This window comes from Dendronephthya gigantea, unplaced genomic scaffold (genome assembly GCF_004324835.1).
Source record: "Dendronephthya gigantea isolate DGI-Jeju-01 unplaced genomic scaffold, DenGig_1.0 000014F, whole genome shotgun sequence".
In the NCBI taxonomy this organism is placed as follows: domain Eukaryota; kingdom Metazoa; phylum Cnidaria; class Anthozoa; order Malacalcyonacea; family Nephtheidae; genus Dendronephthya; species Dendronephthya gigantea.
The window spans coordinates 2493292-2564552 of NW_021163024.1; the positions used below are offsets into that span (position 1 = coordinate 2493292).

At 38.1% G+C, this 71261-nt stretch overlaps 9 protein-coding genes across 9 annotated transcripts; 5 read left to right on the forward strand and 4 right to left on the reverse strand.

The window, feature by feature from the left end:
* Positions 1 to 9679: 9679 nt before the first annotated feature.
* On the reverse strand, positions 9680 to 20706 carry LOC114519806 (glutamic acid-rich protein-like). The gene is made up of 5 exons (XM_028539984.1): positions 20618 to 20706; positions 16003 to 16897; positions 12405 to 14491; positions 11748 to 11879; positions 9680 to 10706 (listed from the first exon to the last, which is right to left on the reverse strand). Exons 2-5 carry the CDS (start codon positions 16874 to 16876, stop codon positions 10560 to 10562), a joined length of 3240 nt encoding a protein of 1079 aa, XP_028395785.1. The 5' UTR covers positions 16877 to 16897; positions 20618 to 20706; the 3' UTR covers positions 9680 to 10559.
* A 5490-nt stretch (positions 20707 to 26196) lies between these two features.
* LOC114519759 lies at positions 26197 to 28036 on the forward strand. The gene is made up of 3 exons (XM_028539930.1): positions 26197 to 26870; positions 26983 to 26986; positions 27092 to 28036. The coding sequence occupies exons 1-3, from the start codon at positions 26197 to 26199 to the stop codon at positions 28034 to 28036; spliced, it is 1623 nt and encodes a 540-aa protein (XP_028395731.1).
* A 59-nt stretch (positions 28037 to 28095) lies between these two features.
* Positions 28096 to 29495, forward strand: LOC114519760. Its single transcript, XM_028539931.1, has 2 exons — positions 28096 to 28466; positions 28532 to 29495. Exons 1-2 carry the CDS (start codon positions 28096 to 28098, stop codon positions 29493 to 29495), a joined length of 1335 nt encoding a protein of 444 aa, XP_028395732.1.
* Positions 29496 to 30552: 1057 nt separating this feature from the next.
* LOC114519761 lies at positions 30553 to 31596 on the reverse strand. The gene is made up of 2 exons (XM_028539932.1): positions 31510 to 31596; positions 30553 to 31380 (listed from the first exon to the last, which is right to left on the reverse strand). Exons 1-2 carry the CDS (start codon positions 31594 to 31596, stop codon positions 30553 to 30555), a joined length of 915 nt encoding a protein of 304 aa, XP_028395733.1.
* Positions 31597 to 32088: 492 nt separating this feature from the next.
* Positions 32089 to 33357, reverse strand: LOC114519762. The gene has a single exon (XM_028539933.1). The coding sequence runs from the start codon at positions 33355 to 33357 to the stop codon at positions 32089 to 32091; it is 1269 nt and encodes a 422-aa protein (XP_028395734.1).
* Positions 33358 to 33415: 58 nt separating this feature from the next.
* On the reverse strand, positions 33416 to 34831 carry LOC114519763. Its single transcript, XM_028539934.1, has 2 exons — positions 34735 to 34831; positions 33416 to 34567 (listed from the first exon to the last, which is right to left on the reverse strand). The coding sequence occupies exon 2, from the start codon at positions 34412 to 34414 to the stop codon at positions 33416 to 33418; it is 999 nt and encodes a 332-aa protein (XP_028395735.1). The 5' UTR covers positions 34415 to 34567; positions 34735 to 34831.
* A 4239-nt stretch (positions 34832 to 39070) lies between these two features.
* LOC114519847 lies at positions 39071 to 42554 on the forward strand. The gene is made up of 3 exons (XM_028540027.1): positions 39071 to 39368; positions 40786 to 40969; positions 41049 to 42554. Exons 1-3 carry the CDS (start codon positions 39180 to 39182, stop codon positions 41168 to 41170), a joined length of 495 nt encoding a protein of 164 aa, XP_028395828.1. The 5' UTR covers positions 39071 to 39179; the 3' UTR covers positions 41171 to 42554.
* A 5362-nt stretch (positions 42555 to 47916) lies between these two features.
* Positions 47917 to 49594, forward strand: LOC114519764. Its single transcript, XM_028539936.1, has 4 exons — positions 47917 to 47973; positions 48214 to 48223; positions 48440 to 48678; positions 49066 to 49594. Exons 1-4 carry the CDS (start codon positions 47917 to 47919, stop codon positions 49444 to 49446), a joined length of 687 nt encoding a protein of 228 aa, XP_028395737.1. The 3' UTR covers positions 49447 to 49594.
* Positions 49595 to 57790: 8196 nt separating this feature from the next.
* On the forward strand, positions 57791 to 62447 carry LOC114519824. The gene is made up of 6 exons (XM_028540004.1): positions 57791 to 57927; positions 58702 to 58812; positions 59816 to 60039; positions 60430 to 60445; positions 61068 to 61306; positions 61698 to 62447. Exons 1-6 carry the CDS (start codon positions 57840 to 57842, stop codon positions 62067 to 62069), a joined length of 1050 nt encoding a protein of 349 aa, XP_028395805.1. The 5' UTR covers positions 57791 to 57839; the 3' UTR covers positions 62070 to 62447.
* The last annotated feature ends 8814 nt before the right edge of the window (positions 62448 to 71261 follow it).

Consider the following 71261-nt stretch of genomic DNA (forward strand, 5'->3'; position numbering starts at 1 on the left):
TACTCAGGCTGTATCGCGAGACATTAAAGGGGAAGAAAACGAAAATGAAAAAGGAGAAGAGCCCTTGGCAAAACTTAGTGAAGGAAGGCTTCAATATTGGTCTTAATCAGTAAAAAAGATTTAGACGATGATGAGAAAAATGAGAAATCAGAAAACTGTAATCGAGATATACCACACGCAGAACAAGAAGTAGATAAACCAGAAGGGAGGATTACTTATAGAACTGAAGGACTGGTTCTCCAAATGGTTGTCAATTTCCTTGAATGGTAGAATGTGCCAGGAAAGTGAGCGGTGGGTAGATATTCCTGCAGATGCAAAAGATATTGAAGTCCAATTTCAAGTTTCTCGACCACATTGGGGACCTATCATGAAGTTCGATCGTTTTAAACAGGAATGGTGGACACCCAACCAACCACACGTCTTCCGGTATGACAATCCTGTAATCCGCACGTTTACTATCAGTGGCCCTCTATGGTGGGAGAGAATTATTAAAGTCAGTGATGAACATCATGAGGAAACAAAGGAAAGGAGCTAAGTTCTTCCCATTATAACGATAGATTGCGGTATAATTATTATATTGTTTACCGGCTGCAAGGTCCGGATGCAAAAAAATGTGTTGCCGTGAGTGGCGAAATATACTTATAGTTGATTTTCCTGTGCACGGTCTTAAAGCAAACCGCTTCGTCTTTTTATCACAGCGCATGCTCCATTTCCTGTCAACATTGGGGCGCAATCTGGCAACATAAAATTGAGTCGCAGCAATTTTCGGCGATAAGGAGCAATTTTAAAAGACAGATTTACCGATCGGACTATCCATGTTTGACTAAGTGTTTCTTGAATTTGCCTAACCAGTAAGAGACGACGTTAGATCTGTTGATTTTAGAATCGCGATAAACGAGCATCACTTTATGCGAAAAAGCCTGTATTCTCAAACAGGTTATTGACTAAAGCTTTCTCAAACAGGTTATTGACTAATGTCACGATTTTACATTTATACTAATATGCTGTTTTGACATTTGAATGTGTGTGGTTTGTCCTGTAAACGTCAATATTTGAATCAATCAGTGAAAACATGTTTTGACAGCTCTACGCAACATACAAACGAGAGCCAAGAAGCCACAAAAGAGGGAGTGCTGGAAAACACTTATCAAACGCACTTTTGGTTATTGGAAATTTAAAATTTATAGAGCAAAGAGCATGCGCTGTGATAAAAAGATGAGCCGGTTTGCTTTAGGACCGCGCACACGGGAAAATCAACTAAGCATTTCGGCACGCGTGGCAAAAATTATCAAACATGCTGGATATTTGTCTTTCCTACAACAAATGACAAAAGTCGCCGCAAAGTTACGCTTACGCCAACAACTAGCTTACGCCATTGACCACGAATGACATTCCGCTGAACACATAGCTCTCGTGTGCGCTGGCCTACTATACCGGATTGCTTTCGGAGTGGATCAAATTTTGTAGGTATTAAAAAGCAGTAAAAAAATATACCGTCAGAGATCAAAATAAATATACCAAATCTATCAAACTTAGACGCATTTGCTACTAACCATTGCTCTTTGAAGGCAAACGAAGATATCTTGACTAGCGAATCCGGTACAGTGTAAACGAGGTCTAAAATAAAATATCACGAAAAATAATTAGTACATAATGATACGAATCATATACGTTTACTATACGTCAATTAGAAATTATAAAAACAAGCATAAACTAAATTACAAAATGAAGTGCCATTGACTGAAGCACGCGTGTGGATGATGCTAACAACTATGTCTATAGTATGTCACACACAAACTGAGAGAATTATATCAAACTCGCGCAGTTAAAATGCACAAAGCTTTTAGGAATTTCCTAGACTAAAAAATATAATTTGTTAATTCAGGCTGCATGGGGTAACCATCTTTGGGTAAACATCTGCATCGTGAGGCATCAGGATTTGAAGAATGTACAACATAATAATTGAGAAACGAGGACTCTGTTTGTCTTGTCAGTGTCCGTCAATTAAAAAGGCACTGCATTGGCTTCCTGTCTACCTCCTCCACAGGTGTTTCATAATACTGCGAGCGGGCGAGAAAATTAGGGAGCGATCGGCGCGGGCAGCACTATAGACGAACCCTAATTTTCTCGCAGTATTACGAAACGCCTGTGGTGGTGGTGGTGGAGGTAGGCTTCCCGTCGTTTAAGAATTTACACTATTTATTTATATTTCTTGCGTATTCCATTACCTTTCCGCACTTTATACAACACTGATGCACGAAAGTATACTTAACTTAAAGTAGCTAGTATAGTTTGTACTAGGTGTACATACTTTCAGAATATAGATGCGATGAACTACAGTATACCCAAAAGTAACCATGTCTTTCACGTGATTGCTATTTTGATGATTATATCAAAAGTTGAGACAATCTCACCATCATTGTTCTGTGTCATTAATTAATTATTATATAACTGTAGTGTAGTGTGAACTATTCTTCAAATCAAAGCTTGATTATAATGCAGGCATCTGATTTCATCTGATTGCGCTGCATGGCGTTCGCTTGTATTCAAAAGCACATTCACACTAGCCTCGTATCCATGCGCTACCCAGGGTTATTGTAAAGAGGTCAGCTGGAAAAAGGCGAGCGCGTTAGTTGCCCCAAGCTGACGTCTATAAAATAACTGAATGCAACGTTATATATTTTACTACTAGAACGCCTCGGTACGAGGCTGCACTCACACTCATTGAGTGTGACATTGAAATTTTGTTATTACTGATCAATGAGAAAGTTCTGTATTAATCAGTTGAAAGATCTAAACAGTTGAAACAGTTCCTATTGAGTGGAAATACCGCCTTGGAAACGGAAACTTTAAGAGAACACTGATTCACTTGAGATCTCCCACTAAAAGAATTTGAGTGTGCCTGTGAGTGAGCTTTTAGAATACCCGTCGCGTTTAGGATTCTATATTTCCTTTTTCGTACTTATCTATAGAACAATGTTATTCAGTTGTACATTGTTAATTTCACGATTATTAAAAATAGAAACAATCACCCTACCATTGTCCTGTGTGATTAATTACTATATAACTGCAATGTGAAGTGTTTTTTAAACCAAAGCTATATTACGTCCCACCCAGTGAACTGTAATAAATAACTGGAACGATACATCCTCATTGTTTTCAGATACGCGTGTCTGGAGGTAAAGTCTCGCAAATTTGGCTTCATTCGCGGGTAACTAGCGAGATCACTGCAGATGCAGAGCGAATTTGAAAGAAATTAGATTTTTTGTTTGTTCATGGTTTTAAATGTTTTTTTATGAAATTATAATGGAATTAATAATATACATAAAAATGTTTCTCGACTGTGATTGGTCGATTTCAGTGCAATTTATCCCGAACAGCAGTGCAAAAATCTGTAACAGCAGTGCAAAAATCTGTAACAACAGTGCAAAAATCTGTAATAACAGTGTAACAAAATTTGTAACAGACCAATCTGATTATCTGTCATAAATATATCAGCCAATCAAATTTGAGCTACGTTTTGGCGGGAAAAATATAATGCTTGCCCCAAACAAAACAAACCAAGATGGCGACGGAAATCAAGCACGGAAATTTGGATTTTCGCGACTTTCTAACGTTAAAACAATGGTTTCACAACAAAATATTTAAAAAATATAACGTCGCTAAAAGAAATATTCAATATAAAGGAAAAAACGATCAACAAAATGTACATGGGGACAAGAAATACAAGAAATACTCTTAAAGTGCCTATATCACTTGTGGGATCTTTACGGATTTGAATAGAGCTTGAAAAATTAGTTTATAAGTTCTACAACCCTTTTTGATATAGTTAAATAGTTTCGGAAATATTTACATGTAAACATGACGATTTGCCTAAATTTCCGTCGTGCTGGGGGCCTGGGACTCAGGAACCGAGTTCTTGTCAAACATAATATAATCAATTGTAATTTTACTTTGATCTTCCAATAACGTAAAATATTTTGGGAAAAACTCGCCCAGTTGCTACAGCCATACACAACGCAACGTTCCCGCATTTTTTTCTTGAAAAGCGCAAACTATATCGCCAGTGAAACTTTTCATGTTTACATTATAACAGACGGCGTGTTTGCAAATCATTCCTGAGTCCCAGTCCCCCAACCGACGTATTTTCGAAACTATTTAATTATATCAAAAAAGGTTGTAGAACTTATAAACTTATTTTTCAAGCTCTATTCAAATCCGTAAAGATCCCACAAGTGATATAGGCACTTTAAGTGTGTTTGTCTGGAACATTTTCATGTATATTGTTACGCAAAGCTTTATTGTGTTTAGAGATATGCATATAAAACTAGCTGTAAAAATAGGAATATCAATAGCATGACAGGGATTAGTGAATGATTTTTGCCACAAGACGCCTGAGTAAGTATATTTTTCGGCCATTAGCAAACATTAATCGCCTTTCCCTTTCATGTATGACATATCGTGGGATTAAATAAGTAATAAGGTGAAAATATTTATAATCCTCTCAGAACTAATACCTGGATAAACAGTCTTAAGTCGTCACTTATCTTAATGGTCGCATTCTTTAAAAAAGTGTGCGTGCTGTAGGCCATTCAAGTTCTTATGTCAATCAATTGTGTTAAAAATGTTGCTCGGTCAAGCATGTAATAGATTACGTCATCAAAAGTTCAATTCGATAAAATAAGAGTGAAAATAGTTTAAGTTGAAAGATATTGTTCACAGACGTATTGTTTGTAAATTTTACTAGTTGTTGATGATAAACATTTTGTCGAAGACCAACTCGACTAGTGCGACAACGCCTTAAACAAACAAGATACGAGAGCTGGAACGAGCTTCTAAGACCAACCCACATTTCTAACTTACAACGCTGATTGGTTGGATAAGGATCAGCCCACTCTGATTGATGACGTCTGCAAGTTTCCCTCAACCGTTACTATAAAAGGGCGTGCACAACACCCCAACCTTTAGTGGACTAGCGGAGTAAAAAGCATGTGAAACGTTAGGAAGCTCAACCTTACAGGACAGACTACCAAGACAAGAACTCAAAAACGACGAAGATCAGAAGATCAAGTGAAAAGTAGAGAATCCAGAAAAGAAACTGAACATTATTGAACTTTAGTAAAACCATTGTAAAGATCTCCTACCTCGCGTCTAATCTTAAATTCAACCAGGTGAACTGTTTTACGAATTACAACTAAAGTTGCCGATCAGATTGGAAACAAATTCTCTTAAACGGAACAAGTTTATAGCGATGTGCAATTTTGACAACAATATTTGTACGAAACGGATATCCTAAAAGCTAAAATTTCATCGCAAAATACACTTGGCAGACATTGTTTAATATTATAAGTTTATGTTGATTTAATTCCAAGTGACTAGAGGGCAAAAAAGTTGTATTAATTGTAGAGTAAAACAAATATTCCTGCATTTTCACGCTAGGCTCTACGCTTTTTCCTAGCAAAGAACCGTCTTACTCCGCATTTCCAATAATAGGTCCATAAAATGCATTCTACTAACATCAAGAATGTCTCAGCCGGCTGTAAGCACTAACAAAATCAGTTATTTAACTCCATAAAGAAATTATTCGGGGACTTTTTATCATATTTACGAAATGGAGGACTTTGTCAAGCCACTTACAAGAAGAACACCGGACAAGATGATTTTACATGTTGGAACAAACGACCTGAGAAGTCATTGCACGCCAAAAGTAATAGCTGACTCTATCGTCAACATTGTAACGCAAGTAAAAGAAGATTCACCAGGTACAGATGTTGGAATATCAGCCATTCTGGTAAGGTCTGATAATCATGACTTAACTGTTAAAGCTACTCAGGTTAATAACATTCTTAAAGGCTATTGTATTCGCAATAAAATTTCCTTCTTAAGTAATTCAAATATGAATGAAAGCCACCTAAACACGAAGGGCCTTCATTTAAATAGACAAGGTAGCTTAGCTTTACAACAAAACTTTTTAGATTTTGCTAAATCTATCTCAGATTGACAATTTCCCAAATCCGTTATTCCTACCTCACGCGGGTTTAAGTTAGCAGCCCTTAATGTGAGAAGCATAGTAAATCACATTGATGAGCTGCGAGTTGGGGGTGACTGAGCTTCAACTTCCTGTCAGAAGGTAGCGTTCCAGTTATATTCATTTCACTGGTCCCACCTACAGGGGAGCACCTGCGGAGAGGGTAGGGAATCTGCATTCCCGCAGCTTTTTCAATTTGGTCAGTTAAACGCAAAGTTGCGTGGTCGGCAATAGCGCACGATTGAGGGTGCTTTTATTTAGTCTCTAAACCATGTATTATCTATTAACTGTGGTCTAATCATTTCAATCAACATGTGTTGAAATAAGATTTTGTTGCAAGTTGCACCAATTTTGTTGCCCGTATTTCTCCACCTTTAAGGTAAGGGGCAACGTAACTCGCAACGTAAATATAATCTCGTCACGCAACTCGCAACGGAAATAGAAACTCCCAACGTAAGTCGCAATGTAACTCGCGACGTAAGTGGAAACTCGCAACCTTTGTCGCAATGCAAATAAAAACGCGCAACGTAAGTGAATGTAAACACCATGTCCCTTCTGAGCCACCGTAGTTCCAGTCGGTCGAAGAGGAAAACATTTTTAACAAACGTTTCCTCCGGAAATTCTTCGATCCGTTTCTACAGATTTATCGCTTCCGTTTCAACTACGAACCCTATAGGAAGTGCCGGCGGTTTCCGAGACTGGTGAGCTCTGTTTTCTGGGCAAATTAAAGGCATGCAACTGCAATGTAGAAAATGCTAATTCAATTTGAATAAAATTATTAAAATTCTTCCCCTAAAATTAATGTTTCAAATGGTTATATATTTATTGATAAACCTAGAATACCAGATATTTCTTAAGTCTTCACTAACGTTGACATAAAAGAGTTAGATTCACCGTCATCGCGTGTTGCCATCTCACCTAAGACGTGTGCAGCGCTGGGTTTCCATACAGCATTTAGCCGGTGTTATATGTAAATGATTCTGTACAGTTTCGTGCAAAAAATCCTTCCAGGATCAAACTTTCCATGCGAGATATAAACACACTTAATAAAACAGGAGAGAAATACGATACAGTCACCACAACGATTAAAACATTGGCAAGTAAATGTCGTCTCCAGTATCTCGACCAGACAGTTTTGATAGCGATGTTATACAACCAAATCTGAATAAAAGTTGAAAGCCAGGCAAATACGAATTCAATGGCTAGGCCAATTAGAACACGAGGGTAAATCATCTTGATTTCTTCACTCAAGGCAACATCAAATGTGCTGAGACGATAAAACATCATATAAACTTGACTCAAAAGGAGAGTTCCAAATTGAGACAACATATCTTGTATTTCAAGATCTGCTTGCAATCTTCTGTTGTGAGGTGAGGAATATGGAACTTGATTCCAACCATCTCTTTTAAATAATCGTAGCGTACGACCCCATAAATTTTCACGAAAATGTCGCGTAAGCTGCAATCACAGTAATCATGACAAATGTAATGATTTTACATAGATTTGATTTTCATAGTGTAACAGCGCATTTAGAATTAGAAAATGAAAAATAGCTTACCTGAGCAAGGATGTTGAATATTCCGTGTAATAAGGAAAAAGCTACAAACAATCTTAATTCGGTTAGTTCAGCCTGCATGAGCCGGTACAAAGTAACTGGAATCAAGTAATTGAAGTAGACCAAAATATACGACAGGCCAGGTGTCACAAAACCAGAACAGTGACACAACACCACGTACTTACTTACTGCAACTGGGATCAGGGCCATGACAGCAATCCCGCCAGCAATCATTGCTTTGTAAATTTCCTTTTTCTCTCGATTAAACCAAGGAGCGATTAAATAACGATAAGAAATTGCCATTAGCAAAGAGAATACAAAAATCTGTCCAATTCTTAACACAATGCTCGTTATTGATTGTCTTGTTGCATACGCAATTTGAATACAACTCAGTATGACGCCGAGTAAGAATATGAAATTTGCAGGATATCTTTTGTACGAATCACTAAAGTTATGGTCTGCGGTGAAAATAAATAAATACATCTTGTATATCACGACTAAAAGTCCCATTATTAAACCAATGTACAGTAAGGATCTGAACTTGATAAGAAATTCTTTTCCACCGAATAATAAAGCGATTGTCGCCGGAAACCAAAAGTTGAGTAGCAATACTTGAAATGATTCGCCAATTAATTTCCACTTCATAACTTGGAATGGAATAGATTTATTGAAATAGTGTTGAATGCCAGTACATTTATCAGTTGTTTCCAGGTCCAGATAAGCAAAAACACCAGCAAAAATGCTGATAGCTATCGCTGATAACATTATACTTGCAACTGTAGGGAGACTTTGACAAATCGATGTCAAGAAGCAACCTCTTTTTGTCTTGTGCGGCACAAACCAATGCATGGGGACTTCGGCCGCAATAGTATTTGTTAAAACATCGCAGTTGTTAGTGCCGTAGAAAGTTGCTGTATTTTCCAAAAGACTTCTTGATTGTTCTTGGTCTGTCTCGGGAAATTCTTGATATTCGAAGTCGACGTCAATGAGCGGTGTTGGTACATTCAATAGGTTTTTATTGCTCTCTTCGTCAGACGAGGATTTCTGCCTTGATGACCAGTGAACTTCGGAAAACAACACTGGTATGCAACAACATAGAAGATCGACCAACTGCTCTAAGAACATCGTTTGTACGTTTACAGATCTCCGGAACTTCCGAATATGTGTTTACGCATGCAGGTAAAACTTTGTGATTGCGTATTCGTATCCAACAACGCAAGCTGTGAAGGTTAGATACGGAAAATCATTGTCAGTTGAGCTGTTTGGTAATCACACGCCTGACTGCAAGATAAACACTGGATGTATCAGGCAAGATATTCTTAGCAATATTAAAAAAATATATAATTTGAACAATTTTGCATAACACAACAGCGGCTGGAGTTATTTTAGGAATACTCCTTTTGTGTCAATTCAAAGAGAGTGCCGCATGTGCACTGCAGAGTGGGATAACGCGTTTTTTCCCATGGGAAATAATAACTTTAATCACGTGCGGCGCACATTTCGCTGTTTACCTTGTTGTTTGGTTTTTCTTTGACAAGTGGTATAATTATAATAAACAAGACGCCTTTTCTGGCGTTAACTCCGGCGTGCCGGGCACGTACCAGTCTTCATGCAATATATCAATATAAAACTTACTCATTTAAGCCGTGTTTACACTAAGGGGCTGACATTTACTCGTATACCTGAGAAGTACCGAACCAAGCTTTACAGGGTGTGTTTACATCAGTTGCCTGGCTAACGGAACTTATACATACACGCAACATAAAGTCCTTAAATAAGAGTATTATAAAATACAACGACATAGCGATTACTGGGTCACATACACTTTTCAAATACTAGTATATTTCGCGCCAAAACACACTTGCGACGACGAAAAATAACAAAACAAAACAAAAACAAAACAAAACCTAGGCGAATTTTCAACTCCATCGCTGACGCCGGAGTAAAAACTTATTTACCGAAACCTCAGAAAACATTATGTTTTGTGCGTTCGCCTCGTAAGAGGTTTTGTACCCGGCAAGCGAATCAACAGTCATCCAAAGCAACAAGCTCCATTTTATACGCTCAGCACTCAATAATGGTGATTAATGTTTATAAGCTGAAATTTTAATCAAAAACATCGTGACATATGATTAAAGCACAATTAACTAGGTATACTATACAAATACGAAGATTCCTTTCATTGCGGAGAGGTACTTGAGTTGCAGCGCATGTATTTACACAAGATTACTTTATAGGCGCAGATTATAGTTAAAATTTCTATACATAATTAAAACGGGGTTTTATCTGTGCGCATGCGTGAGTTTGTTTTGGAAATACAACAAGCGTGCTACTCATATTCATGTTAATTTCGAACCATATAATTTATTCCATATCATGTTATTTGTTATAGGCGTTTCAGGGTCATTGCAGATTTTCACCGCTTCTCGAGATGTGATTACACTACCAGACAAGATCTTTCAAGTGGAGGCACATTTGCCCTGAAATCTGAGTCACCTGTTCTGATAGCTCTACCCTCCTGGTCCGGGCCTCAGAAAGTACAACTACACTACCAAAGTCTAGTTCAAAACAAGGTGGAAGGCTCGCAATGCGAACACAGCTAGACGTCATAAGAAATGAAAATGAAACATTCATTCAAGAGCGACTATAATAATAGACTGAACTTTCAACTAATCAGTCACATCATTGTAAGTCGTCTTCAGTAACTTTATCATGACGAAATTATAGAATTTATCTTCAATAATTATATGGAATATCATTGTCTTGCGACATTGAGCTAATTCTGGCGGAAAAGCAATGGCGTTGCCATTACATCGAGGGTTTTCATAATTTATAGCGGAGAATATGAGTAGCCAAGAAATCCCATTTACAAAACAAACATACTTTAACGTTTCGTGGTGCTTGTTGTCATCAAGACCGAAAATACAGGGTATAACTTATAGGTTGGGGGGAAATGAAAACTCAGTTGCAAATATTCTACGGACTGAATGTAAAAGGAATCTCCTGCTGTCCTTTAGGGTCTAATTTAGAACTACGTTCCCTCGAACCTTTATACTTAGCGACGTATTTCTTCACCAGCGAACGAATACGTTCAGGGTCAATCGTGTGATTGGAGTTGGCGACCTGCAAAATAAAAAATAATCTTTCTGTTTGGTTTCTTGATGGTCAGGGAATGTGTGACGTGTTTCTACACAAAGGGCCTTAAAAATGTCCCCTCAAAACGGTCCTGCTTATTCGATATGAAAACAAAAGTTATGGGTCGTTACTTTCGACATGTTCCCCCAATGCGTTCAAAAGGATGGCCCCTGTTTGCATGCGGTATACTGCATTTGATTAGTAATTTAATTAATTCCCAATGACGGGGTGTTTCAGGGGTGTTCTAACGAAAAAGCGAGAAGGGAAATCACCCAAAACGTTAGAATTAAAATGATCAAGCATTCTGTTGGGACGTATTCGTGTAGGAATGTCAGACAAGAACAAGGAGGAATTTTGTTCCAAACTAACACGCCAACAGGATATTAAAAGTTTAAGAATGATTCATTTTACTCGTTTTCGTTTCCTTAAAGCACACTGCAGCCCATCTGAGGTGATATTTTAAAACCTCTAGCGAACAATGGGTATTTTAGCACGCAGACATGACACTTGTGACAACTATGACCTACACGTATCCTTGTAGTTGGCAGGGCCAAATTAGAATTTAAATTTCCAAGTTTAATATGTTCTGAAACGCGAGACGAATGAATCCAGGGTGCTTTGAACAAATGCGATAAAATACTGCAGAAAAACATTGAAATGATTGAACTAAAATCCAAAAAATGCACATGAAGGACATAGGACAGGAAAATTTGTATAAAGCAATGATCCCACAACTTATTTTCACATGACTGTCCTCATAGCGAGAAAGCAATGACAAAAGAGAGAAACAAATTACTTTTGAACAGAATGCATAATAAATTTTATCCCTCCCTCCCCCTCCCACCCTCTCTCTCTCTCTCTCTCCCTCCTGCAGGCACACACTACGGACAAAGAGGGAAGCCTGGGCTTCCTATGGCCTAATTGCCTCGTCTCGTCCCCAGGTCTTTTTGCATACTGCAGCTGGCTGCAGCACCAGAGTACAGGGGCGGTTCGCAGTGTGTGGTATCATGAAAGTGTCTAAAGCATTACCTGTGGTACACCTTTTCTCAAAATTTTCTTGTATTCATCCTTAGTAATATCCTTACGCTTAAAATACACCTTTAATGCATGCTTCATTTCATCTTCAACACGAGCCTGGCGATGAACACGATTCAATGCGTCCTAAAACAAAGAAAAAAAACAAAACAAAAAATACATTCAAAGAAAGTTGAAGCCGGTCACGCCAATAGTAATGGACATTTTTTTTATATATTTATGAAGCAGAGATGTCCCCTACATTAAATTAACCACGCTCACACAGTTCTACGGGCTCAATTTATTTGTTTACTATAGGAGTAAATTATTATAAAATATTTCCTGATACAGTTGTTGTACAACTTCTTATTATTTTAACACTCATACCCGTGGATAAGGTCAAAATGGAAAACAAAACTATTTGTTGAACAACAAAGCTGAAATATTTCGATGTAAATAGATTAATTTTCAATGGAAGTATATATTTAATGCATTAGGGTGCAGGTTCACTAGCTCGTTCACAAGATGTATGAGAGTATTTAAAACTTTGACTTATCCACTGTTCAAGCTAAACGCCTTTCAAACAACCGACCGCAGTACATTATCATGCACACGCAATCCTAGCACAAACACAACGAAAACATGTACATGGAGTACACAATCATTGCTTACCTCTATCACTTTCTTGTCTTTCGCTAAAGGCTTGTTCTCTTCTTTTCCACTCTTTTTTGACTTATTCTCTTTTGATCGTTTCGACCGCTTCGTCTTTAACGACGTGCCTAAATCCTTGTTAAGTCCATAAGCTTGCACAATAGGATCACTAGCAGCTGTTGTTAAAGGAATCGCGCTACTTGAGCGATGTTTAGGTACTTGCGGTAGACTAGAAGTCTCGGATACATGGTTATCCCTATAAAACCCTGGCTGAATATCTTTGTTGTGTTGTGTCCTCACAAACTCTTTGTGAAGTTGCTCAATGATATCATCATTATTATCGTCAGAGTTTGCTCCTAAGCCGTTTGTGGGGGACGACATCTGTTGAACTCCCTGATCTGGTGGTTGTATGCTGCCTAAGAAGTCTTCAACCTTCTCAGCAGTGGTTACGACACCTACAGTATTTTCAAAGACAGTATCTTTGGTAGAGATGTCAGACAAGTTCATGGTGGAGGATTTTTTAGGACTTCCGAAGTCCGAGACTGTTTCCTCGATGGGCGAATAAGATATCATATCACAGTCCGCGTTCTCTTCAACAGGCGAGTACGGTTCGTTTTCACTTTGAAACGTTTGTTCCATATGATCGTTTTTAAAGTATTCGCCGTCAATAACGCCTTCTTGTTTTTCATCATGAGAGAGAAATGGAATGGTGGAAAAACCAGTCGTAACAGGAGGAAGGTCCAAACCAGGCTGTTCTGTTTCCGGGAGAACCTCAGACTCATTCTTTTCAGATAATCTTTCAGGTTCATAAAGTTCATATGAATCCTCTGTAACAACACCTGACGACAGCACTTTACCTTCCATTACTTCTTCGTTCATTTGGTCTACTTTTTTACCTTTCGCCGGATCTTTCCGCAAAGGGCTTAGACCTCTGCCATCCGGAGGCTCTTTTCTTACTGGGCTGTCTACAGTCTTTAGTTTTTTCCTATCAACATCAACAACAGCAGTGTGTAAGTTATGTTTGGCTGAGAAAACATCGGAAACATTAAAAACATCTTCCTCTTTCGATTCTTTGTTTGTTTTTGTAAATAACAAGTCTTCCAGCTCATCATCGATATTTTTCTCAACGTTTTCAAGAGCTTCACTCTTAGCGAGTGCCTTTTTCTTTCGTTTTTTCTCCTGACCTTTCTTCGACTTTTTTTTCACTTTTAGTTTTTTACCTGTTTCTGCCACATCATTTTCTTTGTGTTTAAGTTCTTTGCTCTTGTAAACTTTTTGTGATTCCGTTTCCTGAGCATTAACCATTTTGTTCTCTGATTGGATACTTAAGCCATCATCCGTGTTATCTCGAGGAGAAATGCTCATGACATCATCATCATAAGGAACGATCCGTGCAGGTGGCGGAGCCTGATTCTTCGGGACTATTTGCACATACGACTTTAATTGAGTTTTGCTGTTTGGCGATTTCTTTGCGTTTAAAGATATCGATTTATCAGATTCTTTAAAATTGCTATCCTTTGCACACGGCTCCTTTTGCCTCTCACCGGATGTAACTCCAGGGGTCTGGGCGGAAGAGGAAGAATTGTTCCCGTCAGCCTTCTTTGTTTGCGAGTCAACAGGAGATCGATTCCCGCAACTTTTCCTGGGGGATTTTTCCTCGCGTGATTTTCTCCTCCGTTTGGGAGATCTATTTATTGGTTGTCTTTCCTCAGGTGCCTCAGGGGTCTTGGATTTACCTCTTTTGTTCAAACGCCTCGGGGAGATTTCCCTGGGTGTAATAAGTTTGGCGGATTTTTCCGGATGTGACATTGATACACGGGGCTTTTGTCGTGGCGGTGATCGCTCAAAAGCCTTTCGTTTTGGCGAAGAACTGATCCTGTCTGGTCCACGTGACCTCGCTCTTTGAATGGGTGATCTGCTGCGAGACTTATGAAAAGAGTCAAACCTTTCGGGTGAATCTCGCCTGTTCGACTGTCTTCGTGGTTTATTCGGGGTATCATCGCGGGATTTGTGAGGGTGCTCACGGCGTTTTTTGGATGAAGAACGGCTTCGGGATCGGTGGCGGCTTCGGCTGCGATTATCTCGTCGATGTTTCTTGTGGCGTTTATCTGCAAATAACATTAAATGCTGAAGAAAAAGCAAAGTAACAAAAACATAAAGCAAAAAAGAAGGCGTTAATAGATCTATCCCCTTTTAAATTCATGATGATATTCCATTTTGCTTCACGTGTTTGGAATAGGTAAAAACAGTAAAAGGAATTTTGAAACTTCAGAGCCGGTTGTATTATAGGTTTGATAGCGGTTGGATAGCGGCGCTCTCCATTGGATAATAATTTTTTTAACAGTGCAAAATCACTTGACAATTATAAAATTGTAGATATTGACCCAAAAATGAATATTAAAATAAAGTATTACTACAAGTGTGTAATATATTAAGTTTGGCCGCAAAATGTCAAGTTTTACGGATAATATAGCCATGCGAAGTAGCGTATTTTGTATACTTTTTTACTACGTCCGGAAGCGTTTAACTAATTATAAACACTTCCAGTCGTAGTAAAAAAGTATACAAAATTGTCAACTTCGCATGGCTATATTTTCCGTACTTTACAATATTTTGCAGCCAAACTTGGCAATTTTACTAAATTTAGTATGCACTTTTCGAAAATTTCATTTTTGTTGCCTAAATCAAAAGTTTGTCTATTATGCAAAAAGTTCATTATATATACATAAACCATTGCACAGCAAGTCAGTACAAAGACGTCAAACATATAACATAACATAACATAACATAACAAGTCTATTTCTAAATTCTAGAGCAAATGATGCGGTGCACGGGTGGCTTTCGATCAAGCTTTCAATCAACCGCTTCCAGAATTTACAGTATTTCATTTGCAAAAAAACGAAAGTTTTGTTAATCCTCCTGCCGAAGTATGAAGAAGGTGACAAAATTATTTATAACGCGGATAGTTCCTAGCCGCAGAATTAAAAGATGAAACTCGTGAATCGGACTGGAAGACTGAAAAAAATTTTAGGATAAAGTTCAGATAACATTTTTATCTGACCCTCGCACAACGTGACTTTCACTTTGAAAAAAAATTATTCGCTGCAGATAGTGACTTATCAGCCTTTAGTACAACTCTAGGACAGTGGGAGTTTTGACAAATGTTGTTCACAAGCATTTCCTTTCAACCGAAGCATTAGGAAGAGAGAATCATTTCGAGAAATATACGCCCAGCAAGCAAGCATGGTAGCCGAAAAAATTGCAGCACTTGCATCTGAATACCAAAAAAATCAAGCATGAAAACAGATTTCCCTCCGCTAATCTCGTTCGTATTGGTTAAGTCACTACAGCAAGGAGATCACAGATTTGTAAATTTGTTCAATCAGCAAATTCGGTCATATTTTCAGTAACCCACCGTATGTCCATAAGTATAACGACTACTTTCGGTGAAAAGGTACATTATTCACCGTTTCACATAAAAATTTGGCATTGTGTTTAGTTTCAAAACAGAACCCCCTTGTTGGTCACCATTAAATTCGTGGTAAATTTACACCACTGTTTTTAAGATATCACAAATTAATAACAGTAAATAACAAAACACAGATGATCAAAAACTTACCAGGATTTTCATCTTCAGATTTATCCCTTTCTTTCCGTCGTTTTTTCTTCTTTTCACCTTTATCATGTTTCTCAGATTTTCCGTGTTTCTCAGATTTCTTGCGTTTTTTATGTCGTTTGTCTTTCTCGTCATGTTTCGCTTCAGTCATGTCATTATTCTGTTTCGTCAGGACATCATCAAGCACATCATCAGAATCTTTCAAAGTACTAGAATCAATGTCCGCATTTATCTCCAAGATATCCTCCTCTCGATGGTATCCCTGGTCTCCTTCATTAATCTTACCTGACTCGATGGATTCCACATTTGTTTCATCAGCTTCCAATTGTGCCGAATCATTAGCTTCATTCATCTCTAATTTCTCAGAAGTCTCACCAGATTCCTTATCAGCTGTATCAACTTCAACTGACTCCTCAGATTTGACGAGTGTCGAATCAGCTGGTTCATTTTCAGCTGCCTGGTCATTTTCAGCTGTCTGGTCACTTTCCTCTTTGGAAACAACAGTAGATTTTTCGTCGTCTGTCACAGCGGGTTCTTCCACAGGCTCAACTTCATCAGGCTCAGCGGTCATTATTGCGAATGGATCGGCAACTTTATACTTGAACGGGTCACCGAAATCTTTTGTAAATCCACCAGGAGACTTTTTACTTGTGTCCGTGGTCTTTCTTCCAAAAGTACCAGGGGTTTCACTCTGGTCCACTTTAACAGGTATTTTTGCATTCTCGTCGGCTTTTGATGCACTTAGCTTTCTAATTGGTTTCTTTTTCTTTGTAAAAGTGACATCCTCAAAAATAGGCGCATCTTTTATAGTTGGTTTAGTCGAGAGGCGGAAAGGCGCGATCTTTGGTTTTGTACCATTCTTCCTTGCTTCGCTCATCGCTTTTTACGTTTTGAAATGCTATAACGAATTAAGGTTACTTCTGGTAAATATCAAGGTCAATAATAGAAATAGATTCACCTTTGAGTATGGCTTGCAGGAAAAGACTACCAAATATCTGTTGCTATAAATTTTTAACCGCTTTCTGTTTTCCAGAGCAAAAATAATGAAAATGAAAAGATTTTGTTTCTCTTGCATGCATAGGCCTCTTTAGGCAAAGGAACGGTTCATTGTTGAAAGTGAATGAAAATAAAATTTCTTCCTTTCATATACAGGAATTATAACAGAAGTTTTGGAGTTGACCAACTTAAAAAACGAACAAACACGCGTGTTTCAACTAAGGTGATGTCAGATGTCTCGCAAAATAGATACCGTCATTCGTGAGTTTCTGGAGAGTACATTGCCCGGTGAGACTGCTGTTTTTCATGCAAGGGCGAAGATTTTAAATGAAAATGTTATTGCATTGTTAATCTAGAGGGTTTTTAAATTCATGTGGAATTAGTTCTAACCCCAACTGCCATTGAAGTAATAGCTATTAAAGAATGGGTATACTGTGATAGTCTTCTACAAACGTAGAAGAAATTTATTCGATAGATTTATTCGATAGATTTATTCGATTCATTAGAAATAATTCGATACGAAACTCATGTCTTGGCTGTCTTTAAAGCTATTAAATATCACTGAACACACTTAACACCAAGAATATTTTATTCTGCAAATTTCTATTTTATCTTAAATATTTTGTTCCGAAGGTGTTGTCGTTTTGAGAAGGTTAACGTTCTACAAAGACCCCTCTTTATCACGATCAGGGCCGGTTGTAGGAGAGCTGAATAGCGTTAAAACAATGACCAGCCGGCAATAGAAGTAGAGTATAAACCAAAAGCCAAAAGGCAAGACAACGTAATAGTCAAAAGAGTCGATATATGGATCAAACAACACAAAAGTTGAGACTGTAAATTTTCCACTTTATTTCAAAAGTCGTCTTCGGACAGAATTGACTCGGAATTTTTTACTTTACTGAACAGCGGTATCCACAAATTAAGATAGTGGTTATCTTAATTTTATCTAGTAGTGATCGTGCAATCACTCTAAAATTATCCACATATTAATAAGATAATAGTGGTTGGTTTTTCGTGCAATCACTCTAAAATTACCCATTGTTCGCGACTGAGTGACTACGTATAGTCATGAACTGATAGAAAGTTATATATAGCTATATAGAAACTTAGCCTCGGGAGACACAAGAGAAACCAATCAGCGAGGTAATGAGTGTGTTATTTGCCAATTTATTGTTATTATTTCATCATTGTTGTTTCCTGTATGTGCAAATTAGAAAACTGATTTCGAGCCTGCGGGAACCTTGAAACTTGTGAAGGAATGCACGGTATTCACGGAGGCGAATTCTTGACAATTTTTAATAATTGTTAGCTGGAAAGTTGTAATTTCATAACTTTTCCAACATTCTACAATTTAACGGTTAACTAAACCAATATCCAGTTATAGCGTTACTGAGACTTCGTACAAGTACATGTATTTGTACTGTAGATGTACTGTACAAAACTGTTCTCAAAAATATGTACAGAATTATTAGTTAAGAAGTCATAGAGCTGAAAAAATTGTGTTAAATGATATTTGCAAACATAATTTCATAACATGAATGACATGGATAAGTCAGAGCAAAGAAAATTGAGGACTTGGTATAAATAACCTAAATGTTGTTGTTTATCACTCTAGGAAATGTATTTATTTACAAAAAATGTGTACCTAAATAGACATGAGAGATATCCCATTTGTTTAAAGTAATATTGTAGACCACAATCTGAATTTGTTTCATTCAAGGTGAGACTTTACTGCATAATTGCCACGGTTTTAAAAAATCGTACATTGTGTTTTTCCAAACTGACAAATCCTGGTTGCTGGCATTGTGTTTAGACTCAAGTGTGCTCATTATTTGCCATATTTGGATCTTTTGATCCAATTTTGCATTCCAAAAGAAATTTGAGCTTGTTTATTTTTATATAATAAATTTGTCAACAACAATGGAGCCCCAATTCTGGAACATTAATCAATTTTAACTGCCTAATATTTTGAAGTTAAAGGCTTCAAGGTGAAGTTTTATAACACATTAGAATTATGACAACAAGCCAATGGAATTTTGATAATTTTGTCTTGCTTGTTAAATCATATGAGAAAACATAGCATAAAATTGCAGTGAATATTGTCATATTGATAGTTCATATATATCTATTACTGGCCAGATTGAAAACAAGAATACAAGACTGATCTTGTATTAATGTGTACTAGTTATAACAGTGTACCAATATACTATAACAATGTACAAAATGATAATGACATGATAATGACAAAATTAAATTTACTAGTATAGAGTAAAAGAATTAGGTTTTCTGACATGGGTGAAGTGGTTGATGACTGATGAGGAATATAAAAACAATATGAAATGAGTAGGTATGTACAAGTTGTTTTTGATTTTTTATAATCTACTATTCTTAGCAATAGATTAGGAATGTGAAAGTAAAACAGTATCTTTATATCCTGTGCATATGACTTTTGCAAAACCTTGCGAAAGTGCCGAACATACAAATGTGATTAAATTCATTTAAAAAACAGATCCAAAAGTTTATAACAACTGCTGCAAGCCCCAACAGTTACTGACACCTGGCTTTATGTAAAAACAAACCACTATGGAGCCTTATTTTGAAACTAACTATCGTTATTCAAATCAATAAATTGTTAATAAGGATTGTTTAATTTTGATAATTAACCTTATATGAGTGGTCTACCAACAATAAACAAATATTCTATGGAAATTCCAAACCAATGAATTAGCAACAAGCTGACAATTAAATTCAATCTTGACTGTCTATAATTCCAATTCGATTCTTTAGACAGATTTTGATGAATTGTTGTGAGTTTATATGTAGGTATGTCAGTACAATTTGTAAAGTATGGAAAGGTACAACAGGTTTAATGTATACAGCAACTGCAGAGATGGCTGTATTGGTCCAGATAATATGTAGCTGTAATGGACCAAAAAATTCCCTGCTTGCACCAGAAATATGTATAATTTAGTATGATTTGCTTGCAATATAACGAAAGTCACAGCATCCACATTGATAGACACTATTCACATCACCAACTCAAATGCACTGTAATTCTCACCAATATTATGGTTAGTCGTGACTGACAGTTTATTATACAGTTGTACTAGATACTGAAACATCTACAATGTGTGACATTGTGTATTAATCCTCTTAATATTACAAACTAGCTGTGATCCAAAAATCTAGGAAATTAATCTATGGCTGTCTGCCTTGTTTCAACTTGGAGAAATGCAATATAAAACACAAAAATTCTTAGGAAAGATGTTGAAAATCTTGCGAGAGAATAATTGTAGTACGCCAATTAAAAAACCTCTTGTGAACGTAAAAGTGTAATTATTTTATCGCAAAGTCGAATCTTAAGACGATCTAACAGTCCAAATAGGTAAATAAAAACGATTATACTAATAATCTATGAAAGGTAATGTAAATGTAACGGTACAACAGACAGAAGACATGATAAATTGCTACTATGCTGCATCGCAAATTTCCACGCTGTGCACTCCAGCAGTAGTTCAATTCGATATTTTTGATGTAAAAATGTAAGCGTGCATTTTCTTGGCACATAATCCGTTTAAAATGTGCGAAAGCTACATCCCTATGTGGAATGATCGTTACTTACTTGAGTCGACGGCGAATGGAGTTCCATTTAATGTTGAAATTTTCTTCGCGTTTCAATCACCTTTCTAAACATCCTTGTGTGAAGGTGGCCATATTGACTCTCCGTGGAATATGGGGATCTTTAGGGGTATCTAGGTATTGAGAATCTATTTAAGGTGACTTCCTGCCGTAAGAGTTTTTATTAAAAATCGGCCCTTTGGCTTTGAGCTTTATATAATTTTTATTATATACCAACTACCAAGTGATAATAGAAACACGAAAGGCATCACACGGATTCACAGCACAATGGGAAGACAATGTATCTCAACTTCCACCGACCACGAGAATTCGGTCCAAATATTTCTCGTGGGTGCACGAATAGTGAAGTACAAAGCTGGATAAGAGTAACCTAGGCTCACTTGCTGCGGCAGATAACTGAATTTTGCGTGATTGCGCGATTTATATGAACTGTATACTATTAGCCAATCAAATTGCTTTTACCAACTACAATGTATATTAATGTCTTTTACTCTTCGGTGTTACGTACATTGGTTAATTACGTCATACTGGTATTGTGTAATTATGTCATATCAGTGGTTCGCGCCAAAAATACACTTCTTTCATATTCGTTTTCAAACAGATCGAACAGTCGACCAGAAAGCGTTTTAAAAGATATCTGCCCGGCTACATATATAGCGGGTGAACAATCTTCAACCGGACAATGTAAACAGAGTTACATTCCTGACATTTGTTTAAAACTTAATTCTTTATTATTTGAACACAAGTACTGAATCATTTATTTGTTAGCTTAACCACTGATAACCAATTGCGTCTGGTAAATGCCCTTTGCATTCTGTTCTAAATTGTGCATCTAACCATTCGCTTCAATAAATATGTATTTGTCATCGCGATCAGTTTCGTTTAATATGTATACAAATGGAGCAGGGCCCGGAGGAGGGGCAGCTGCCCCCCTTGCCTTTTGCCAAGAGGGCCTGTGGCAAGAGGGGCAAATGTGTCATTTCATTTCAAAAGCTTGCTTCTATATCTTAAGTAGAAGTGCCACAAACGTGCATCAAGGATAACACAATTATTTGGTGAAAAAAATGCAAGATTATCTTGGAAAGAGCCGGAAAACACGACGATACACTGAAAGTTCAACTGACGATGTTTTGCAAACATTCTTTCATGCGCCGCTACAGGAGTGCCATCCACCAAAATCTGTCCCCCTTTGCCCTCGCATTGTTCCGGCGTCCCTGCACAAATCGAGTAAAATGAACGTGCAAAATACATCGTGCTTAAACAAGCGTGTTAAACACGTCACCACAAATTACGTCATGCAAATTCCAAACGCATTCCCTTCATGTTAATTACTTCGAACGTTTAACATTCATCTCTGAGCAACCAATTTTATATTACAATTGTACTTTGTTAGCTCAACAATCATAATCTAGCAGGAACGGCCTTTTTTTTAAAATGAATCAAATATGAATGTACACTCCATAGCTATTTACTTGCATCGAACACCTGCGCCGACAGAAGACCTCCAACAGGAGCGACAAATAATTCCCCATCCAGGATGTCTGCACGAAGAAAGAAATGGCTCATCACCTCTGCAATCAACATGAGTAGGCCAAAAATTTTTACTGCTCCTAAGATTCCTTAAAACGTATACCACATCTTGAAAACCAAGCTGTCTGCAGACAACACGAGCATCGTTCATGTCCCAACTATGATCACAAACTGCTCCCCATCTGCCATTATGATAAACCTCCACTAGTCCTGCATTGTATGAACCATCAACAATTCGAATATCTAGAAGCAAAAATCCTCAACATTATTAGCCAGTGCTGGTTTCTACTATGAGCGGCAAACTTTGCAAAAAGGAGCTGGCCTGGGAATAATAAAGAACAAGACGTCTGCTCAGGCGTTTACTCCGCCTGCAGCGAAATATAATGTAGTTAGGGCGATTAAAAAACTGATGCGAGTTAACCCAGGGTTAAGCTAACCGGCTTTTGAACAACCGGTGGTAAGGACACATGCCAGGGTGACAAAACTGCGAGACGCAAGGAGATTTCCTTTTAATTTAATTCTAAAATCATAAATTTACAAAGATATAGCATGCACATTCCAATCATATTTTACAATAACAAAGATAATGTAATAATTAAATGTTCGTTAAAATCGACTATAAAGCTAACTAAATTCACAAAATAATACTAAAACTGTTCACGGAACTATAAGACTATAAAATAGTACCTGAAGGGTGGATCTCCTAACGCTCGAACTTCTAAAACGATCGCTTCACTTGCTTGCCTTAGGTGCGACTTTACTTCGCCTGTTCGCTCAACTAATATTCAAATTCAAAATATTCATACCCTCCGGGGGCACCAATCACGAATGTGATCTCACTTGTCTTCCAACAGTATGCAGCACTTCTGGATCGATCTCTTCAGTTCTCCACTCTGTGTCTTGAGACGAAGGTTCCTTACTACGCCGTCTTTTCCGGGAAATACTTCTAGGACTCGACCTAGGTTCCATTTTCCTCTCGGTACGTTGTTCTCCACGATAAGAACAATGTCATTCTTCTTGACTTGATATTTCTTTTCCTGCCATTTCGATCTTCCTGTCGCTATCAGCTTGGGGATGTATTCCGCGATAAATCTCCTCCAGAAATTGTTCACAATCGTCTGAACGTACTGGAAGCGCTTGTGGGTGTTCCTGGTGTCTTCGTAGGGGCCATGTGGAATGTCCGTCGATGCTCGACCCAACAACAGGTGATTGGGGGTAAGGGGACGTAAATCATTTGGATCATCCGACATATAGGTCAGGGGTCGGCTGTTAACAATCGATTTCACTTCGGCAAAAATTGTAGCCATCTCGTTCCAGGTGAGGATCTGTTCGCCTGTACTTATGCGTAAAGCTCTCTTCGTAACTTTGATCAGGCTTTCGTACATTCCTCCTTGGTGAGGGCTGAGGGGGGTGATGAATTTCCAGCGGATCTTATGTAGCACCGCGAAATCTGCTAGACATTTCTTGCCTTCGATAAATAGCTTTCGCAGCTCGATTTCTGCTCCAACGAACGAACCTCCGTTGTCAGAGATGATCGTCTCTGGCCATCCGTGGTGGGCTGCAAATCGCCGTAATGCTTGTAGGAAGGCACCCGCTGACGCAGATTCCACAATCTCCAAATGAACGGCTCTAGATGTTGCACACGTGAAGATAGCTCCCCATGCCTTGGTCGACTTATTCCTGCCGTACTTCAAGAAAAAGGGACCGAAAAGATCAACGCCAACGACTGTGAACGGGGGGGGCTTGTATCTTTAATCGATCTTCTGGTAGGTTTCCCATTCGCGTTGAATGTGGTGGTTGGTGCGCTTTCCTACAAGTTACACAATTTCTTGTCAAGTCCTTGGCGAGCTGTCTGCCACCAAGGATCCAATACTTCGCTCTCGATTCGCACAACGTTCTTTCTCGACCAGCATGTCGCACTTTTTCATGAGCGTTCCGCATGATGAGGGACGAGATAACATGGCGCTTTGGGAGAAGGGCTGGGTTAACTTGCTCGTATGGTAAGGCGGACTCATTTAATCGACTACCGACTCGTATTAATCCATCTTCAATGAAAGGGGACAAGTTTGGATAATCTGCAGCTTTCAATTCGTGTTGAGCTTCTCGGATCCAATAAAATTCGGCTTCTTTGATTTCTTCTGGCTGTAGGACTCCCTTTGTGATCTTTGACGGGTCTTGTATCGTATTCTTCAGGTTTTTAACAAAACGTTGACAATGAGCTGTTACTCTTACTAATCTATCCCAATCTGAGAAACGATCTGGACTCAACAGAGGTTGGAGGCTTGTGTCGGGACTGAGCGACAACGGGGCGCACGAAATAATAGGTGATGACACGCACTGCACAGAAATGGGAAGCAATATGGGTAAAATAAGGGATCTGCACAAAATTGAGTCAGTTGGTGATAGAGGGTCATAGTGTGCGAAACGGTCTGTAACTCGAGAGACGCGATATTAATTCGACATAGCTGCAACGTGAATTTTGGGTGAAGATTTAGTATAACTTTTAATTTTATTTGTTAATTCAATATATTTCATAAACCCAATCGAATTTGTGTGAATTGAGACTTGTCGAGGACAAAACGATACTGAACGGAGGCTAATTCTCGACACCTGGCACCTCCGAGACGGGATTGCGAACTCGTTGAACAACGATGGAAGAAGAAAAGGAGAGTACTGCTGGAGAGACAGTTACGGAGATGGCCGTTCAACCAACCGGAGAAAGTATACCAGAATTGACAAAGGCAGACATCGAATTGGAGACGAAATTATCCCAGCTGAAATTGGTTACGAGAAGGTCAGATAAAATCCTGGCAACAGGTAAGCGTGAAACTATAAAACGCCATATCGAAACACTGCAATCTGTAAACACCGCGGCTAACGAGTGCAAGCGCAAAGTTGAGGAACAGAAAATCGCGAGAAAAACAAGCATGAGCGAAATTTCCGATTGGAGCGACAGTGTTGAGGCGACACTCGAAGTAGCTGATTTACAGATTTCAAAGTTGAGCGATTGGTTAGCTGAAGAGAAACGTAACGCTAAGGCTGCAGGACTAGAGCAGCAACGTGAAGCAGAACTAAAGTTGCATGAACAGAAACTACGCATGCAAAGGGAAATGACCCCACCCAAACCGGAAACTCAGGAATGCCCAAGTCGAAACGCAAAGCTACCGAAACTTGTGATTACGAAGTTTAATGGGTCATTTAAAGACTGGCCTAGGTTTTGGGGACAATTTACCGAAGGGATTGATAAGAGTTCCGTGGCCCCCATTACCAAGTTTACGTATTTGTTAGAATTATTGGGTCCAAAGGTCAAAACATGCGTCGAGTCCCTGCCCTTTTCAACCGAAGGTTACAATAGAGCCAAAGCCATTCTCCAAGACAATTACGGCAAGGAATCCGAGATTGTCAAAAGCTATATAAGGGAGATTCTCGATCTACCTCATATTCCGAACAGTAACCCCCGTAGAAATTGCCGAATTTAGTGAGACTTTGACCTATTGCGTGCGAGCCTTGCAGACCTTGAGGAAACTCGATCAGGTTAACGGAAATGTCTCGATGACATTAGATAAATTGTCAGGTATCAGGGGCGATTTAGTTAGAACCGATCCTGAATGGGAAACATGGGATTTCGAGAAGTTAGCTGAGGCATTGCGACAGTGGGTAAAACGCAATCCGGTAAACGAAAGCGACCCTCCGCGCAAAGATGATTACCGTAAGAAGTTGTTTCGCACGAGCGGAAATGAACAAAAACTTTTGGGCTGTGTTTATTGCGGCGATCTTGGCCATAAGGCGGTTTCATGCACAAATGTCGTGAATCCCAGTGACCGAAAGCAAATTTTAGCAAGAAAGGGTTTGTGCTTTAACTGCGCTACGAAATTTCACCGAGCTTCGGACTGTGCCAGCAAGACGTCTAGTGGGCATTGCAACAAGCGTCATCACTCATCCATCTGCGAACAGTACAAGCATGAACGCGACGAAAGGTCTGGTCAAGATCATACAAAAGAAGGGGACCAATCACCCGGGGCTAAGAAAGTGATGACAGATGGGGCAAGCGCGGAAGGGATATTTCCAGTTGTTGTTGTGAAAGTTAATGGTGTAATGACTCGCGCACTTATTGATTCTGGCGCCGGCAGTTCCTATGCGTCCGCGAAACTTGTCAACGCGTTAAACATTAAACCCAGCGAAATAAAGAGCCAGCGAATAGACATGTTGATGACTTCGCAAACAAAGCGAATAGAAGTTTTCGATGTAGAAGTTAGTTCCTTGGACGGTTCGTGCAAAATAAACGTGAGCTTGAACAAAGTTGGAAAGAGCGAGCTTCTGACAACTAGTAACCCCAATTACGACCAACTCGTGAGACGATATAAACATTTGAATTCGGTCAAAATGGACGAACGCGACACAAAGAGTGAGCTACCCATTCACCTCGTGCTGGGAAACGGCGAGTATGCTCGGATAAAAACAAGGACCAAACCCCTGGTAGGAAAGGACGGTGATCCCGTGGCGGAATTTACAAGGTTTGGTTGGATGATCATGAGTCCTGGAATCGAGTTGGACCAGAATACGATGCTACTGACCACAACATCTCAAAACGATTTCGAGCGATTGTGTCGGTTAGACGTCCTCGGTCTTGAAGATCCCACCGAGGAAGGCTCTCAAGCGATTTACGATGATTTTAAAGACGAGCTCACACGCGACAAAGAAGGCTGGTACGAGACTAGCTTACCGTGGAAATCGCATCATCCACACCTTCCGTCGAACGAAAGAGGAAGCATAAGGAGACTTAACAACCTCAATCAATCAATCAAAACTTTATTTAAGCACGGTAAAATCTACAGTATAAAAAGTGGGCTATAATTATATACATTCATTAGATATTTAGGGACAAAATTACTAAATACAACACAATACAATACAATTTAAAATACAGATATATAAACTGATTTACAAGATTGCCGTGCGAGAGTCTCGAGTGAAACGTCTCGAGAAAAGAGGAATTTACAAAGAGTACAACGACATTATTCAAGATCAGCTCGTGAAAGGTATTGTCGAACCAGCACCTGCCACAGCAAAGGGTAAAGAGTTTTACATTCCCCACAAGCCCGTCGTAAAGGAGACCGCAGAGACGACGAAACTTCGGGTCGTTTACGACGCGTCCGCCAAAGAATCGGCATCTGATCCATCCTTGAACGAATGCTTGAACCCTGGCCCACCACTCCAGAACCACCTGTGGGATATTTTAGTTCGTCTACGTTTCCTCCCCATCGTGCTGACCGCTGATCTCGAGAAAGCCTTCCTGCAAGTCCGGATACGCGAAAACCAACGAGATTCCCTACGCTTCCATTGGAAGGCACCAGATAGTGACGACCTCACAGTCTATCGGTTTACTAGGGCGCTGTTTGGGCTGACCTGTTCTCCCTTCCTTCTTGGAGGTGTCCTGAACGAACACCTAAAGAGTTGGGAGAAAAGATATCCGGCTCTGGTGGAAGAGATAAAAGGCGGCCTGTATGTCGATGATGTGATGGAGGGAGGTGATAATGTTGAAGAGGTCAAAGAGAAAAAAGCGAAGACGGTTAGTATTTTTGAGGATGCCACTTTCCACCTGCATAAATGGCACTCAAACGCCTCTGAACTCGAGGATACCGACCAGAGCGCCAATGAAGGCAACGTGGGCAACCCGGAAACTACCTTCGCGAAACAGCAGCTGGGCACAAAGGGGACTGAGACAAAGATGCTCGGTATGGGTTGGAACAAAGCTCAAGACCGTTTAAGTGTTGTAGTAAACAAAGAACGAGACGCAGCATCTACGAAAAGGGAGGCCCTGTGTGTGCAAAGTCCAGACTTGCGAAGAAGAGCCTCACGATTCCCTGTTTAGAGCTTGTCGCTGGTCATATGACCGCAAACTTAGTGACGAACGTCGAGCGAGCGATCGGAATGGAGAAGGTGACCGAGATACACTGTTGGTTGGACTCGACAGTCGCGTTATATTGGATCAATGGACAAGGCGAGTACCGGCAATTCGTATCCAACCGAGTGAAAAAGGTCAAAGAACTCGACCGGATCAGATGGCATCACGTCCCAACGAACGAGAATCCCGCTGACCTAGGGAGCCGCGGAGGAGATGTGGTGGGAAACGAGTTATGGAAGCACGGTCCAACGTGGCTTAACAACCAGGAGACGTGGCCACCGGAAGTTGTGCCTGTGGCGAGTTCGGATTCGAAGCAAGAGGAAAAACCGTCGACGCGAGTTTTGGTCACGATGAATCAAACGGCACACGAGGACGTGTTTGACCAACTACTAGAGCGGTATACGTTGCGAAAACCCTTCGAATTTGTGCTTGGATTAACCGCTTCATTCAACACACCCAAAGGAAAGCGAAGTCCCTGGGACCGATAAAGACGCAGGAGATCGAAGACGCACGGTTGTGGTGGATTAAACGAGTTCAAGATGGAGCTAGGGACGCACCGGAATTCGAGAGTACGAAAATCGAGCTAAACCTCCAACCTAACCAGAACGGAATTCTAGAGTGTCGCGGGCGAATCGAAGGCGAGTATCCGGTATACTTGCCTGCAAATTCGCAGTTATCAAAGAAACTAGTCGAACAAGCGCACATCATCACTCTTCACGGGGGAGTACCGGCGACCATGGCTGAAGTTCGTGAGCGATACTGGATACCTAGACTACGTCGCCTTGTGAAGCAGGTACGAAGCAAATGTCATGGATGTGTGCGATTCCGCGCTCGTGCGTATCACAGACCACCGCCTGGACGACTACCAGTTACGCGAACGCAAGGAGAAACCCCGTTCCAAGTGATAGGAGTCGACTTCGCTGGACCAATCAAATACAAAACAGCAGGAAAAGCGGAAAAGAAAGCGTATCTGGTACTTTACGCGTGCAGCCTCACAAGAGCAGTTCATTTGGAGCTGTTGAAATCATTGGAGGTTGTCCAATTTCTGCCTAGCCTAAAAAGATTGATCGCTCGAAGGGGGAGACCACAAATCATATACTCAGATAATGCCACTACGTTCAAGGCTGCGGCAAACTGGCTGAAAAAGGCAATTGGAAATGAGATCATAAACGGTTTCCTTACGGACAAGGAGATCCATTGGAGGTTTAACCTGAGTCGCGCACCCTGGTGGGGTGGACAGTTCGAGCGGTTGATCGGGCTCTTTAAACGATGTTTTTATAAAAGTATCGGGAACGGTAATCTAACCTTTGAAGAATTATCAGACGTGATCCTAGACATAGAAGTTGTAATGAACAATCGACCGTTAACATACGTTGAAGACGACGTAGAACAAACTGTTCTCACCCCGCAAGAATGTTGCAGATAAATCCAGTTATCTTACCTGAAGTGGAATCTTATCACGTTGAGGACCACAGCCTTCGGAAGAGAGCGAAGTTTCTTCGTAGATGCAAGGATTTGTTGTGGAGACGGTGGTATAGAGAATACGTTCGTGGGCTAAGAGATCGACACCGACAAGATAATGGGAAAAACGCAGATCATCCCAACCGTGGTGATGCTGTTATCATCGAAGGAGAGGAGAAGAACAGAAATTTATGGAAGATGGGCGTAGTCGAAGAGCTGATTCGAGGGCGTGATGACGTAGTACGGGGAGCAAAGATCAGGACGCCAATGGAATCTTGAACGTGCAATACAGCAACTCTACCCGATAGAACTTTCCTGTGACTTACCACCTCCAACCACGTTAAACCCAGACACCCCTCCCTTCCAACCCCGACCGAAACGTGATGCAGCAGCAGCGGCAGCAATCCGCTTACGGGATCAAGCAGAAGAAGATGAACGGTGACACTTATCCATATTAGGACACTAATATTAGATTGCATTTAAGCTTGAATCAGTAGCACTAGCTCAGACCCTTTGTAGACATATATCACAGCACTAAGATATATGGGGGGAGTGTGTCGGGACTGAGCGACAACGGGGCGCACGAAATAATAGGTGATGACACGCACAGCACAGAAATGGGAAGCAATATGGGTAAAATAAGGGATCTGCACAAAATTGAGTCAGTTGGTGATAGAGGGTCATAGTGTGCGAAACGGTCTGTGACTCGAGAAACGCGATATTAATTCGACATAGCTGCAACGTGAATTTTGGGTGAAGATTTAGTATAACTTTTAATTTTATTTGTTAATTCAATATATTTCATAAACCCAATCGAATTTGTGTGAATTGAGACTTGTCGAGGACAAAACGATACTGAACGGAGGCTAATTCTCGACACTTGCAATTGCTGCCAAGGGGTTTGGTCGCCCTTTCTTCTCGGGATCTTCATTTTGAATGTCGGGTTCTGTTGTTCTTTCACATGGCCATTCGGTCTTTGGCTTCGAAAGAAAAGATGGACCTTTGCTCCAACGACCTGAACTTCATTCTTCTACTGTAATACCGCGACTCAAATCATCAGCTGGATTCTCTTCTGATGGGACATGCCGCCATGAACTTGGAGTCCAACTTTCTTGGATCTCGGCCACCCGAACTCCGACGAACGGCTTGAATGATGTCGATTCCGAGCGTAGCCAGCTGAGCACGATGGTAGAATCTGACCAAAATGTGACGCTCGAGGGCTTTAACTTGAATTCCTCGACAATAGTACGAGCGAGTCTAGACGCGATCAGTGCAGCCATCAACTCCAGTCTCGGGATTGTAGTGTGCCTCAGTGGAGCGACTCGTGCTTTCGCAGACACAAGACTAACGTGGAAACCATAAGGGGTAGTCCAAACCAAGTACGCTACGGCGCCATAGGCATCTTTGCTTGCATCCGCGAAGACGTGTAACTCGGAATGACCAGATACTTCTTTCGGTTGAAGGCACCTCGGAAACTCGACTTTCTTGAGACTTTCGATTTCCTTAAACAACTTTCTCCAAGTGTCGCTCATGACTTCAGGGAGAGGGTCATCCCAATCGAATTGTTTTGATTTCCAAATATTCTGCAAGGCTATCCTTGCCTTTATCGTTACTGCAGATGCCAGACCGAGTGGGTCGTACAGCTTCGAGATGTTCGAGAGGACGGATCTTTTTGTCAGTTTTTCGACCTTTATTTCTTTCGATGCAAATCCAATTACATCTCTCTTAGGATTCCATGTTACACCAAGCGTTTTGCTTTCTTCTTCGCCGTCCAAATTCACGATTGATGTAGCACGTCGTGGATTTCTCTCGTCACTGTTCACTTCTCTTGACTGTTCTTCTTCATTTGTCTTCTCGATCGTAGAGGAGCATACCCATTCTTTAATAACGAAGCTTCCGGTTGACAGAACTCTATCCACTTACTCAATGGTCTTTGCAGCTTCTTTCGTACTTGGGCAAGAATGGATTAGGTCGTCTACATATCTATCACGTTCCAGAACGGTAGCCGCTCGAGGGCATTCTTTCTCGTTTTCTTTTGCCATTTTCAGCATGACAAAGCTTGCCATATCGGGAGAGGGCTTGTCTCCGAACGTAACTCGTTGCAGGGCGTATGTCGTTGGCTGTTTTGTCGTATCAAGGTCCCGCCAGAGGAAACGGTGGACATGGGTATCTTCTTCTGGCAATAGGATTTGGAGAAACATCTTAGATATGTCTCCGCTAAAGGCCACTTGTTCTTCACGGAAGCGTAAAAGCACACCGAGCAGGTTGCCAATCAGACCTGGACCCTTGAAAAGGAAGGAATTCAATGACATACCATGGTATGGGCTTGCTGGATCAAAGACAACACGTAACGGAGTACTTTTCTTGCCTGGCCGATAAACACCATGATGTGGTAGGTAATAGACAGGTCTCCTATCGACTTTAAGATCTTCTTCACTGAGAGGTACTGCCCAGTTGTTTTCTACGTACTGCTTTAACGCTTGATTATACATTCCCGCCTTTTCTTCGTTCTTGCTAAGACTCTTTTCCAAGGATCGAAGTCGTGTTTCTGCCAGGGATCAGTTATCAGGCAACAAGTTCTTGTCCTTTTTCCACGGGAGGCCGATTACATAGCGATTGTCGTCGCGCTTACATGACTGCTCCATAAGCTTTATGGCTCGTTTATCGTCGAGTGACAGGATTGACTTAGGGCACGAACAATTGGATGCTTGAATTCCCAGTGTCTCAAACTGATAAAATTTTTCCATGTCTATCTTTCGTACAAAATGAATGGAACAAAGTTCATGGCTTCTTTCCCCCTCATTGGCTCCAATCACGTACCAACCAAGTTTGGTTTTCTTGGCCACTGGTTGGAATTCCTTTCCTCGGCGTATCTCTTCTTCCCAATGAAGGTGGGTGTAATGGACTCCGAGTATAAGGTCGACTGATCCCGATGCGTGACTGAAATCGATGTCTCGGAGATGGGGGAAGGAACGCAACCACTTTCTGTTTAACTCGGGAACGTTGAGAATAGTTTTCTCTATCTCGTGGGCTTCGATCTTGAACTCTTGATTGCCTTCCAGTGCAGAGATCGAAAAGTTCACTCGTCGGCTGTGTGGTTGCTCTAGTTTCTCTCCTCCAACAACTGCTAAGTCAACACGTTCTCTTTTCCCGTTCAATCCAAGTTCTTTTGCAAACTGGCTCCGAATGACTGTCGTTCCGGCACCACTGTCAACCAAAACGTTCCCTTCACGAACTCGGCCGTTGGGGGCTCTGAATCTAGCTCTGATTACAGGCATCATGCTAGCTTTATCTAGAATCGAAGCAACTGGTTCTGAACTGTGGTGTAGAAGAGGATGATGGAAGTAAGGACATGAATCGTCCTCTTTACATTTCTTCTTTGATCGACAATCATTCTTGGAGTGTCCACGATTCAAACATGAGAAACACAGTCTTGCTTTCTTCACTAGTTCTAGTCTTTCAGGGACTGAGGCCTTCGCTAATACTGGACAATCGATGACACGGTGATCTTCTTCACAAACGTAACATTTCATTGGTGATCTGCTTGAATCACGATCGGTAGCGTATAGATTCTTTCTCGGCGCAGGATGGTCACCTCGTGGGGGTCTTGGATCTCTTTGTAGGTCACCAAAATCAGGGTCGAACTCTGCCTTTACTCTCTTTCTCACATATTCACTAATATGGCTGACTGTGGGCGTCTGACCCTTTTCACGGATATCTGTCACGAAGACTTTCCATCTTTCAATTATGTGGTCCGGTAGGCGCATGATAATCTTCCGTAGGTTGTCATTGGCATTAATATCTGCCGTATATCCAATACGTTTCATCGTAGCCATGCAATTGATAAGGTCGATCGAGAACTCACGTAGCTTCTTTCTGTCACTTCTACCGATTTTCTCTCCTTTGGTCAGGTTGTTTACTAACGCGCGAGCAATCACGCTTGGTTGTCCAAACTGTTCTTTGATCATCTTCAGTGCAGTCGCATTGTCCAAACTGTTCTTTGATCATCTTCAGTGCAGTCGCATACATCACTCCTTTCGAACTCAAACCGGAAATTGCTCTTTCCGCATCGCCACTGACGTGCATCTTTAGTTGAATCATTCTCATATCATCGGTGAGGTGGGGTTTGTCATGGATATGTATCTTAAAACGGTCGATGAAATCCGCGTAATCCAATGGATTCCCAGAGAATTTGGTCAAAGTAACATTCGGTATGTCTCGGCTTGCTTCCAACTTCAAAAGCGCATCTGCGATTGACATTTGGCTTCCGTCATCCGTCAACGTTACTTTGGTTTCTTCGAATTCCTTTAGCTCATCTATCCAGGAATCAAAGGTAATTGGTTGAGATGTTGCTTCTGTGTTGCTGCTGTTTGTGTTGCTCGTAGGTGATGGAGCTACGAATTCTTCTTGTTGTAATGAAAAGGTACTAGCTTCCGGTGTTGACACTTGTGTTGACGTTTGACGATCTTCCGGAAGTTGGTTTATTGACGCGTTCTGCGGGGAAGGTGTGTTCTCTGTATTGTTTTCTCCAGATGCTTCGCCATTTAATTTCGATATACCTCGTATATATTCTTCGACTCTCTCTTCGATTCCATACACGTCACTCGTTAAGTCGTCTTCCCACTTATCTAATGCGGCATCATCCACGTCTGGTAAATCGTAGAACTGGCTGTGTAACTCGCGTGCAATATCAAAGTCCTTCCGTAACTGTTCGATTTCCTTCTCAAAACGTCGTAAATTTCGATCTCCATTCGAAACTCCTTCACTTAGACGCTTAATACTGCGAGTAATCTTCCCTCGAACTTGTTTGCGCTTGTTTCTCAACGCGGTTTCGCTTGAACTGTTGTCTACAATCGACGCTTCGCTCGAATCTCCCTCGGGCATCGTGCTTGCCAAATATATGAACACTCGATTATCTGTTTCTTTATTTGCCTACTAAATCGGCACTGAACTGTTTTATTCCTTCAGAAGTTGGTAAGGACACATGCCAGGGTGACAAAACTGCGAGACGCAAGGAGATTTCCTTTTAATTTAATTCTAAAATCATAAATTTACAAAGATATAGCATGCACATTCCAATCATATTTTACAATAACAAAGATAATGTAATAATTAAATGTTCGTTAAAATCGACTATAAAGCTAACTAAATTCACAAAATAATACTAAAACTGTTCACGGAACTATAAGACTATAAAATAGTACCTGAAGGGTGGATCTCCTAACGCTCGAACTTCTAAAACGATCGCTTCACTTGCTTGCCTTAGGTGCGACTTTACTTCGCCTGTTCGCTCAACTAATATTCAAATTACATATCATACGGTGATGACGTAGTCTGTAATTGCTAATTAACGCAACTTATATATATATATATATATATATATTAATATATATATTATATATATAATATTATATATATATATACTAAATAAAGTGTCAGCTATCCAAAACACCGGCCCCAATTGGTGATCGATCCGCTATGTTCGATACTATCTGCAGTCCTTAACATTGAGCTCAAATAAGTCTGGAACGCTCACTCTCTGAGTTTCCCTAATTTATTAATAAATTACAATTATAATATATATATACACTCTCTGACTCCCTGTTACGTTAGCATTGTGGCAAATTCAAAAAACAATGTTGGCAACATGAATACATGGTTATACGTTTCATAACATTGCTTGTATTTTATGCAGGGGGATCGCTGTCTCTCAAAATGACTGATATTTACTGGAAATTAAAATAGAGTTTTATCAAAAAGTTTCCTTTCGGTACAATTTTGCGTACGTACCCGAACCGCAGTATGTTCCGTTTCCATAAAATCCACGTTTACATCTGCATTCATACGAACCAATAGCGTTGATACACGTGGCATTCACGTGACATTCGTATTTCCCAGTGGAACATTCATCAATATCTGAAAAATATGATTTGCTTTATTTTTTTACTAAAGCTCCCGATTACCGTTTACCATTGAAATTATTGAAACAGGTGTCATCATCATTAATAGTTTAATTTATGAAAATTATATCTTATCAAAACGTTTTTTAATCATTAAGCCTAAAACATTTAACTCAGTGCAAGCCCTTGGTGGCGCCCGGTACTATATAATGTCATCTTCTGCCGTATAGACTATATATTCCGCGGTGTGTCTACTATTAAATATTAATTCCATGCTATAGTAGGATAACGACGCCATTTTGAAGGGGTGTTGAAAACATCGATCGAATTGGGCTGGACCAAAAATTGCCTACGAGAGCTGCTCTGCCTCCCCACAGGTAGTGTCGCAGCTCCTCGCAAGAATGATTTTGATTGGCTGAACTTTACAATACATTTCTGTTTCAACCAATAGCATAGCTTCGTTCCTTAGAGAGCAAAGAAAAGCATTATCCAATTGGACGAAAGCTTCCGAGAGCTGCGACATGACCCTCTGCCTCTTCTACAGCAACACCCATTCATTTGGATTGCATTCTTTTCACCCGAGGGCCGAGTTTGTCGTTTTCCATTTCACGAAGTTGTAGTTATATAATTAAAATTCTGACTAACCTTCCTTGACCTACATATAGTAAAAAATAAAAAAAATGTTAGTTTAATTTGACAAAATCAGGACTCAAACTGAACAGAACATATTCGATTGCCAACTAATTTCCTGCAAGAGTTTCAACCGCTTCGGTAGCCTGGGGACATAAATATATTAGCATGCAATATACACATGCATCCTGTTACTGAATTTGTACGTCAAGATAAGCGAACAATTTTAAAAAACATGGTAGTGAAACATGCGTGCATAGCTCTAAATCTGGCAATTTATATATGAATGCATGTCCATTCCTACATAGTCACGCTCTACATCGATATATTGTATAGGCCACTAATATACCTTACCTTAACATCCTCGTAGTAAACCCATGGTCCATATTTAGTCGTTGTTTTGTTCCACTTCTTTGTGCGGTTGCTAAGTTGACAGTTGACAAAATAAACACTGCTTGGTCTCACTCTGTAGTTATAACCATAACAATTTTCTTTCTCAATGCACAGTAAATGACACTCTCCCAATCTGTGGATATTGTGACTTGAAATCAATTCTGATGGACGCAACGCTTCATTTCCTGGATCATTTAGGGTGGAACATTTCATTTATGTGATGTCGATGATGTTATTTTTTAGCTGGTTTGAAGGTTATTTCAAATATAAATCTTTACCTTGTATATCATTCCATCATTCTCATGTAGAAAAATTCCTTTTCATTTATCGCTTACTGCGGATTCAGGTAGACCGTAAAATGTGAATAGGTTGGGCTAGCGCTGACGTTTCTAAAAGGACATTGACACGTTTCTAGGGCGCGGTGTTAATGTTTATGTTCAAAATTCAAACGTTTCTGACTAAAATGGACTAAAATATGACGAAAAAAGAATGCCGAAATTGTAACAACTTCAAAGCCACGCCCTAGAAACGACATATCGGGCAACGGTTAAATTTAACGCGACAACGATTCACATTTACCGGACTACCTGAACCCGCAGTAATTCAACATGCTGCGATGTAAGTCCCATATTTATTCTTCATTTTTTACTAAGTCCTCTTAAAATTCGCGCGTAAAGCTGAGGAAACAAAATGGAATTATCGACTTACCGACACTAGTGCTTTGGAAGTGTCTTCGAGAACATGACTGAGCGTCCAGCATTGGCAAAATCACCAATAAGATTGCAGATAAAGTCTGGAAGTAAGCTTGATGAAACATTTCTGTCCTTTTTGATAAACTACTGTCTGTTAATAATATTCACTCATCTTCCGGCACTTCAAGCCCTATCAAAAAGTAATTTCATCCTAAATGCCATACACTGATATATTGATTGGAAGGCGCTAATGGTGAGGAGTTAATAGCGACCTACTAATTTGTACACGCTTTTAGAATTATAGCCGACTGTTTAGACTTGGAATACTAGTTTTATACATTTTATTGGCATCGGCAAGCTGAAAATAGCAAATGCAAACAAAATTTGAATTAAAGTGCATTTATCATCCAAAGGTGAAGATGTGTGGCAAAATTAAGTTGGACATATCTACTTATTCCTATCCGAGGATCTATTTAAGATCCTCTATTCTGATTGGTTGAACGAGCGGTCTGTAAGAACCCATATCCGGACCGTGGTCCGCATATTTCGTATCTGAACCAGATGTCTCGTGAAGTTCAGAGCTCGTCGCTCGGTCCATACAAAAAAGCCTCGGTCTGATATTTCACAGTACAGACCTCACGTTCGGTTAATAGACCGTAGAGGTGCTTCCGTCACATGCACAGTTTTCAGTTAATGTATGTAAAATGAGGTTATTTTTTCCTACATGTTTCCCACATTGCATTGCAAATTATTGTCTGAGAGTCTCGTGACGTAATCACATCCAAGGTATATAATCAGTTAATATATAGTAGTAATATGTATACAGGTAATCATGCCACGACGGTGAGTTTAATTTGGGATTAATATTACTAGTGATGTTTAAAAATGTTCAAATATCACAAGCTTTATTAAATTCTTAATTGTAAGAGTAACATCGCATGATTATTTGTTTATTGTTCACTCGATCGAAATTTTTGAAGAGGTTTAATTTGTAATACCCTCTCTTTGCCTTTGAGTGGCGATTTCCAATACGAGCTTGATGTGTTACGTTTTTTAACTTCAGCCAGTATTTCCGTTCACTGTTTGGGGCCTCCGTTTTGAACATGCGGGACTGTTTGGTTTTTAATCAAAAATCTTTCCGCCATTTTGATTATCTTGGCTAAATGCCTAAATCATTAATTGACTGTACTCTTCTCGATCAACGTTAGTAATTTTTTCATGCCCCAGTTACACATTGCAATTTTTCTTGCTACTCTACGTCCCGGGATGCAAGTTGCCTGATACCGGCTTTTGGTTTGAACTAGAGTGCATTATTTCATTGGCTTTAACAAAGAGCTTTAAGAAGTTCGTAAATTGTAAAAGCCAATGAAATAATGAATTCGTGATTCAAACCAAAAGCGGGTATCAGGCAACTTGCATCCCGCATAGTCACAGCGAAAAATGCAACAAATTTGTAAAAAAATTGCCGATTTTTCGACACTTCCAGTGTCGTTTACGACAAAAAAATAGCTAGTAGTTTAGTAAAATGCGAAATGTTGTAAAATACGGAAAATATAGTCATATAGGCAAATTTTGTATACTTTTGTATTACGTGGGGAAATATGTAACTAAATTAGTTACAAACTTCGGCCGTAATACAAAAGCGTACAAAATTCGTCAACTTCGCATGGCTATATTTTCTGTAATTTACAACAATTCGCAGCCAAACTTGGCAGTTTTACTAATTTTAGTAAGCTCTTTCAGAAAATTTCTTTTTTGTCGCCGAGGTAAGAAATTAGTCTAAAGCGCAAGTGTCCATTAGTACAGACAGTGGAAGCTGACCGCGGGCGTAAACAATGTGTCGAAGACTGAGTACAAACAGATATCTGGGTGACCTTGGGCGACCTATGTTTCCGGTTGGAATATTTTCATAACACTAAAAAGTTTTTATCAACGCTTATGAATTATGCAATTAGTTTGACCGCGTTGCAATTCGTAGCTATCTGATCTGTTTTGTCGATTTCAGTTTAAAATCGCTATAATTTCCTCATTACAATGGATAAATACCTCACGTTAGAGAACCTTGAATTAGGTCTAAAGTTTTCAGGAATAATTTCTGCAGGCATATTTTCCGGCGGTGCCATCTACCTTGGAGGATCACAACTGCCTGGTATTTTAGCTATGACCGATATGGAACAAGCATTGATGAATTTTAGATACTTTTGGCCTCGAGTGAGACAGATGGTAGGTCATATCCCTGATAAACGCTAAGTTGTGAAACTTTTTAACGTATTTCACAAAATATATGTTAATTGTAAAAAGGAACATATAAAGTGTAACTGTATATTTATATTAATTCTGTCATCTGTTATGAGGCACACGTAAACGGTTATCAACTGTTATTGCAATATCTTTCCTTATTTTCAATATCTTATCCTATAGTTTGTGCATTCTTTGCACTTTTTTACCTTGTCTTTTGGTATATAAAGTGGCATGGAATGTTTATAATTAAGTCTCATGAAATGCGTGCTGTATGTACATTTTCATAAAGCCAATATTTCATCGGAATGACCTTTGTACCTCATAAACATTTTTTCACATATTACAATCAGGACAAACTGTGCTCTTATTTTTATACCGTTTGTATACAATTTATTTCACAATTAACCACACCATGCAACCATGCAGTATGATGATTAGGCCCAAACTTTAATAAAAATCAAGGGTGCCCTGCTTACCTTAATGAAGCCAGTTGTATAAAAAGCCTAGCTGACTTTAAATGTAGTTAAGGACAGAATTGGCCTATCAGAGTTGTGTGTTTTTGAGCTAACTAGGGTTTAAATAATATGTTATAAAATCTAGTTATAAAGATTTTTATACAACTGGCCCTAGATGAATAAAACAGTTTGTGCTCCTAAAATTAATTTATCTTCCAATGATCACCAGACTATACCAATGCTGGATAGGTCAAGAGTCCAGGGTAAAATTTGGTGAGAAATAATATGACAGTGCTACCCTGAGCTACCAAGTAGACAAGCTTTAATATTAGGTTTACCACAATGGGAATCAAACGTACAATCTTTACTTTGCTAGGCAAATACTCCAACTGAGCAACTAGGTCAAGTCAGTTAGAACATGCAATATTTCTAGTTCCATACCTGTATGTCTTAAGTTATAGTGCATATAATGACTGAGGTAATTAATGTGATAGCTACCCTAAAAGTTGGTCCAACTATAGTTGAGAATTGAAAACTATAGTTTAATTGCTAGAGTTGATAGAGGTTCTGCATTTATACTTAAAACACTTGTTTACATTTAACCACTGACTTATCAACTCAATGCTAACTCTTGCCAAATTTTATCAACCCTTATTAACATTATAATTAACCTTCTATTTAGGTTTCTGGATTGACCAATTAAGTGCAATCCTCTGCTTTGTTTACCACCTTAAAATGCCTGGAAAGTTATTTAAAAATTAATATACTTCATCAGCATTATACTGAAAACATGTTTTCGGCCTCCTAAAGCAATTTATCTAAGTTTTTAAAAAAGCAATTCATCTAAGTATTTACTATAAAAGTATCATTGGCCGGTATTCACTCACTGACATTCAGAGTTAATAAATGAACAAGTTAGAAATCACTGTACCTGCTCTATTTAGCCACGTTCTGCTTTAGTTGGTGGACTGTCTGGTGTTGGGGCATTTTTGGTGAAAAGAAAAGTTGAAGATCTTCCATGGTTAATTGGAGGTCTTGGGATGCTGTTCAATGGTGTATTTACTATAAAAGTTGTCTATCCAAACTCTATTGCCCAACTCATGGATCCTGATCTTCTTAAGAATAATGGTGAGTTATTCTCATTATTGATTTGAACGAGTTTTCCTCAACTGACCAGCAATAATTCATTTGCTTTCTTTTCCTTCAGATGAGTCACATGTCATAGGAATGTTCAAAAAGTTTGGAGACTACCACGACATTCGTACATACATTGGGACGGCAGCTTTCGTTGCCTTCACAGTGGCTTTTTTCAAGTCTACTTGTCACTAAAGGGCTGTGAACTGTTCAACTTTATTTAGGCCTAGATATTTAATCAGAATGAGTTAGTCAATAGTCATTGACAGTAGAATGGTGTATGTTGATAATTTTATATTATGATAAGCCAGTTCGGAGTTGCCGTTACTAGCCCAAATAAACGTCAGGATAAAGTTTATTGAATGAATTGACCATTCCGCATGTTATAATCCAGTAAATACAATGATTTAATAATTTCTTTCGTTGTTTCGGGTATGGCGGTAAAATTATAGGCGTAAGTTGCAGGAAGTGTTATTCTTGTAACAACTAACAAATAATTATTAACAAACTTGAAAAACCTAAGAAATTGAGTCGTCGTTGGAGTTGTTTATTTTGTTTATTGAACGTCACTTGAATACGCAAAACGTGCTACAGAAATATAGTTTCCTTACGGTTCCCTGACTGAGCTCATTGGGTCACTGGTAGCCGCGGTAGGTGAAGGTCCCTTCTTCGCCTTACCCTTAATGGCGGTTTTCCACTTGGCGGATTTTTTCCACCGAACGAAATTTTCGTCTGATATTCTTTTCAATGGTGAGAATTCGACCGTAGCGGATTCCTTTCGCCGGTCACAATTGTAGAGAAAATCGAGCGAAAAATTTCGTTCCTTCGAAAAATTTCGCCTAGTGGAAAACCGCCCTTATTTTAAGGCGATTTTCCACTTGGCAGAATTTTTAGATGAAACAATATTTTTCGCATGATTTTTTTTCTTGAGAATTTTACCTAGCTGATTTCCTTACCGGTCATCGGAAAAAAGATCAAGAGAAAAATTTCGTTTAATGAAAGAATTCAGCCTAGTGGAAAACCACCTTTATGTTCAGGATGTTTGGAAGCCGACACCACGGGGCCGGTTGTTCAAAGCTTGGTTAACCCGCTAACCCTAGGTTAATTAAATTTTAATCCGCTGCACCGGCCCTGGTTTTAAAACTTTACATAATATGATTTGTATTGAAGCAGAAAATACCTAAGGTTAAATATTCAACTTTTATAAACAAGCGATGAAAAAAATTGTTAACCGGCTATTCAACCCCGGAATATAACCACAAAACCACTTCGCGCGTTGACTTACGCACGTGTGTACTGCGCACATAAAATGCGATAATTATGCATGTTCTGTAAGTAATATTTGGGTTATTTCAAATTTCCTGACGATTACAGTGTCTTATTTGAGTTCTGTTAATAGCTCTCGTGTGCGACAGGCTTAAATTTCGAGGTGTTTACAAATAAGAATCAACACACTAGTAGAAACACGGAAAATGTTTTCTATTTCTTAAATGTCTCATGATTATTTGGATGAGCGATGGCATCTTCGAACTGGCCTGTTTACTTTTTTCTGTAAGCAATAAAAAATCACTCGAAAGAAGATGAAGTGGTTGTCGTGGTTTCTTGTTTACTTTCCTTGCAGTTGCAGGATTCATGCCCAGTGTCGCGAAACGCTTTTTACTAATTTTTTTTTAAAATTATTTATTAATGATTCACGAACCATCATAGTTGTTGTTGAATGAACACATTTAAGAGTAAATAATCGCAAGATTGAAATGATTGACTCTCCTAATCCATGCATGACGATATTTCTCAAGTGTTTTATCTTGAATCTTTCCCGGCATCGACCAACCTCGTTCCCAGGGAGGGTTGGGGCTGGGGGAGGAGAGAAGAGGAAGGCCCTGGGATCGGCCGTTCAAAATACCCACATTTTATGGGTAAAAATCAAGGTAAAATGCTCTGGGAGCGAGGTTGTTCGAGTCTTGTTTTCTGCCATTTACCGCACCCTTTGAACGCATGCACCCCCTATTTATTTGCTCGGTTCGGAATAATTAAAAAATATTCCGTTAATTACATATAAATTAGGAAAAATCATTTAACCGATCAGAAGTCAAAAGCGGCTGGCCGATCCCAGGGCCTTTTACCCAAACTCATAATCAAGGTAAAACGCCCTGGGGCCGGTTGTTCGAAAGGCGTTTAGCTTAAACGGTGGATAAGTTCAAAATCAAAAGCAATAATATTATCTATTTATTGAACAACCGAGCCGAAATAATAATTTTGGAATAATAAGATTTACTAAACGGGCGTTTTGGAAGTGAGTGAAAAACCCATTATTCCGCGTTCATACAGCCGGCCCAGGTGGCTCAAGAAACAGGTTTGATTAGTCACGGAAATGCCAAATGAGAATTGCTCAAAAATAACAGCAAAACTTGATTTTGGTCGGTGAAAATACTGTACATACAGGTTCGGTCGGTGAGTGTTTTTTGAGGCAGTTTCCAAAATATTTGATCACTCTTTACTCTTGTTAAAAAGGCCAACTGATAAATTTCAGCAAATTATCAGTTCTTCGATCAAAACAAATTTTTTATTTAGCAATTGAAATTCTTTTTAATCATGATCTGTCACGACTCAAAGGGATGCGCTTTCATCAACTTCTCGATCAAAATTTAAAAGAAAATTGAGCGAAATATTTCGCTTAATCTAGGTATTATATATCAGCAGGAAATTGCCGCGGCATACTGGAAAGATTCGGTCAAATTATAATGTATAATGTAAAGCTTGATTTCATGCAGTGCTTTACCTTTTCTGCCATCGGGTAGAAAAAGAACTTTCTTATTGATCAGTAATTATAAAATTACTGATATACATAAAGTCACACGCACAAGCTGATCTGAGTGTAAAAATCAACCAATCAGAGGCCATGATCGTCGACAAAACTGAATTATCACTTCCTCAATTCATTTGACTTTGACAATTGAAAACAATTATCAATCTATCAAATCGAAAACACGTCTGTTTTTCTACTTAAATTATTTAAAATTTTCCCCTTTATGACTTCAGGCGAGCCTGATAACTCGGATTACTCAGTCGAAGAGCCTTATGACGTCCTGATCACAAATCAGCTGGCAATGAGTCAGTCAATGTGAGTGAGTTTTGAGACTACATACATAGAAGTTGACAATTTCTTGAAGAAAATTTTTAAAGCAGAAAACCCCCTTTCTTCAGTCATTGCATGTCATTGACCAATCAGGATGGCTCAAGAAACAAGTTTGATTGGTCAAGGAAATACCTAATACCATAAATAATATAGCAAGAATTGACTTTGGTCAGTGAAAATATACGGTTATAGACAGGTTCGGTGAGTGGTTTCTACAGCCAAATTTCCCCAAGTATTTGATGAACTCTGTAGGCCAACTGATAAATTCGAGCAAATTAGTTTCAACAGGGGAAATAGAAACCGAGACAGCTTCAATCCTTTGTTCTTCTCAGTTCAATATTTGCATGGCCTTTAATCAGCAGAAACAGAACGGCCATGAAACAGACTTAACTGAGCGTTATTCCTGAATTTCATGCAGCCCATCCCGATAGCAGCTGCAAAAATGGACGTCTGTTTGTGGAATCACTTCGTGAATTTAGTTTTGCAGAGCTTTAATTAAAGAGTTTATACATTGATAAACTATAATAAACTTTATTGAGTTATCTATTTATATTATTCTATAGAAAAAAATAATATTTAAATTATGCTATCGTCCATCCTCGCTCTTCAATATACTTGTTAAATGCAGTTTAATTATTTCTGTTCATGCTTGAATAATTGCCGCCTTCGCGGGAAACATCAGGGGTTTTCACCTGCTGGAGTTCTTCGATAAAAACAAGTTTCGATTCAGTAAATTCAGCTTAAATTTCCTTTAATTCATTATCTGTCAGGTGGATCCGCCTTCGACGAATAAGAAAATTTAGCGAAATATTTAACTTATTCTAGAATCTGATTTGGATTGTTTTCGGACAAATTACTCCCATAATGAACCACTATAATGTATTGTTGTGACGTTGTTATGCCGGAAAGAAAATTGTAAATCATGTTGTGACGTTGTTATGCCCGAAAATTGTAAATCACGCAATACTTAATATGCATACGGTGAAAAATATAAAGTTCTCATCCTCAGTATAATTAGTAATAATCATTAGAAAAGATATACTTGCAGTAGAAAATATTATCCAAACTTGTACAATTGAGTTTGTTTGGTATATCGCGAAAGGCAAGTTAATATCAACGCCTATCACAATTATTTTCGTTACCAAGACAATCCAAAAGTTTCACGGATTAATACTTTCTTCTGGTAATTTCGGATTTAACCACAAATTATGCATGACTTAATTTAGCTAACTGCATGTTTTAGGTCGAAATAGGTTTAAGGTCAGAGATTAGATGAGTGTATAAATTCTTAAACTGCATGCAATACACGAAAAATCGAATTTCTAGAAATGCAATTTATCTTACTGTCTGTGACGACTTCCGAAGCGAAACGTAAAAACTTATAAATTGAGAGGCGCCTTCAATTTACATCAGTGTCAAAGAAAATACCACTGAAGGCGTATATCAGTCCCTAGTCATAAAGAGTCGATCTTAACTCAGTATAGTGAATCAAAGAAACGTCCTCCGTAATGATTTTTCTCATCTCATGGATGATTCAGTTTGGATTTCCTAGTTCAACTAGATGTGATTTTTTTGTTATGCAACAATGTAAGTTTTATCGTATTTTTCATATTTACTATATGTTCTTTTTATGCAGTCAATATTTTCAATTCTACGCCATCGCAATATTATACTTAACGAATATATAGCCTGCAACGAAAATGAAAAAGCAATTTATTCAAATAAAAGAATACTTAAATATCTAATTTTAAATTGTGGTTGTGTTTTATTGTACCTTATTTCAATTAACTTTTGACCCCTAGCTCGTTATTTCAAATCAAGTACACAATTTCATGAGCAAGCGCGACCTAAAATTGCAGAAATTATACCAAACTCAAATCATTCTATATTGCATTTTTTGGGGTTTATTATAGCTAATGTTTCCATCTTTCGGTATAAAAATTATCATAAAATGTAAACGTTTGCCGTTCAGTTTTTGCTACATGCATTATGCTATAAGCAGGCAGCTTCATGACCTCTTGCGGTAATTAAATAAAAGTTAAAAATTCAAGCCTCAACTATATCAAAATAGTACAAAATCGTTGAATAAAATCGGTACAAAATCAGTCAAATAAAAGCTTGATTTTGAGTGTTTTATACCTTAAATCTTTTCAAATTAAGAACTTTCTCATTGATCACCAATAACAAAATTTATATACGTTTCAACGAGTGTCGCCAAGCTGCGTGAGCAGAAGTTTTGAGAATACAGGCATTAGTATTGTGTATTTGAATTTAAAGGTAAAATAATTAAACAATTTCTATTAGAGAAATCATATAATTATTTGCCCAATTTTGCTCACATAATTTTGAACGTAAAATTACCCCCAATCGGCCCTTTGAGGCAGCACTATACTTGCGATACTAACTTCTAGTTTTTTGAATAATTTGTTAAACGGATATCATGCATTTTCCTTAATTTCAGTTGGATTGTTAGCGTTAGTACTGTCAACATCAAATGCACAACTACAACAACTACCTTGTTCCGAGGACGGTAAACCTTGTACATGGAGACATTTTAAGAAGACAACTGTTGGTGAGCCTTTTATAGACTTTATCCGTTCTCAGTAATAAATTTTACATTTTATCAAAACGGATTACATGTCAAAATTCCCTTGGCCGTTTAGTTTATTTTTGTTTCGATTTATTAGTTACTACGCAATGAAATTCAGTTCATTTCAACTTTCAATTCTTCTCATTGCTTTTTACATATTTAATTTTACCATTTTACTTTTGTCGATTTTGAGAACAAAAACTTTTGTCCTGATACGCTAAAACTGTGAAAACAGTGAATTTCTAATATAAAGAGATTAATAATGATAATAACCTGTAAAATTTGCATATTGGGGCTAATACGACGGGTTAGCTACGCCACTGCTGCTATATAATATTTGTCAAACTATTTACATCGGATGCAATGTTTGAGAATTCCTTAACAAAGACAAAGCCCCAGAATTTTTTTTCCCTGAAATCAGCGATAAGTGCATGAAAGATAAGAAAAAGCCTTCCCGGAAAGGCAACATCTTCTAAACTAACGGTATGCATGAGTTATAAGAAAAATTCAACAATTTTGCGTTGATATTGCGATTAAATTGTCTGCTGGTAGAGGTTTTTTTGACTGAGTAGTAAGCTTCGGAATTTTTTTGTAGTCAGCCCCAAAACGAATTTATCCCATCTGCTATTTGTATCCAAATTGTTGGAGTGAATATGTCTCGAAACCCAATTAAAAGTGTGCTTCGTTCCTGAACTCAAAACCTAACTAAAAGTGTGCTTGACTCCTGAACTGAAATGAATTATTCCTAGCGTCAATGCAGTGTTGATACAAAAAATAAAAATTACATTAAGCAAAGAGTATGCTATTGCTATTTTTACGCTGTTTTTGCAAGGAAATTGCGACAGAGCTTTTGAGTCAGAGTAGAATAAATTGGTGTACAGAACCAAAACGTCTAATTATGCTATTTTTTACTTACGATTTAGCAGGAGTAGTTAATAGAAAAGCAACGTCAGAAATTATTTCTAAAATTACTATTTTGTTAGTTTATTTGCTTTGAAAGTGAATAATTATAGTATTCTATACCGACTACCGTGTCGTTTTTGAATAGGAAACAAAGCGATACCTCTTTCAAACTTGATCTCCAGTCACAACGTTCATCACTTGGGAGAATGTCATCTTCTCTGCATTGGTCATGATAATTGCTCTGGTTACAATTTCACAGAAAAAAGCAACATTTATAGCAAAAACTGCCAACTAAGCAACAGCACTGTAACAATGTACCAAACAAAGAGTGGAAACGTTGGAAATTGGACATATTACGAAGACGTTTTGGTAAGATATGCTGAAATAAACCTGAAAAAGGACTGCTACTAATATATTCTTCATATATATCTATGTATATATCCGTTTCATTTCATATCACATCTATACCAGATATTTCATACTACATTCCAGCGTTATTATATAATGTACAATACATATAATAGTTATTACTATTTTTTAACGCTAATAAAACCCCATTTACCTAGAGTACATATTTTTCTCATCTCATTATTTATTGCCATACTATAGGTCAGAGAAGGTAAGCAAAATATATAAATGATGGGCGCCAATTTTTAAGGGCGTTATGATCAGTTCGGTAAATTTAGGAAGTTGGTACGGTTAGTAGAATTTCAGTTTATAAACAATACTCGTTCTGCAATATGAGCGATATCCTCACCTTGTGATCAGTTTGGCAAATTTAGGAAGTGAGTTAGTAGATAAATTTCAGTTTATAAATGCAATATTCTTTTTCTAGCTTTTCCACGCTCTAGTTGTCTTGATATTAAAAATAGAAATAAGTGTTTCACAGACGGAAAATATTTGATCGACCCAGATGGAGATGGCCAAGGCAAACCATTCGAAGTGAATTGTGATATGACGTCATTTGGTGGTGGATGGACAATGTGTTATACAACAGACAGTCATGTCAATATAAAGACTGAACTCTCCACAACACCTGAACTCGGATATCGAGCGGACTGTAACAACATTCCGGTAAATATTTCATGATATTCTCGAAAATATCTAATCGCGCAAACTATAAACTACTTACGTATGGTAACTAGAATATAATTTACTCTGGCAAATCCAGAGTTTGGTGAAATAGAGTAATTGCAGTGGAATTTTAGATAACTTACCGGAGGAGTTTATTGATAATGAGATTCCAAAGACTATTTTAGAATTAACTCAAGGTTATTACTCCGGGCATTTTAAAATTCTGATAATTTTTTATATCCAAATACGAGATGTCAGAGATGAAGTAATTTATTTCCATTTTCCACAAAGACTAAATCTGCCCATCTTCTCTTTCTCTGTTTGCCATTTACCCCATTCAGTGGACGATATTTTTCAACCATTTATCAATTAACAACTTTTTTTCAGTTTACTGAGGTGATGTTTGTCGATGAAGTATCTAAACAAAAGGCAGCTTTTACCAAAGATGATGGTTCACCTATCACATTTGCTGGTAATTACAATAAGAATGCAGGATCATATGGCTTATGGACAGCAAATGAAGATGGTGCGGCCACGACGGCATACAAATATCAAATGCTTATCTGTGACACATCCTTCTATAAGGGTCTACATTTCTCAGGACATACCAAAAACATCTACAAACAGTGCAATAAGTGGTTTGATGACACATCTTCTGCATATTTTCGTACATCTGCTGTCTCAAAACAACGTTTCAAAGGTGTCGCTTTCAACGAGAATGGTCATGAGCCAAAATCAAATCGCCTGATAAGTGTAGGAATTCGTTAAGATGTCAATTAACATGGATGACTCATATTTATCTGAATATGGTATTATAAGCAAACTGAACACATCAAGAACTGTAAACTTTGATTTTTACAAATGTTATCAGATGTACCACTGTCTTAATAGTATTTCCACGCCTCTCTGCACAACATACCCTCTAACCTCAAATATTTCTCCAAAAATATATTGATCGTCTGACTTGTATTATTAGTCTTGTATTTACCCGTTTTATCGTCGTACAATTGAACAATTTAAGGAGAAAGCCTTATTCAGTATGCCAATTAAATTAGAAAATTAAACGAGACTTACCTGTAAGGTGAAGTTTGATTGAGATTCTACGAGTTATTGGTTAGGAGCGAAGGAGTCACGTGTGAGATAGCGCGGGAAGGATCGAGCGGCAGTCTTCAAAGAGAGTGCGAATGGTCATTGATATTTATTACCAGCTGAAAGCCCTAGGGCTGGGTAAGACCATAGGGTGGGTCCGTGACTCCTTCGCTCCTAACCAATAACTCGTAGAATCTCAATCAACTTCACCTTACAGGTAAGTCTCGTTTAATTTTCTAATTCTACTTCGTCATTGGTTAGTTCGCTACGGAGTCACGTGTGAGACTTTAAAGTAATGACCATGAGCACTGTAACTTTGGTTTATTATAACAACAATGATCAACATTATGCATGCTTAATCAACTTTAACAATTTTTAAGAGGCTATGCCCAAAATTTTCTTTTTGTTTACTTTCAATTGGTCTGTCATAAAATTTACTGAACGTTTTCATGTTCGACCACCCAGCTGCGTTCATAATGGTACTGATTGCCATGTTTCCAACCTTCGCGGCAGATGTGGATGCTGACCTTGTGCTGTGAGCACCAAATACTGTAATGTCTATGCCTGCTTTAGTTAAAGTCTTTTTGATCCACTTGCCAATGGTTTCTGATGAAACTGGTTTGTGTGGCTTCTGGTGGCTCAGAAGTAATTGAGAGCTATCCTTTCGTATAGGTAGCGTTCTTGCCACATACTCTTTGAGAACAGTTGCTGGGCATATCATTTTGTCTTCTGTAAAAGATTTGATCTCAATCTGTCCAAAGTGCTTCCCAGGTCAAGTGGTTTTTAACAGTTTATTTATATGAAAGGACCATAAGTCATCACTCTTAATCACATGTGCAATATCCAAGCCCTGTAAGGTCTGGCAACGTTGTCCTGTAACAAGGGCAAGCAACATGGTTGTCTTCATAGTCAGATCTTGAAGGGTAAGTTGTGTATTCTCCCCCAAAGATTTTAAGTATTTTATAACCACGGACACATCCCAGATGTGTTTGTAACGTGGTAGTGCTGGTCTATTTACAAACACTCCTTGCATGTATCTTGTCACTAGTGGATGGTTGCCAAATGTGAAATTGTCTATTGGGTGGATAACGCTAGATAGAGCTGAGCGGACTGTGTTCAATGTGCTATAGGATAGTCCATCTTTGTAAAATTTATGTAGAAAATCAATTGCTGTCCCTACATTTGGAGAAATGGGATTAATACCTCGTTCACAACAGTGCTGTTCCCACTTTTGTAAATAGTATCGGTACTGTTTTTGAGTTCCCGGTCTCCATGCTTGTATGATGATTGAAGCAGCTTCCTTTGAAATTCCTTTACTTTCAAGTAATCCCCCGATAAGTGGCACATCAGTAATTGCAACTTCTTTTGTAGTGGGTGTAGTTTCTGAGGGTGAGATGGTAGCCTCAATGTTGTTTGTGTGCTAGGTAACATAAGAAGACACTTGATTAACATATTAGTTAGATATGGCCACCATGCCTGGGTTGGCCAGTGTGGAACTACTATTATGCCTGTAGACTTCTCTTCTGAAACTTTTTGCAAAACTTGGTTGATAATGCAAAAGGTGGGAAACCATAGAAACACATATTTACCCAGGAGATGTGAAAGGCATTTATGGCTTGAGCCTCAGGGTCAGGTCTGAATGCAACATAAGGCTTACATTTATTATTCAGCCGTGAAGCAAACAGATCAATACTGGGTGTTACATCCAGTATTTGGATTGCTTGATCATACACTGTTTGGTCTAGAGCCCATTCAGTGTTATCTGTACACCTCCGAGACTCAAAATCTGCAATGACATTATCTTTCCCTGGGATATGTGCTACAGTAATCCATATGCTATTTGTAATGCAAAAATCCCATATCTCTGTAACCAAAAGATTAATTTCCTTGGAGTGACTAGTTCCCATATGGTTTATACAGCAAACCGCTGTTGTGTTATCGGATAGGATTTTTATATGCTTTTGACAAATATGGTCTACAAATGATTTCAGACTGAGTAATATGGCTTTAACTTCCAGCCAGTTGATGTGTTTCTCAGCTTCCCAAGGGTCCCATGGGCCACCTGTGGATGTGCTACCTATGGAGCAACCCCAACCCATTTTTGAGGCATCTGTGGTCATGGTTGTGTCAGCCTGTCCATGACGCACCACATTGTATGCACTTTCAACTGAATTTACCCACCAACTCAGCTCATGCTGAGCCTCATCTGAAAAAGTCATGTGTGCATTATAATTGCCCTTCCCTAGTTTTAGAGCAAAAGTTTTGTCCATATCTAGGTGCCTATAATGTAGTGGCCCAAACATTACTCCTGGGAAGCTAGCTGTTATCATCCCAATGACTCTAGCCACTTCTCGTATTGTAGGTTGAGAAGATTGTTGAAGTTTTTGACAAGCTTCCTTAATTTTTTGTGTTTTTTTTCAGGGTGTATAACAAGACCCACTTGGTCAAGTAATGTAATAGTGTCTTTCACATTTTTAACACACAGATTAAAGTCGGCCCCTTGTAAATAAGAATCATCTATGAATATTACAGATAGATGACCTTTGCTTCTCAAGTTTGATAAAACCGGTTTTAGGAGCTTTGTAAATTTCCTAGGGCAAATGGCCAATCCATTTGGGAAACATGTATATTGATAAAGCTTCCCTCTCCAATGAAATTTTAGGTATTTTTGATGGTCTTTGTGAATTGGGACAGAATAGTATGCATCCTTTAGGTCAATGGATGCCATAAAACAACCCGGACGCATCATACGTATTGCAGTCCAGATTGTGTCCATTTTAAAATGTTGATACTTGATAGATTGGTTTAAACATTTTAGGTTTAAAATCATGCGATTTGATCCATCCTTCTTAGGGCGAAAGAATATGGGTGAAATGTATTCATTTGGCACATGTGTAGATTCTACAATCGCGCCTTTCCTCAACAGGTTTTGAATTTCAGAATCAATAAACTGTCCTTGTTGGCATGAGTAATTTTGCTGTACAGGTAATTTTATTTGCACAGGGTTTTGGTTAAATTCTATGAGTTGACCAGACACTGTCTCCAGAATTTCTGGATCAGATGTCAATTCTTTCGAAGAAGAATAGAAATTACGAATTTGCCCTGCCTTAAAATTGGCAACTTTGTGTTCAAAATATTTAATAATTGATGGCAGGAGAGACTCGTATTGGCTTACCTGTATATGTGAAAGTTCGTGCATAGGCATAGTTTCTGAGGTCATTTCTTGATTGGGCCGAAACGAGCTCGGTTCTGACCCCGGTGTTGACCCCGCCTGTTGTTGTTCTCCAGTCGTCTGTACGACTGGGTCCCTTGCCATAAAAAAGAAGGCTGTTTGTTACCATAATTGCTTGTGTTTGGTTTGTAAGGCCGGCGTTGACTTGCCGCGTGCTGGGCTGATGATGGGTTTGTCGTATTTCCAATTTTGTTTGTGGCCCGAATGCGGGTCAATTCTGATTGGAGGTCGTCTCCAAACAGTAAGCTTGTCACAGGAACTTCTTGCGAGCATAGCTCGATATAATCCCTGTGGAGGTGAGGTTTGATAATTTCGTGCCTTCTTTGAGCTATTTCATGGCTAGCATGACTGACCAGAGCAACAGCATCTGTGTTCATTCGCACTAGTTCATTAATTTGTAGGCTTTTTGAATCAGATTTTGCTTTTAACAGCATATCTGTCGCTTGCACAACAAGGTTGGTCACTGTGCTAAACTGGTTTTGGACACGAAAGAGCTTGTGATCCTCACAACGAACCGCTCTTGACAATTTTGCCCATATTTCAGGGTTTACTCGTGGGCTTACAACTTTATCGCAGTTCGCGGGTCGCGGGTATTTGTCAGCCTTATCTTTTAGCTGATCGTCAGTTTATGATTCCAACGTTTGTTTGCAATCAATGCTAGTTTTTCAGAGACGGGCTCGCCCGTTCGCTCAGTTTCGTCAAGTGACTGCGCGATTTCATCAAGTAATGGATCGTTTACGTCCGCCATGTTGGCGTGTTGTTCGAATTCGTCCTCGTTCGAGGTGTTCTCATTTCTGTTGCCTTCTATGTCTGCCCGCAACACTTCACTGTCAGATTCATTATTGTCTAATACAGACTCCGACGGTGAACTAATTTTTGCTTTCTTGGCAGATACTGCCGTGTTTGTGATTGATTGCTCAGAGGCAATGCTCTCATGTTTTCGTTTGTTTAGCGATACGCCTAGAGCACAAATATTATCATTCATTTTCGATAGTACTTCCATGAATCGTTCATTCTGTGTCAGATCGTCTTCACTCCGATCGTGTTCGTCTTGTTCTTCAAGTAATTTTTCCATTTCCGAAGTGTCTTCTGCCATTTTATTCGATTTTGTTAAACGGAAAAAATTTTAGTATTGACGTTCGCTCGAAGAATCCTTTGCAACTGCCGCTCGATCCTTCCCGCGCTATCTCACACGTGACTCCGTAGCGAACTAACCAATGACGAAGTAGAATTGCAACATAATGGTGATAGTTACAAGCCAACCCAAGGTGCAGGTAGATTGGCTTTAGAACATACACGAAGACAATTTTTAGTCTAAAACTTTGTAATCTAAAGTATAGATCTTTTGCGTGATTAAAATAACAATCCATGAGTGTTAAATATCAGTAAATTCACATTTCGGCCAGATTGATACCCGTTTTACACTATATATACATTAGCGAGTTTAAGATGCACCAAATCTACGACGCGGACGTTACATAAAAAATGTTATATACTAGTGTGAGGAAAGCAGTAATAATTTGTTTTACATACGGCTCTGACTTTGTTTATCGATAGGAGTCCATAATTTCCATCCCTGATGGGAAACTGTGAAAATGAAAGCAGTATTACTTCACGTCCGCGTCGTAGATTTGGTGAATCTTAAACTCGCTATTATATACAGTATGAACTAAATCTTCAGAAAATAAACTCCAAATTAAGCAATTCATACCAAATGAAGTTAATCCACCAATTATCGAATTATTGAATAATGAAACGAGCATTGTTATATAGGTGCTGTGTATTTTAAATTTGATTGGTTTATTCGTTGTCACATGACTTTAAATAAATGCAATGTTTTCCGCCAGGGAAATTGTCGCCCGCATGTTGTCATAACAAAGCGTTTTTTGAAATGAAATTGTTGTGTAACATGTAGCTATGTTTTTGTTCCTATATAACAAAGCACTGAATGTATACACTCCCTCGAGAAATAGTGAGTTTTGTTTTCCCTCGAGTCCCAATGCTTCAGACTCTTGCGAAAACAAAACTTACTATTTCCCTCGAGAGCATAAATTAAGTTTATACTGTATAAAAATTGTTGCTCAAATATTGTTATAACAAAGTAAAGTGTTTTTTTTAATGAAATTGTTGTAACATGTATGTTTCGATTCTCTTCAACAGTTCAACACTCGAAAAAAATTCCATATTTCCGCGCAACTATATATAATATTTTCTATTTATTTTAAAAGTTTTCCGTCGCATTTTTTCAATGCGTTTCTCATGCTATTAACAACAAAAACATAACTCATTCCTCACGACAGGAATAATTGATTGATTTTAAAAGATCCATTTTTAGTATTATATCGAATTTTCACCTCATATCGTAATGGGTCGATTATTTTGGGCATTTTGAATCTGTCAAAGAGAAATAAAGTCGCCGTTACGGCGTCGCCTTGGGACATGTCGCAGTGCTCGGAAGCTTTCGTTCAATTAGATAATGCTAAGCTATGCTATTGGTTGAAACAGAAATGTATTGTAAACTTCAGCCAATGAAAATCATTTTTGGGAGGAGCTACGAAACTACCCGTCACCTATAAAAAGTTTTGAATAAAGTAACCCATGCTGATGATGGTGTAATGAAATCTGCACTGCCAGATTCCTCTAAAAGCATTTCTAATGCGGACAGTGTAACGTAGCAAGCCTGACGATTCGTCCCGTTTTGCTAATATTTCAGTGTTCATTGATTGCACGTGAAAACAATAAATTTCTTAAAGACGTTAATAATTTATATAAGAACTCGAAATTTACAAAGCGAGACAAAACTGTCTGGCTTGCTACGTTACTGCCCAAAACAGAGCATATCGGCAGCAAACACAGTCGGCGCTAACTTAAGCGATGTTTAGTAATACCAAGCTGTCTTGAACGTTGAAAATAAGTAATGTCACTTGGCATTTTAATTATCCTTAATTCTATAATGTACGTCAATGATGACTGAGCAAAATATAAAGACCTCACGAGGCCGTTAGCCCATGCGGCAAGTTTCTCTTGCATGTGTGCGAATGGTTTTCCAGTTGAGCTAGCTGCCTCGCGAGGTCTTAATTGACTTATATTTAGCTCATGCAGGTGATAGCTCTCGTGTGCGGCGGGCTTAAATTTCGACGTGTTTACAAATAAGAATCAACACACTTGTAGAAACACGGAAAATGTTTTCTATTTCTTAAATGTCTCATGATTATTTGAATGAGCGATGGCATCTTCTATTCTCTCGAAAGAAGCTAAAGTGGTTGTCGTGGTTACTTGTTTATTTTCCTTGCAGTTGCAGGATTCATGCAGGCATAAATATAAGGTGCCGATCGATTGTCGCGAAACGCTTTTTATGAACACATTTCAGAGTAAAACTATTGTAAGATTGAAATGATTGACGTTCGTAATCCATGCATGACGATATTTCCACTCGAATATAATTTCTAGAGCTTCAGTCAGTTCAGTGTTTTATATTGAGTTTTTCCCGGCTTTGATTAAAAGAAATAACTTCCTTATTGATCAATAAAAACAAAAAACAGCATGACATCCACTCACACTCACTGAGTGTGACATAAATTGATGCGAGTGAGCTTCTGAACTACAGGCGGTAAAGTTGCCAGTTCTCGGGGAAGCTTGAAGTTAAACAATCAGGGGACGGTTGTATGAAAGGCGGATAGCACTATCCACCGGGTCTACAGTGATTTTTTCAAACGTTCTAAAAATGCTTGAAAAGGAATAAAATTTCAATTATTATTAGAGAGGATCCTCGATTTAGGAATACTATAAGATTTAATAGACGGGCGATTTTGATGTGATTGAAAAACCCACTATATCCGACTTTCATGCAACCGGCCCAGGTGGCTCAAGAAACAAGTGTGATTGGTCAAGGACAAGCCCAAAAAAAATTGCTCAATAGTAGTAGCAAAAAATAATTGATTTTGGTCAGTGAAGATACTGTACATACAGGTTCGGTCGGTGAGGGTTTTTCTAAGGAATTTTCCAAAATATTTGATGAACTCCGCACTCCGGTAGGCCAACTGAGCAAATTATTAGTTCTTCGATCAAAATAGGTTTTTTATTTAGCAATTCAAATTCTTTTTAATCATGATGTGTCAAGATTCAAGGGGAATAGATCCGCTTTCATCCGACTTCCCGATCTAAATTTAGATCGAAAGATTAAATAAAAATTTTAATATCGCTTAATCTAGGTAATATATATAGGCTATATATAGAGGGATTTCGTCCCGACATACTAGAAAGATTCGATCAGAATTATTGTTGTCACGTTGTTATATGTTGGGAAGAATCATTGTTGAGAAAATTGTAAAGCACGCAATACTTAATATGCTTACCGTGAAAAATATAAAGTTCTCATCCTCAGGATGATGTAATTATCATTAAGAAAAGATATACTTGCAGCAGACAATTTTATCCAACATTGCACAATTGAGTTTGCCGGTATATCGCGATAGGCTATTTAATATCAACACCTATGAAAATTATTTTCGTTGGCAAAACAATCCCGAAAGTAAAGCTTCGACGTTTAGTTTTAGGTCAAAATAGGTTTAAAATATAATCAGAGATTAGTTGAGTGCATTGTTAATTTGCATGCAATACACGAAAATTCAAATTTCTTGAAATTCAATTTATCTTACTGTCTGTGACAACTTCCGAAGCGAAACGTAAAAGTTTATAAATTGGGAAACTTAAGGCGCCTTTAATTTAATTACATCCCCAGTGTCAAAGAAAATACCCCTGAAGGCGTATATCATGCAGTCATCAGTCAAATAGAGTCGATCTTAATTCAGTATAGTGAATCAAAGAAACGTCCTTCGCAATGATCGCGTTAAAAATTCTCATCTTATGGATGATTCAGTTTGGACTTCCTAGTTCAACTGGATTTGAATTTTATGTCATGCGGCAATGTAAGTTTTATTGTATTTTTCGTATTTATCATAATTATGTACTTTTTATGTAGTCAATATTTTCAATTATACACCATCGCAATAACATTTGGCAAATATAGCTTACAACGAAAATGAAAAAGAATTCTACTCAAATAAAAGAATAGGTAAAATTGTAATCTTAAATTATTGTAGTTTTATTTTATTGCACGTCATTTTATTAAACATTGACTCCTAGCTCGGCTATTTCAAATCAAGTACACAATTTCATGAGCAAGCCCGAACTAAACTTACATTAAGAAATTGCTTAAAACTCAAACAGTCTATATTATATTTCGTCGGGTATATTCGGCTAATGTTTCCATCATTCGGTACAGAAATAATCACAAAATGTAAACATTGGCCTTTCCGTTTTTGCTACATGCATTATGCTATAAGCGGGCAGTTTTTTGGACTCTTGGAGTAATTAAGTAATTGTTAAAAATTCAAGCTTCAACTATCAAAACAGTACAAAATCATTAGTAAATTACGCCTGTATTGAAAAGGAGATCTCAAAACACTTCCATGACGACAATTTCAGTCGAATAAAAGCTTGATTTTCAGTGTTTTATACCTTTAATCTTTTCAAATTAAGAACTTTCTCATTGATCACTAATACCAAAATTTATATACGTTTCAACGAGTGTCGGCTTGTGAGCAGAATGAGCTCTTGATAATACAGCCATTAGGCATGTTTACTTGAATAATTTGTTAAGCATTAGTCATATGAATATCATGCATTTTCCTCAATTTCAGTTGGATTGTTAGCGATGGTACTGTCAACATCAAATGCACAAGTACAACAACTACCTTGTTCAGAGAACGGCAAACCTTGTACATGGAGAAATTTTAGGAAGACAACTGTTGGTGAGCCTCAGTAATAAACTTTACATTTTATCAAAACAGATTACATGTCAAAATTCCCTTGGCCGTTTAATTATGATTTATTAGTAACTACGCAGTGACGGAAATTCAGTTTATTTTTTCAATTCTTAATTCTCGTTGCTTTTTAAAGATTTAATTTTACAAGCTTACTTTGGTCAATTTTGAGAAAAAAAACACAATTTTGTTCTGCTATGCTAATATTTTGATGTTCATCGACTGTGGAAAAAGTGAGATTGCGAATTATAATAACCTGTAATTAAATTTGCATATTATAGGACGACAGGCTGATTAATAGGACGGGCTGGCTACCCCACTGCATCATACTTATTTGTCAAACTATATTTACATGGGATGCAATGTTTGAGAATTCCTTAAAAATTAAAAGGCAAAGTCCCAGAATTTTTTTCCCCGAAATCAGCGATAAGTGAAACATAAGCATATCAATCATAAACTCACGGTATGAGTTATAAGAAAATGACAACAATTCTGCGTTGATATTGCGATTAAATTGTCCGCTGGTAGAGGTTATTTCGACTGAGATAATAAGCTGCGGGGGTTTTTTGTGGTCAGCCCCAAAACGAAGGCAATCCCATCTGCGCAATTTTTATCCAAATTGTGGGGAGAATATTCCTCAAAACCCAACTAAAAGTGTGCTTGACTCCTGAACTGAAATGAATTATTCCTGGCGTCAATGCAGTGTTGATACAAAAAATAAAAAATTACATTAAGCAAAAAGTATACGCTATTGCTATTTTTACCCTGTTTTTGCCAGGAAATTGCGACAGAGCTTTTGAGTCAGAGTAGAATAAATTGGTGCCAGAACCAAAACGTCTAATTATGTTATTTTTTACTTAAGATTTAGCAGAAGTAGTTAATAGAAAAGCAACTTCAGAAATTATTTCTAAAAATACTATTTTGTTAGTTCATTTTCTTTGGATGTGAATATAGTGTTCTGTACCGACTATACCGTGTCGTTTTTGAACAGGAAACAAGGCGATACCTCCTTCAAACTTGATCTCCAGTCACAACGTTCATCGCTTGGGAGAATGTCATCTTCTCTGCATTGGTCATGATAATTGCTTTGGTTACAATTTCAGAGCAAAAAGCAAGATTTATAGCAAAAACTGCCAACTAAGCAACAGCACTGTAAAAATACACAAAACAAAGAGTGGAAACGTTGGAAATTGGACATATTACGAAGACGTTTTGGTAAGATATGCTGAAATAAACCTGAAAAAGGACTGTTACTAAAAATATATTCTTCATATATATCTATGTATATATCCGAAGTTTCATTTCATATTACATCTATACCAGATATATATCTCCCTTTGCAATTGTTTATACTTTACATTGAAGGACGTGGCTAAATTAGCTTTTTTAATGCTGAACAGCAAGGGACATCTGCTAGCCTAGCCAGTTAATCGTTTAAAAATGATCAAGCATGGCTTCAGTTAAACATCATACTACTTTCCAGCGTTATTATATAGTGTACAGTACAAATATAGTTATTACTATTTTATAACGCTAACCAAACCACATTTACCTAATAAGGTACATATGTTTCTCATCTCATTATTTATTGCCCATATACTATAGGTCAGAGAATTCGAAGGTAAGCAAAATGTATAAATGATGATTGTGGAATTTTCGTTCACAGGTAAAAATAATCTACTGGTAGTCAGCTTTCTATTGTCTCTATTGTAATATCCATTGTCTTCATTGTGACTTGTTATGATTCCATTGACTTCACTGTGAGTTGTTATCCATTGTCTTCATTGTCTTCATTGCAAGTTGTTATCAATTGTCTTGATTATGAGTTGTTATCCATTGTTTTCATTGGTTGCGAGCAAGCCCTTCAGGAATTATAGTATAGCTCAGTGTTTGTTATCCAGTCTCTTCATTATGAGTTGTCAATTTTAATTTGCCTGTACAGAATGTGCTCGCCACCTTTGAGCAACTTTTTAAGTTTTAAGCAACTGTTCTGGTTTTGAGCAACCTGGAGGTTGGAAGTTGGAACAACTTTTGCTTTCTTAAGCAACCTTTTTTGCTTTACACGTTCCTCGCTGCCAATTCCTCATAAATCAATAAATAAAATCTTGACATAAAAATATTTATTAATTACTGGCACAATCTGCAGAAGCCTAATTTTTAAAGGCCTTATGATCAGATCGGTAAATTTAGGAAGTGAGTTAGTAGAGGAATTTCAGTTTATAAATGCAATATTCTTTTTCTAGCTTTTCCACGCTCTAGTTGTCTTGATATTAAGAATAGAAGTAAGTGTTACACAGACGGAAAATATTTGATTGCCCCAGATCGAGATGGCCAAGACAATCCATTCGCAGTGAAATGTGATATGACGTCATTTGGTGGTGGATGGACAATGTGTTATACAACAGACAGTCATGTCAATTTAAGGACTGAACTCACCACAACAACTGAACTGGGATATCGAGCAGACTGTAACAACATTCCGGTAAATATTTCATGATATTCTCGAAAATATCTCATCGCGCAAACTATAAACTACTTACGTATGGTAACTAGAATATAATTTACTCTGGCAAATCCAGAGTTTGTTGAAATAAAGTAATTCCAGTGGAATTTTAGATAACTTACCAGAGGAACGAGTCTATTGATAAAGAATTTCCCAAGAGTATTTTAAAACTCAAGGTTACGAACTCGAGGCATTTTTAAAGTCTGATAATTTATTATATCCAAATACGAGATGTCGGAGATGATGTAATTTATTTCCACTTTCCACAAAGACTAGATCTGTCTATCTTCTCTTTCTCTTTTCGCCATTTACCCCATTCTGTGGACGACATTTTTCAACCATTTCTCAGCAATTAACAACTTTTATTCAGTTTACTGAAGTGATGTTTGTCGATGAAGAATCTAAACAAAAGGCAGCTTTTACCAAAGATGGCGGTCCACCTATCACATTTGCTGGTAATTATAATAAGAATGCAAGTATCTACGGCTTATGGGCAGCAATTAAAGATGGTGTGGCCACGACGGAATACAAATATCAAATGCTGATCTGTGACGCATACTTCTACAAGGGTCTCCTTGTGTCTGGATATAATAAGCCCTGCTATAAGGTTTGCACACACTGGTGTGGTGACAAATCGTCAACATATTTTCGTACATCTGGTGACTCTTTCAAAGGTGTTGCTTTCAATGAGAGTGGTCATCAGTCGAAGTCAAATCGTCTGATAAGTGTCGGAATTCGTTAATATATCAACTAACATGGGTGACGTCATTTTGATTTTAGCAAATGTTATCAGATGTAGCTACCAATAATTTTTCAAGCATGTGTGTTTTTTGCAAGAATTGCAACATGCTGGATGTCTTAATAGTATTTCTGCACATTTCCCTTCAACATACTCTCTAACTTCAAATATTTTTCCTAAAATATCTTGGTCGTCTGACTCGTCTTATTACACGTTTTATCGTCGTATTAACGGAGGAAGCCTTTTTCAACTAGCAAATTAAATTGGTACATAATGATCATAGTTACAAGCCATTGAAGCCAACCCAAGGTTACACGCTGGTTGGCTTAAGAACATGCAGCAAGACAATAATTATTTACTTGTAAGAATGTGTAATCTCAAGTGGATATTTTGTGTGATTAAAATAACAATCCATTGGTGTTAAATATTTCACATTTCGGCCAGATTGTTACCCGTTTTCATCTCTATTTGTGTCGAAATTTTCCTTCGGGATCAAGAGCTAAAGACCTAATGGAACGCTTAAAAATGTTCCAGCGAAGTCACGCCAACAACATGACACATATGACTTATCTAATAAGCTAACTATCGTCAGTATTTTAGTATGAATTTTGACACAAGAAATTCCGTGCACTACACTGTTATTTTTAAGGTGTTATTTTAATACCCTATGAAAGGGTTTTAAGGGTATTGGGAATAATTGGGAATCAAAAACATCTCGTTGGGATTAAATTAGCACTGTTTGAGAGGTTAAAACTTGCAGTCTGCTATAAATGTTGAGAAAAACTCTCGTTAATTACTTTAATAATTTATCAATTTTATAAACATAGCTCTAAAATAGTAAGTCAAACTATAATTTAGGGGGGGGGCAAATATTCGAAGAGGGGGCCAATTTTCCGAGGAAATATAGCCCGGGGGACGGGCCAAATTTCCTGTAACGCCGGCAGGCAAAATTGGGTAAAATGCTTACGAAACTCGTCAAACCGTTTTATGCGACCAACCAACATTCTGAAAGGTTCACGCTGATGGCATTTTTCGTTAACGTCCATAGTTGCGCCGATTTGGGGTTTTCTATTTTCACTGGATGTATATTTATAGTGAAAGGCGAAGCCATGACATTATGAAATACGAGGCAGTATACACATGCCGTGGTAATTTTTGACTGCTATCGATACGGATGAATCTGGTTTTGTCGCATTACTGCATGGGGGAAACGTCTATCGGGCATTAATAATTAACTGTTGACAAAACGCAATATTTATTGCATTATTTTGCACGCTCGAAAAATATCCTCTGCAGAAGATATTGATTATAATAAACATTACTTAAAAGAACAGTAGCGTAGCCTGCCTTATACGTGTGGGAATAATGTAAAGAAATTTATTTCAAAGTTTCTCTTTGCATTATTCTAGGACTTATTATTAATTCTATGCTATTAAAAACAAAAAATATAATTTATTCCGCACGACAAGCTTAATTTATTTATTTTATAAGATCAATTTTTAGTAATATCGAGTTTTCATTTCATATCATGATAATGGCTCGAATACTTAAGGATAACGGTGTCATCAAAACTGCACTGTCAGATTCCTCTGAAAGCAATTCTAATGCGGATTGTTGACAGCCTGACGATTCTCCCCGCAATGCTAATATCTTAAGCCTCTTAAAGACGAACGGGTTTTCTATGACAAGTTTTTATATGGCAAGTTTTAATTGGCAATTGCACGTGTGCATGTACAGCAAATCTCTATGACAAATTTCTGTTTGACAAGTTTTATTTGCTCGTGTGAACGTGCCAACAAGTTTACTTTGACAGTTTAGTTTGCAGCCAGCGATGTGATCGTACAGCGGAAAACGTGAGCGCGCGATTGCAAAATACTAAAGTCCACTGGTCTACCGCATATAAGAGCTCACACTATGTGAATTTTTTTCTATGACAAGTACACTTGTTCAAAGTCAACATTTCGAACAATCAACGATTTTGAACAAGTTTACTTGTCATTAGAAAATTGTCAAAGTTGCATGGGCGTACAAACGAACAATTAAAACTGGTCACATAAAAATTGTCATAAACTAGCTCGTCTGCATGTAAGAAGCTTTAGCGTTCATTGACGGCATGTGAAAGCAATGAATATCTAAATATAAGGAAAAAAATGACAAAGGGAGACAAAACCGTCTGTCTGGCTGTCTGACTGGCTCGCCACTGCAAAAAACAGGGCATATCGGCAGCAAACACAGTCGGGGTAAACGATGTTACTTAACACCTAGCTGTCTTAAATTAAATTGAAAATAACTAATTTCATTTGGTATTTTTACTATCTTTAATTCCACCAGTTAAAATAACACCGCAAAAGTAGCATTAATAAACAATTATTGGAAGAGGCTGAGCATGATATCAAGAATTATTTATTCAGACCAAACTCAATGTTATCTGCCGAAGCGAATTATACATTTAAAGACATTAGAAAAGTACGTACAAAACGATTGAACAAAGTTTGGACGCCGTACATTAGACGCTGAGCACGTCAGCAGCTGAAATTACCTAATAAATACAGAATATCGAGAATTAACTGATGTTTTCTGACCAATCAGGAACACGACACGAAATGTATATTGATACTTATCAATAATACATTAAAATACAGTGTTGCATGCAACATTATTCGTTAGCTTAGAATTAAGGCGATATTTTTCTAGATGATTTTTTTAACATGTCTAAAAAAGCCACCTAAACGCTGGTCGTGTTTAAATTTTAACTAAATGAATTTTTCTAGAGATGCACGCAAATAAGTAAACCATTTTAAATCATGTTGTCGTTGATGTTTAGTGATTTTTATTCACCAGAAAGAACATTTCCTGTTATACAACGTAAGTCTCGTTTCTATTGTAGCTTTTTGTGTAAATATTTCGCTATCGATGTTGCATTTTCCCATGTGTATAATTATGTTTATAGTTGTTATTGTCTATTGGCTTGGGGAAGATTAATGAATTGGGCGTCTTTCCCGCTGCACTTTTAGCTCAATCAAACTGCAAATAATCGCTCTCACTGATTGCCTTTGATACTGATTGCCTAATAAATGCGGTATATAAATCCAACCTGCGGGTTTGCTCGAAAAAATCGAGCCATTGCGAATATTTCGCAATCAAAATTTCATTGACCAAGGCAAAATATTGAAATAAAGTAAGTAGTAATTTTTGAATTTTCAAATCCTCCTTTTAGATAAACCTTGATAAATCATCCTTACATGAGTACCTTAAAACGGCGACAGTACATGTCGACGTGACACAATAGTTTAAAATGCTGACTGTATGAAGGGCTTGCTATGAATACAATTCCTAATGAAAAACTTCTGTGCATGCGTTTGTATGAACAAGATGCCCGCTCTTGGCGAGGTCTCGCTCGAAAGAGGCGAGATCCCACTTAGCAGGATGAAAATGCTTTCATATAATGGGACAAATTCTTATAATTCAGTTTTATGTTTCTCAGCATTTCCTTTCCTAGTTTTAAACACGACGTGGCTAAAAACTGTGGCAACATACTTCAATAGATGCTGATAGCTACTAATGCATGTGCATGGACAGCATGGTATATACACTGGCGGTCAAAACGAACTGCTCAAATGTTGCTATTGTCGTATGTAACAGGAATCGTAACAATCTATCTTTCATTGTACACTAGCTGTCAAAAAGAACTGTTTAGATACAAATTCATAAAGAAGAAGCGAATATAGGAGAGAGCTTCATAGGCATTTTGGATAATTCTCTTATTCAAAGCAATATTTCAGTAATGTAAAGATAGTCAAACAATGGTTTCATGGGAAGAGGGGGTGACAAAAATGGATTGGCCTGCACAGTCAATATACCTTAACCCTATTAAAAATCAGCGGGACAATGTCAAGGGGATAGTGCAAGAAAGGAGTTAATTTATAAAGCGTCCATGATTTATGGGTTGCTGTAAAGACTGTCCATGGGATGAATTTCTTTTGACCCCTCAAGATTACCACCTTAACAGAAAGTTAGTATGCCACGCCGGTATAAGGCCGTCATCAATTATAAGGCCAAAGGAGGGTCAACAAAAAATTTATATTTCATATAGCTTAGCATGTAATCTAGTCTATATTCACTCGTATATATTGTTAGAGGGACAGTTACGTTCATTTGAGAGTATTTTAACTTGTTTTGAGCAGTTCTTTTTGACCGCCAGTGTATTAACTTTAAGGCACAAAGGCATTAAATGGGTTGTATAATTTTATATAAATGTCACGGCAAGCGGGTTGAAATGCTCCCAATATAAACGCAGGACAAGTTTATCCCGCATAAACAGCCCCTGAGAGACAATTTGGCTCGGATGTATTTTTTTTGCGTTTCTATTTATAACAAGACGCTAACCGGTTAATTTATTCATATATCAGTACATAAACATGTTAATATATTCATATATCAGTACATAAACATGTTAATATATTCATATATCAGTACATAAACATGTTAATTTATTCATATATCAGTACATAAACAGGTTTATTTCATTGCAAATGAGTTGTTCGTTCTCTAAAGTAAACGAAAAGAACGAGATTCTTGTAATCAATGTCGACAAGAACAATACATTATTACATTAAGTGAAAGGAACCGATATATTTATACCGTAGTTATTCACAGGATGTGTCTTTATTGCAGATAGTCATTCTGATCTCTTTGTCTCATTGACTGTATAACTATAGCTGGGACCCCTTTAAAACTGTATTTTTTCACCAGGAACTGGGCTCTAATCTTCTTTTCCATTCGTCAATTTTAGTTGGATTGTTAGTGGCGGTGCTGACAACTACATCAAATGCTCAACCGCCTTCGTCAAAAGGCGGTAAGCCATGCACATGGAGAAAATTTAAAAAGATCACTGATGGTAAGCTTTTATTAATGTAAAATCTAAATCCTTTAGGATTGGGCGCAGTGCTTACCGACATCCTGATCAAGAAAACAGCTTTTGTGAAACGATTTGGGCTATATGTGAACACGAGCGTCGTTTTCGGGTGTTTTCAAAATCGTTTTTGTTTTATTTTTTTTGTTGAGACGCCCGTATACACGATCCAATGAAAAATATGCCCATTCGAAATTCGATTCGAAACCATTTTGGCATGAAAACGAATATGAAAACGCTTGAAAACGTTACGGTGTGCACATAGCCTTGGTGACGACCTGCATGCCATAGCAGTTGATGAGGTGTAATGTGACCAGTTATTCTCTTTAGAAAGTCTCTCTGGCTGTTCGACTGAAAACACGTTAGTCGCATTTTGTCACTGCATAACTTAAACCAGTTTGTTATTCTTCCCGCATTTCAGTGATTTTATTATTTGATAGGGAATAACGCTCTACATCCTTCAATTTTGATCTCCAGTCATAACGTCCATCGCCTGGGCGAATGTCATCTTCTTTGCATTCGTCATGATAATTGCTATGGTTACAACTTCAGAACAATAGAGAGTAATAGTGATACCGAAACCTGTCAACTGAGCAACAATACGATAAAAATGAAAAAAACAAGCATAAAGAATGGAAGTCTGACATTTTACGAAGATGTTTTGGTAATATTATAAACTCTACTACAGTATAATTATATTCGTGCGATTGAAATATTTCATACTTGTTTTTTCATGTTCATGAAACAACCATATATACAGGGTGTATCAAAAAAAATGTCCAAAATGTAAAATTAGCCGTTTTTCAGGATATTTTGCAGAATTTGGCAAACTTTTGTGTTCCTAGAGATAGATAAGACTTATCTGGTATACCTAGGCCAAGTTTGCTTTTTCATTAACAAAATTATGTTACCGGGGGGGTGGTTCCTTTCCACTGATATTGAGAGGGCTTGCGCGCGAAAATGTGAAGCTGAAATTGAGATATTATTTAGCTGTCTAAAAGTAGGAAAGCTTTTTAATAAACTGTCAAAGTTTCAGGAAAAATAATGCATACTGGGAGCAACGCGCGACCCCTAAAGGTGACAAATATTTCATTGCGCGCAGTGGATTAAATGCATGGTTGATTTTAGCGTGACCGATCTCATGTAAGGCTGGGCAAATGAATAAATTAAAGCGAGAAACTGAACACAAAAACAAAGCGATTTATTCCTGATGTTAATCCTCAGCATGTCCACCATTTCATTCTAAGCAAACTGCTGCTTGTCTGAGCATACTAAACACTGAACAGCGAACCATTTGTCTGTCCATTCGCCTAGATTTGCCGGTGGTAGCGTAAGCGATTTGCAAGAAAGAATTTTGAACGAAATGGATAATTTGAGGCAGGACAGACAAATGTGGTTCGCCGTTCAGTGTTTACTATGCTCAGACGAGCCGCAGTTTGCTTAGAAAGAAATGGTGGAAATGTTGAGGATTAACATCAAGAATAAGAATCTTATTATTAAATCGCTTCGTCTTCTTGTTCAGTTTCTCGCTTTAATTTATTCATTTGCCCAGCCTTGCATGAGATCGGTCCACTGCGCGCAATGAAATATTTGTCACTTTTAGGAGTCGCGCGTTGCTCCCAGTTTGCATTATTTTGCCTGAAACTTTGACAGTTTATTAAAAAGCTTTCCTACTTTTAGACAGCTAAATAATATCTCAATTTCAGCTTCACATTTTCGCGCGCAAGCCCTCTCAATATCAGTGGAAATGAACCACCCCCCCGGTAACATAATTTTGTAAATGAAAAACCAAACTTGGCCTAGGTATACCAGATAAGTCTTAACTATCTCTAGGAACCCAAAAATCTGCCAAATTTTGCAAAATATCCTGCAAAACGGAAATTTTACATTTGGGACATTTTTTTTATACACCCTGTATATATACCACTGTAAGACAGGCTTATTAAAGAGATATTTTTCTTGATATTGTCATTGAGAGGCTTGTACTGTGTGACAAAAGGGTCGCCGGATTTTCACCAGCAAGATGTTTTTTTTTGGTACACTAGCAAAAAAAATAGGTATGCTTATGTTGTTATGATTAGAGTTACTGAGGATTAGAATATCTATCGGACTTCCTGATAAATGCATTTTACTAGCTGTATTTACGATAAAAAGTCATTAAAACAATCCACAAAAGAATCTCTCAAGATTTCCTATTTTCAAGTAGTTTACGTAATAAAATATGTAAATTTTGAAGGGTTTAGAACTCTTTAAGCACATATATGTTAATATATACACAGTGGTATTAAGTACCCAAACTAACATAATATATTTTTAAGAAAACACACACACTAGCAAAAGACAATCAAGTGCTTGAGTCTAAAATGCTAGCAATCGTTGTTCATTAATGAGCAATTGATGAAAAATAACAGAAAAGAATGAAAAAGAAAACTGCATTTAGTGCAGGTTTTCTTCTTATTACGTCTTGGTAAGTTGGTGTAAATTTGTTGTTACCAACTTTTCTTTTCTGCAGATCCAGAGTGTCATCTTCTCAGATCCAAAATATGTCAACGTCATCTTCAATGGTAGGCAATTGAGTTTGAAAATCACGGTTACGTTGCAATCTACTTGACAATGATGACCTCATTAAGTATATTGAAATGGTATTCTTCCAGGTGAACGTCGGCTACGAAACGTCAAAACACGAAGATACGTGTTTCCCCTCGGCAGTTCCGTAGTTAAACAGGGATCTGAAGGTGGGCCACTCAGCAAAAACCATGTTGTTGGTAGTGATATCAACTACTATAATGCAGGGTATTGGAAGATAATTTATCAAGGAGAAGGTACATATGTGTTTAAGAGTTCAAGCAATGGAAGATATCTTTTCTCAATGGGAAACGAAGTACAAGTTTATCGTGGGTTTGAAGGAGGGGTAACAGAAGCTCCACTTTGCCTTGCGTCGGATGATACTTATGATAACCGCGCTCTTTGGAGGATTGTCAGCAATGGAGATGGGAAATATATGATCGAGAGTGTTGTTAATTTTAGATACTTGTTATCTACAGGTGACCCACCAAGTGGAATAGAATATGGTTGGTTAGGCTCACCAAGATGTGTTATGTCTGATGCAAACTATGAAAACCGCGCTCTTTGGAACATTTTTTAGACTCAGGTTACTGACCCAAGAACTTGTTTTATTGCCACAAATTAAAGTTACTTTGCGATTACTTTGCATTTTTATGCACGCATGGAGAAACTAGCTGTAGGTTTATCTATATGGGGGTTGCCGAAGAACCTCTTTTAATGCATTTTTAAGCGCACTTTGAGCACTAGTTATATCCTATATAAGGAGGGCATTTATTCAACCTTTAGGTAAACCAAGAAACGTCGTGATGCTACGTCACAGTAGTGTACCTACTTTTTCGCGCATGCTCGACAAGTGCCTAAGACTGAAAGAATCTTAAAAGTAGTTCTGAACAAAATAGATTGTGAAAATCATGAATAACTCTTAATCTTTGGGCAGTATTTTGGTCACTGTAAAGCTTCATGTCAATTTATCGAAAACATTTGAGCAACAAATGTAACCCATTTTGAACATTTCAGATACTGCCGGGCATGCGCAGTTGGTGATCAAATTTCGCTGACGCACACTAAAAAAGCAGGTACAAAAGCGCCATATTTAATTACTATACGCCACCTAGTTCCAGCTCTGTATCCTTTACTTACTTTGTTTCCTAAAGTATGGAGTTTAACAGAGTGAACCTTCTTTATGTATCTATTCTTTGATTTATTAACTGTCATTTCGCAAACTTTTTTGCAAAAGTGCTTTATAAACTTTATACAAAATAAAATGTGAAACGACAGGAAAGAAATGAGCGATAATCATAAAAAAAACTTGGATACAATACAAGACTAAGCAGAGAACGAGGAACGATTCACAATCTGTGAGCTTAAAACGGGTTTGAAAGGGTGGGTGCATTCTATTTTGCTTATTCCGTTATTCCGTATTTGCTGTCAGGATCCAGTTCATTTGTACAAAAATTATAGCTTGCTATGCCATTTTGCCGGCAAAGACATAAACATAGCTATGAAAAGCTACTACACCAATTAATGTTTTAACTTTAGAAAGGGTTTTTTAACATTTGACGTTTAGTCCTTGAATCTGATTTCGTACCGAATGATAGTAATGTTTTCTTTCTTGAATCAGGGTTAGCGAGGGTTACTACATGCACGTATTACTAGTGTACAGTTATAGAAACGCGCATGGTTGGGAAAACCGGAAATAACGCTGAAAAAACTCGCCC

Bases quoted from the DNA above. Each gene is read 5' to 3' on its own strand.
- LOC114519759 (XM_028539930.1), top strand. From the start codon at position 26,197: ATGACAGATGGGGCAAGCGCGGAAGGGATATTTCCAGTTGTTGTTGTG.
- LOC114519764 (XM_028539936.1), top strand. From the start codon at position 47,917: ATGTACCAAACAAAGAGTGGAAACGTTGGAAATTGGACATATTACGAA. The intron at 48,679-49,065 runs GTAAATATTTCA...ACTTTTTTTCAG, and splicing joins CGGACTGTAACAACATTCCG to TTTACTGAGGTGATGTTTGT.
- LOC114519760 (XM_028539931.1), top strand. From the start codon at position 28,096: ATGGAGAAGGTGACCGAGATACACTGTTGGTTGGACTCGACAGTCGCG. The intron at 28,467-28,531 runs GTATACGTTGCG...ACACACCCAAAG, and splicing joins TTTGACCAACTACTAGAGCG to GAAAGCGAAGTCCCTGGGAC.
- LOC114519761 (XM_028539932.1), bottom strand. From the start codon at position 31,596: ATGGCAAGCTTTGTCATGCTGAAAATGGCAAAAGAAAACGAGAAAGAA. The intron at 31,381-31,509 runs GTAGACGACCTA...ACGATCGAGAAG, and splicing joins TTCTGGAACGTGATAGATAT to ACAAATGAAGAAGAACAGTC.
- LOC114519847 (XM_028540027.1), top strand. From the start codon at position 39,180: ATGGATAAATACCTCACGTTAGAGAACCTTGAATTAGGTCTAAAGTTT. The intron at 39,369-40,785 runs GTAGGTCATATC...TGCTCTATTTAG, and splicing joins GGCCTCGAGTGAGACAGATG to CCACGTTCTGCTTTAGTTGG. The intron at 40,970-41,048 runs GTGAGTTATTCT...CTTTTCCTTCAG, and splicing joins TGATCTTCTTAAGAATAATG to ATGAGTCACATGTCATAGGA.
- LOC114519806 (XM_028539984.1), bottom strand. From the start codon at position 16,876: ATGAGCGAAGCAAGGAAGAATGGTACAAAACCAAAGATCGCGCCTTTC. The intron at 14,492-16,002 runs GTAAGTTTTTGA...TGTTATTTGCAG, and splicing joins ATCTGAAGATGAAAATCCTG to ATAAACGCCACAAGAAACAT. The intron at 10,707-11,747 runs GTAATGCTTTAG...TTTATTTTGCAG, and splicing joins TGAGAAAAGGTGTACCACAG to GTCGCCAACTCCAATCACAC.
- LOC114519762 (XM_028539933.1), bottom strand. From the start codon at position 33,357: ATGAAACGTATTGGATATACGGCAGATATTAATGCCAATGACAACCTA.
- LOC114519824 (XM_028540004.1), top strand. From the start codon at position 57,840: ATGATCGCGTTAAAAATTCTCATCTTATGGATGATTCAGTTTGGACTT. The intron at 57,928-58,701 runs GTAAGTTTTATT...CCTCAATTTCAG, and splicing joins ATTTTATGTCATGCGGCAAT to TTGGATTGTTAGCGATGGTA. The intron at 61,307-61,697 runs GTAAATATTTCA...ACTTTTATTCAG, and splicing joins CAGACTGTAACAACATTCCG to TTTACTGAAGTGATGTTTGT.
- LOC114519763 (XM_028539934.1), bottom strand. From the start codon at position 34,414: ATGCCCGAGGGAGATTCGAGCGAAGCGTCGATTGTAGACAACAGTTCA.